The 72,089-nt window shown below is 36.3% G+C and overlaps 1 protein-coding gene across 5 annotated transcripts; it reads left to right on the top strand.

Moving 5' to 3' along the window:
* The first annotated feature begins 22,374 nt into the window (after positions 1–22,374).
* LOC140764645 (uncharacterized) lies at positions 22,375–70,928 on the top strand. Of its 5 annotated transcripts, none has more exons than XM_073103317.1 (11): positions 22,375–22,574; positions 22,648–22,740; positions 22,845–22,909; positions 25,990–26,047; positions 32,993–33,079; positions 39,673–39,757; positions 39,854–39,949; positions 57,365–57,462; positions 57,628–57,716; positions 70,071–70,170; positions 70,239–70,748. In XM_073103317.1, exons 1-11 carry the CDS (start codon positions 22,521–22,523, stop codon positions 70,296–70,298), a joined length of 885 nt encoding a protein of 294 aa, XP_072959418.1. In that variant the 5' UTR covers positions 22,375–22,520; the 3' UTR covers positions 70,299–70,748. The 5 variants fall into 5 exon arrangements, 4 of the variants coding, with proteins under 4 accessions (XP_072959418.1, XP_072959420.1, XP_072959419.1 ...); XR_012105077.1 differs by having other exon boundaries at positions 22,376–22,574; positions 57,278–57,462; positions 70,093–70,170; positions 70,239–70,300; XM_073103316.1 differs by having other exon boundaries at positions 22,377–22,574; positions 57,278–57,462; positions 70,239–70,746.
* Positions 70,929–72,089: the final 1,161 nt, after the last annotated feature.

Here is a 72,089-nt window from a genome sequence, read left to right as displayed (position 1 = left end):
GTTGAAAAGCTCTTTTTAAGGGCAACAACATATTTAAAATTCAGCAAAATCCAATGGTTAGATCATTCGCAGTTTTCTTCAAGAGTCACGTCCTCAAATTGGTCCAAAACCATAATGCATTAGATCAAGCCGATTCGTAACAACACCCTACTATTTCACTCCAACCACATACTTTATATTAGGGTAGCAGGCTAGATATGAATCCAATTATTAAGATCCTTTTTCCTTGTCAACATTATGTCCAAGAATCAATGTTTAGCATACTTAGGATTACTAATCATTCCAATAGCACTCTTAATCCCACTAATAATCTTCTTCATACATTTACACTTCATAAATAGATGGTCCATAGACTTCTCTTTAGAGCACAAAAACATAAGCTGCATTTTCGCTCTTCGCACTACTTAGTAGATTATCTATAGTTAATGTTGACAAGGAACTTGGTGAATAGTTACTTTATCATTCCACACAATATCAAATAACTTCAGCAATCTAATAGCCATATTTCACTCCTAACACTAAATGTCCTTCCAAAATTTGATAGTTTTACCATTCTATATTTCCCAACTAGAACTTGTATCAAAAATTCTACCTCTCCAAAACGGAGATACCCTTGTAGAGCTATTAAGTTGAAAGGACTCCACCTTAATCTTTTTATAATATCTTTGCACGACCACTTTTGTCTAGAGATGATTTTTAGAATTGAGTACACACCACCACCATTTTGCAAGTAAAGCTCTATTCATGTTAGTTAAATCAAGGAAATTTTATAAATCACACTTTATATTTTTACCTATTATGTGATTCACGGGATCTTTGAAGATTTTAAAATTTGACCCCTCGTTTTTCTCCATAATTCTCATTTAACACCCCGATGTTATCTTGACTAATTAACATCAACCAAATCACTAAAATACCCCCATCACTCCTCTTCTCCTATCCTCTCTACTCCTCTACCATCTTCCTTTATCTTCTCCAACCACATTCTCTTGTCACCGTCACCGCCACCTTCCTCTATCTTCCCCCTCCTCTTCCTCATCCTCCGCCTCCTCTTCCTCTTCATTTATTTTGGGAAAACAATGAGAGGATGAAAAAGATAAGTCATTTAGGTATTTATAAATTATGTAGTATATTATAACAAAATATTTCTTTACTAATATTATTCAAGTTAATCTAGGATGTTAAATGAGAATTATAGGAAAAAAGTTAAGAGTTGATTTACAAACTCCTCAAAAACAGAGGGTGAGTCACAAAATAGGTAAAATGTAATGTGTGATTTATAAAATTTTCTTAAATCAATAATCTTCATTCCTTCAAATTCCTTCCTCGTACAAATTTTCTTCCAATGAATCAAGGAATAACCCTTTTTAGTCTCCTTGGTGCCTTTTCACAAGAAATTCTTCTCAATTTACCAATCTTTATTTTCACAGCATATTAAAAGAAGATAGATAGTATAGAGAAATGGAACTCTAAAGATAAAGTTAAAAAGAATAATTCCCCCCCTTAAGCAGAGTAGTTTATCTTTCTAGCCCACAGTTTGTTTCTTAATCTTATCAATAACCGGTAACCGGTCACACTTCCTCTACTTACTATCATACAGAGGTAGACCAAAATATTTAATCAGCAGTTTTTCAACTTTGCAATTTTGTAAGTTCGCAAACTTCTCTTTATTACCAGGACTTCTCCCATAAAAATTAGAGAGCTCTTATTTAAATTTATTTTCAATCCAGACACTACTTCAAAACAATACAAGATAAATTTCAACATGTTCATCAGCTTTGAGGAAGATCAACATATCATCAACATACTATAAATTAATAATTCCATTGAGCTTCGCATCATCCCAAAACCACTAGTAAACTTGCTTGTTTGGCCTGGTCTTTCACCCTATGCAACTCATTTGTAATTTACACAAAAAGATAGAGTGATAATGGATCCCCTTGTTTCAACCCCTTTTGATACTAAAAATATTTACTTAACTCTCAATTTATCATAACAGCTGAACAGCCGGTCATAACCGCTTGCAACACCCATTCAATCTAATTCTCAAGGAAGCCTCTCCACTTTAGAACATTCAATAAAAAGTCTCATGTTTTTATCATAAGCCTTTTCAAATTCTAGCTTTGATTAAAACCTCTTTTCTTTACTTTTCTTAACTCCAAAAATAGTCTCATTTGCATAAGCCATACTATCTAGCATATATCTCTATTTTATAAATATACACTGATAATCATTAGTCAAATCTCCTATAACACTACAAAGCCCGGTAGTCAGCATCTTTCTAATAATTTTATAATTACAATTCAAGAAACTAATGGGTGTATATTCCTTAACTTTTTTTTTTTTTGCTGCACTTCTCTTAGGAATTAACACTAACATAGCATAATTAAGTCTATATAACCCTCTTTTACCATCATAAAAATCATAAAAGATTCACACTAGATTATTCTATTATAAACTCCTCGAATTTATGATAAAACTCCATACTGAGAGCATCAGGCCTAGAGCTTTGTTCTTAGCCATCTCAAAAACTACTTTCGACATATCATCCTTAGAAAAAGGTTGGCCCAATCTGATCATCTCCTCCTCTTTTAGTTTGAAGGGTTCCCACAAAAAATTAGTCATCCACAACCATTATGTTTCCTCAATGGCATAACCAAATCCAAATCCAGCACTTGCTTTAGTCTCCGTTTGTGGTGACATAAGTCCCTCCCTACAACTCATGAATTAAAATAGCGCTTACTCTAGTTAATTATATTGAAGCACATAATTGGTTGAAGATCACGAAGCGCTTCGAATTCGAATAAGACCTCAATAATCTGCGGCCCCAATAAACTTCTAATAGTATCTAATTATATGGTCTTTAATTCTATTATATTTATCACCTACTCATTATTTATAATCATAGAGCAAATAGTAATTTTGTTATGGACCCAATCTCAGAGGGTAGGTTGGATGGGTTGGAGGAATGCAAGATAACTCGTCACATATGCCTTGGCAAATGGTATATGTCCAAATGTCTGCTACACACGCAAACTACTGGCCTCGGATGTATGGCCACAGAATCGTGACTATGTTAAGCGATCAATCAACTCCAAACACGCCCTAACCCTCGCGCCCGCTCAAGTATCCTTATGCTTTCTACCAACTATCCTATCCATGAGAACTCATGCATTTCCTTCTAAATGATAGATCACATGCATTTTATCCAATAGTATAGCAAGTCATATATATCAGAAATTTAAGTGGTAAAAAGTCAAAAGAAATATATGATGCGATGAAATCTCTAAATTGTACATATATCACATACATACTCATGCTACAGATCAATTCGACATAAAATCATAATAGTTTAAGCATCTCCAATCATCTCTATATATCACCAATATACTCATATCCCAGATCAGTCTAATTAAATACGTGATAAAATATGCTCAACTAAAATCATCTCTAGATAAAATCATGTAATTATGCTGGAGGCCAAAACATACATATATATAATTATATAATATATCATAATTTGATAAAGACGTCTAGGGGATAACACTACTTACTGTAACTGTAATTACCAAACAACTACTCATTCACATTTGCTAAAACAACGATCAGTCCTCGATAGAAAGATCCACGAGGTCTTGCATAGGGGGTCGGAATATGAAATTATTTATAACATATAATGTCAGTCTTTCCACTAATTACAATTAACCTAACTAAAAGATAGTTTCTCATTGTAATCATATACTATTAATTCCTATATTTGTTTTGTTATTTATTAACCATAATTATATTATCCAATAACTTATTTAAGACATAATTATCTGCCTATTATTCTCTTTGATAATTAAAAAAAATAAGAATTAAATTAATGCAAGTAATTACATATGAATATATGTACATAACTCTAATAATTACTATACCTAGCTAGGATCAACATAGTAAATTATATTGCATGTATTTTGCTAATGCTAGTATAATTAGATTTATTTACTAATCATGATATAATTAGATTTAATTCATAGAAATTAAATACTTTAGATTAACTAATAACATAATTTAACATAATTTAAATAGTAATAAATAATTTAAAAATATATATTATACACAGTGCTGGGCTCAGCCCAGCACCTCATAGCCTCAAGGTGCTGGGCCGAGCCCACCACCACAGTCCTACGGGCGCCAGGCTGATATACTTAGTTAGAGTCTTTTCTTATTGCATTAGTTAATTATTTTTATTAAAATAGATTTTCTGTAGGTTGCATTCAAACACGGTTGGGGGTGCGTTCAAACGGCTTTGCGAATGCCTACATCAGGTTTGCAAAAACAGATAACGCGAAATGCGTGTTCGAACGCGGTCAAGCGCGTTCGAACGCCTGCATCACGTTCGCATCGATAGAGAATGTCTTTTGTGCGTTCGAACGCGATCGGTGGGAGTCCACTAGAATTAGGGTTAATGATTGTTATTTTGGCTTGTTGGCTAGCCTCTATAAAGATGTTGATAGCAGCCAAAATTATTATGCAATTGGATTATTAGTTTCTTGCCTCTCTATCTTCTCTGTACCCTAATCTCCCTCCTTCCTCTTCATCAACCTACCACCTCTATCGTTGGCAAGGTCTTTCCTAACTTCTAATCTTCCTCGTATGTCGAGTCCTTCGTTTTTTTTGGGATCTCGATTACTTCTTCCCCTTCGGTTTTATCCCTTAAACAACATGAAACATCCATTCTCATCTCCATTATCATCCATAACCCTAACATCCACTCCACCCGTCACCACCACCATTATCCACACTATGTCGTGTTTTCATCCTAGTTATAGTTCGAATATATGAAGGGTGTAAATACAAAAAATATAGATCAGAGAGTTATGGATCGATTCCACTTTGTTTCGTAATTTCCTAACTATGGGAGAATATTTGGTGAATATTTTTCTTCGGTTGCGCAAACTGCTTTCTGCAATAAATCCATATCTTAAAGAAATTGTTCCGTAACCTATCATTGGTATTAAAGCCAAGCGAACGTTAGACCTCCATTAATGGTGGAAACAAGGAAGATGGCATCAATAAGGAAATCAAAGGAGAACACACCGACGAAGGAAGACTCAATCCATGATAACCCTAACCATGAGGTCGATTCCCTTGGAATAACCACGGCAGGACCGAGTTAACCAACGTCCATGGGTGTGAACATGGGCTTGGCGGAAGAACTTAGGGGCATGTTCTAAACATTGCTGCATAGGGTTGACGCAATGCAGAATGATCATAATGCTTTAAAGGAATATGTCATGAACCGATCGGCTTCGTCATTTCCTTGACGAAGATCAGTGCCTCAAGAAGGACCAGTAGTGGGACCATACCGAACCAATACCCCATAGGTCCAGATGCGACATGTTAATGTCAATGATCATCTTTTACCTATTCCTACACATCATCCCCCACCTCTGATACACAACCTAAGACCGGTGGTGGTGGAACCCGAGAGGCGTGCGGCACCAGTGTGCTTCGTCGACGAAGATGATTGGCACTTAGAGGATGATGTTGATCCCTTCAGATATGGTGATGGGTGAGCTTGAGAATTTAGAGAAGGAGATCAAGAAGTACAAAAGTTTAGACCTAAACCAAGGGTCTTTTGCGAACTTGACAATGCTATCCAAGGGAGAACCGCACGGTTGGACTTCCCAAAATCCTAAGGTGGTGATTCAACTGATTGGGTGTTTCAAGTGGAACAATACTTTGATTATCAAAGGACAGCAGAGGACATAAAGGACCAGATGGCAAGTTCTTACCTCCAAGGAACAGCATTGCATTAGTACAAATTGGCTATTCATGGTGGAGGACTTACTGGTTGGGCTAACTTTTGTAAGAGAATTACACAAAGATATGGGATAGCGGCATATGAAGATTTTGCTGCTACATTAAGCAAAATGGTTCAGAGAACGACCGTATTAGAGTATTGATATGATTCGGAGTTCACCGATGTCGTCTCGAGCACACTTTAGGAGTGTTTTTGTTTCTTGTTTTAATGTTTAATTTCCAAAAAAATAAGTTTTCTGTAAGTCGCATTCGAACACGGGTGGAGTGCGTTCGAATGCTGTTGTGAACGTGGTTGTGAGAGTGTGCATTGTGCGTTTGAACGCCGCGTTCGAACGCACTGTGAACACCTGCATCACGTTCGCAAATCCAGAGAAGTGGAAAATGGGCGCGTTTGATCGCGCGTTCGAACACCTGCATCGCATTCGCAAATCCAGAGAAGAGCGAACTCGGTGCGTTTGAACGCGATCGGGCGCATTCGAACGCAGTCGACAAAAATGTATTATTTAGGGTTAATTTTGAATTGTTTGGTTAGCCTCACCTCCTGAATTTTTTTGGGTACACACTAACCCCTTGAACTTTTTTTTAGTACACACTGACCCCCTAAACTATCAGAAATACCTTACTTGATCCCTTTCATTAGGGTTCCATTACCCATTTCCGTCCAAAAGATGTCACGTGAAAATCACCTGACAAATATATGATAATTTTACCCTCATATATCTACAAGTCACATGCTAAGTCATAAAAACTTTTAGATGGACGAAAATACCCCTCATTCTCTCCCTCCATTACTGTGGTCACAACCTACCCCACCGCAGCCTCCACTGCCATAGCCACTACATCGACAAAGTTGACCATCATCGCCTCCTCCGCAGCCTACCATTGCCCACCTCTCCGGCGTGCTTGAGCTTGGATCCACCGCAAAATTTACATCCCCGTCGGAGTTGGATCTTGGATCAACGCAACTTCGGCCACTATGCCGCTGCCTCCGGCGACTACGGCCGACCAAGGCGAGACAGATCTGCCTTCTTCTCTTAGCCTCGCCTCGGCGTTGCCATCGCCCTCTTCTCTGAGCTCGTCGTCGCCATCTTCTCCGAGCCCTTTGTCTTTCTCTCTCCAAATTCCTCCCCATCACCATCGCCCTCTTCTCAGAGCTCGCTCTCTCTCTCTCTCTCTCTCTCCAAATGCCTCATGCTCTCATCTCCGAGCCCGGCATCCCTCTTCTTCGAGTCCGGCGTCGTTGTTGCCCTCTTCTCCGAGCCCGACATCACCAAAAAGATTGCAAGAGGCGTTGGGAAGAATGGAGACCGGCGTCACCCTTTCCCTCTTCTTTGAGCCTGGCATCCCTAAAGAGGTGAGGAGGAGGGAGGGATCGGGATTAAGGCAGAGGGAGAGAGTAATGAAAGAATTAAAAAAATTAAAATATTTAGAAAGAGGATTAAGGCAATAGGAGAGGGTAATGAAGGAGTTTTAAAAAAATTAAAATATTTAATATTAGTTAAGCCACTTAATTTTCTCATCATCATAAGTGGAGAGGTAATTTGGTCAATTCATTAATTCTGTCAACGACGTTAGGGGGGTGAGGTATTTCTAATAGTTTAGGGGGTCAGTGTGTACCAAAAAAAAGTTCAGGGGTCAATGTGGAAATAGGTGATAGTTCAAGGCGTGAAAAGGGAATTATCCCTTTATTTAACTACTTCAGTTTTGCTTAGTTTTGGAAAAATATTCCACACTTATTCAATCGATATCAAAATATTATGAAACTAATTGGATAAGATCGATAATGTCATAACCTAAAACTTTTATATTTGGAGTTTCCTCATATTCGAATTCTATCTCTAACAGAAGGAAGAATTAATCTTAGAAAGATTAAAAAAAAAACTAATTTAGCCGGGTTATGTTTATCTCTAATTCATGCTTATCTCTAGTGTAAGCCTTTAAGGCATATTCTAGTATGAGTCAGATTAGGGCTGGCCTATATATATATTTGTGTGTGTGTGTGTGTGCGCGCGTGTGCGTGTGTGTGTGCGTGTGCGTGTGCGTGCGTGCATGCGTCCGTGCGTCCGTCCGTCCGTGCGTCCGTGCGTCCGTCCGTCCATGCGTCCGTCCGTCCGTGCGTCCGTCCGTCCGTGCGTCCGTCCGTGCGTCCGTCCGTGCGTCCGTGCGTCCGTGCGTGCGTGCGTGCGTGTGTGTGTGACCCGTGCGTGCGTGCGTGCGTGCGTGTGTGTGTGTGTGTGTGTGACCCCCTATCTCACCATCTCCCACAATTGAGTCAACTTTTTTCCATTTGCAAACTTCTCAACCAACTTCTAACTCACTTCTTCCCTTCTTATCTCCTCTTCAATCTCTGTTCTCTAATTTATTACCAAAAGCACTTCAATATCTGCACTAATCCACCAGCCACACCCATCCTACTAGCACTAATCTTAGGTCGTTTTATCTATTATAACTTCCAACCAACGCCATTTGCATTGTATTCTTTACTTCCAGATGAACAACATGTCCAAATTTTAGCCTATTCCAATGGTTAGATCAACTGATATTGCCCTCAAAATTTTTGTGTCTAGATCTTTCCTGAACTGCATCTTGTTGTGATCTAATCTCCCTCGAGCATGATCGTGATAACTTGGTGTAAGAGCTTTGAGTACAATCTAGATGATGTGATCCGGGTCAGACCGAACCACCCCATGGACAATAGGCTCATGGCTTGAGTCACTTGTCTAGTTAGAAGGTTAATTTTAGCACTTAGTTTAAATTATTTTTAGCTTATTTAGTCGAGTCAGTTAATATTGGTATTACAATCACCCTCGAGGAAGATGATTGTGCTCATAGTTGAAAGCTTTGGACAAAACTGGACACAAAAGTTTCTAAGGCAATAGGATCTGTATAATCGTTGAAATGACATAAGATTTAGACATGTTCTGCTGGGAATCAAGAATCCAATGCAATAGGAATCTCGTCGAACGAATTAGTAGATCAAAATATATGGTGGAAATTGTAACGCCCCCGCCCGGCACGGCACGTGCACGCCCATGCGCCCACACAGCACGCGCGGCGCACAAGACAGGTCGGGCGGGGCCGGTCACGCACAGATACTCTCCTGTACACCTATAAACATGACATTATCAAAAAAACATCTACTAACATATCCATGATCACATAATCCATCGTCGAATAAATCGTACTATCAATCAAATAAATCTGTTAACATATGAATATCCAAGTCCACAATAATAAACACTAGACCGCTACATAATCTGGCAGGACCCATACAGACCACAACAAACCATCAAGATACAACTAAACAGCTGATACACGAGTGCTATAAAAATCTGACATATACTATATAACTCATCATCTGATACAATAAGGTACAAATATAGCAAACAACGATACAACTCAATGTCTGGTTAAACTATCTTCCATACCGTCTCGCATCAATAGCTCACCTCATCATCACTCTAAAATATCTTCTCAAGATATCTCAGGTCGCTATCACGTACCACAAATCTGAGGGGTTAGAAAAGAAATAAAGAGAGTCATGAGCAAAAGGCTCAGTGAATAGACCTTACCCCGAATCAGTGATGCCAAACAAAGAGTAAATCATGTATAGGATAATATGAATTAGACAGAGCATCATGTCATGAATGAGTATATGAATGTATCCTCAATAATACATAAATGAAAAGTAGATAACATGTCATAACTGATAAGAATACATAATCCTCGATAATGAATAAATAGGTCACCACATCATATAATCATCATAACTTTCTCTCTCAAATATAACACATGATGCATGCCAACCATGACAATACTATGAAATCAAATGCAATCATATATGATTAATATTGACTACTCGATAATCAGGTAACCGAATGATAATGAAATCATATGCATTTCTCAACATCATAATCATCACCGACATCTCGGTATAATATCATCATACTAGACCACTGTGCACAGTCAACACCCGGTACCCGGTCTCAACATCATGCCCGAAGGCTCCGAGCATACTCTGCCATCCGCAAGGAGTATCTCAAATATAACCATACCCTGCCATCCGCTAAAGGTATCAACATCCATCCAGACCGGGCACCCCACATAGTTGATAGAACCCTCGTGAGGATAACTCGCCACATATGCCCTGACGAACGGCATGTGTCCGCTTGTCTGTGCGCACAGACTCAACTGACCTCGGACATGGGCCACGAGATATTGCATATCAGCGACCATAATCATCAATCCAGGCACCCCTAACCCTGGCGCCTACTCGGGTATCCCCACGCTTTCTATCAACTATCCTATCAATCACATTTCATGCTTTTCTTTTAAATGACAGATCATATGCATATATCCAGTACGATAACGAGTCAATGCATAATAGGAATTTAGGTGGAACAGGAATCAAGAGAAAAATGATGCAATGTAGTCTCCAACCATATATCTAACACATGCATACTCCCGCTAGTCTATCACATGCACACTCATGCTAAAGATTATCTCGACATAAAACCATAACAGTATAATCATCTCCAACCATTCTTATTTATCATTATCATACTCATATCAAAGATCAGCCTAATTACATGCATGATAAAAATATGCTCGACGGTAATCATCTCTAGATAAAGTCATATAATCATGCTGGAGGCCAAAACATGCATGTACATAATATATAATATAACCTAATTTGAGAAAGAGATCTAGGGGATAAGACTACTCACAGTCTGATCAGAAGATACAAACCACGCATCTCTCACGTCCGTTAGGTAACCGAGTGACACTCATCGCTAGCAAGGTCCACGGGGTCTCAAATAAGATGGTTCGGAGTCTGAAAATATTTAAATAATATGATGTTAGCCGTTTATCCCATTTAGAATTCATTGGTGTAAAATATAATAAATTATTTGATTTTATTAAATAACTTGATATACCTTATATATATATAATTATGATAACCTTATTCAATTATATGGCAATTATTACTTTTACTTAACTAGTTACTAATCATACATATATTAATCATTATTCATAAATATAAAAATGATTATCTGAGCTCAGCATTTTATTGCATAGAAAATAATATATAATAATAATGATAAGTTGCTAGAAACACATTGTATACTCAAATGTATTAAATATATGCATGTATAAGCATACATAAACATTAATAGAAACTTATAAAATTTAATTATTTTTAATAAAACTAACTATATAAAATATAAGATTATTATCTATATGATTACATGTATTAATCTAATAAACAGTGGTTATACTACATATAATCACATGCAAGTACTTATAACTATAATTAATAAATTATTATACTAATAATACTTAACTAATACTTATGCTAGAGAGTATAAATTATTAAAATAATATATCATCCAGATAACTGATTCACCTAAATTTTAAAAACTAAATCATATAATTAATATAAACAAATTAAAAAGGGAGCAATCCCTTGTCACAGTGCTGGGCTCGGCACTGTCTGCTATAGTGCTGGGCCGAGCCCAGCACTATTGCAGAAGGGAAATAGCTGAGGAAGATGAAGAAGAAGAAAGAAGAAGGAAAAAAGGAAGAAGAAGAAGAAGAGAAGAAAAGAAAAGAGAAGAAGGGAAGAAGGAGGAGGGAGGTGCGGACCCGGGCCGACGGGGAGGGCACCGGCAGCTGGTGGCCAGCCAGCTGCCGGCCTCTCGCCGGCGGCTCGGCTCCGACGGGCCCGAGCCCAAGGTAAGAAAAAGAGAAAGAGAGAGAGAGAGAGAGAGAGAGAGAGAGAGAGAGAGAGAAGAAGAAGAAAGAAGAAGAGAGAGGAGGAGAAAGAGCTCACCGGTGCTCGTGGAGGTGGCGGCGGCGGCGATAGTCCGGCCTCGGCAAGAGAGAGAGAGAGAGAGAGGGGTTTAGAGAGAGACCAAACGGGAGAGAGAGAGAGAGATTTAAAGAGAGAGAGGGAAGGCGGTGAGGGGGGGCGGTTTGCGGCGGCGCCGGGGCCCGCCGCGGCCAGCTGGTCGCAGCCCATTGGCTGCGGCTGCGGCAGCGGGCGCGTGGCGCCCCCACCACGCAAGCTGCATGCGCAGCTTGCATGGGCACGAGGCCGGCCACAGTGTGGCCGGTCGCGTCGTGCCCAGAATTTTTTTTTTTTTATTAAGATTGGGTTGTTACAGAAATACTGACCAAAGGTCAAGGTTGGCAAGATGAACGTGAATGAAAGAATTTGATGATATGGTTAGGGTTATGAAAGTAGAAAGTAGCTATGGTGGATAGGTTAGTTCCTAAAATAAGTCGAGGAGGGAGAAAGGGGCTTCTAGATAAAAATTGATTATCGAACTGAGAAAGGAGAAGCGATAGAGGCATAACCCCCTAGGGAGAAGGTTAGCTCAAGCCTAGATGCAAACAAATGCCAAATATTCAATAATCCTAAAGTGGCTATCATTCCACACATTTAAAGGCTAACTATACGTCAAAATAATAAATAAACCCCAATATGAAATATCCTAACCGTCGGGCATACTAATGGCCTCACGAAGCCATTCAGAAGGTCAAAATATGCCTCTATATGTGTGAACGCTATGCAGGTGTTCAAACACTGCATTTGAACAACCTTTCCTAATATTCGAACACCCTAGATAGATGATCCAATGGGTTGGTCAAGTCCAATCAGTGTCATAATTGTAACTAGGCCAGTAGGTGAGAAATTTTCTCACCTGTCGTGGCTAATTTTGGGCACGCCACGCGCACCCAGCCGTTGGGTTGGCCAACCCAGCCAGGCCAACTGAACTAGGTGCTACAGGCCCCGCAGCCGCCACCAACAGGCCCCCCCTCCCCCCACCGCCTCTCTTTCTTTCTTCTCTTCCCTCTCTCTCTTTTTGTTTCTCTCTCCTTTCTCTCTTTCTTTCTCTCTCTTCTATCGTGCCGTCGTCGGCCTATCGGTTTGGCTCTCTCTCTCTCTTTCTCCCTCTTTCTCTAACTCACTCCCTCTTTCACTCTCGGGTTCGCTGGAATCGAGTCGTCGGTGAGAGGCTGGCAGCTGGTTGGCCAGCAGTGGCCGAGTCTTCTTCTCGCCGGCCCAATCCCTTCCTTTCTTTCTTCTCTTCTTCTTCTTTCTTCTTTCTTCTTCCTTTCTTCTTCTTCTTCCTCAGCTTCTTCTCCTTCTTCTCATTCTCTTTTTGCAACAGTGCTGGGCTCAGCCCAGCACTTTAGCAAGTAGTGTTGTTTCTTATTATTTTATTTATGTTATTTATTTAGGTATTTATTTCTTAATTAGTGCAAATAGATTATTTAGATATTAATTGTTTTAATAGTGATATATATTCTTCAATATGATTATTATTAATTATAATTAGTATAGTTAATGATTAATTAGGTTATAAACTATTACTTTTAGATATAGGTAATACTTATATTTATTTATTTATATTTCTATTAGATTAATAGATAGTTATGTAAATTATAATTATTAGATTTATGTACTAATATTCATAATATATACATTTTAAGTAATTTTAACAATTTATTATATACTATTGTGTGTAGAATAAGATACTAGTCTTATTCATTAATTAATTAATTATTTATTTTGTATAATTAAGTAAAGACTATATAGTTTCTAATTAATCAAGATAGAGTAAGAATTATAAAATTTATTATAAAATAGATCTTGTCTATACTTATATCTTGTTTATAATTATTTAGCTTTTATTTTATAATTATATATTTAGAATATTTTATATAAAAAGAAATAGACCTCTCCTCCTTATATTATAACTAGCATTTTATAATAACAGTATAATTACAGTATTTGAATCGTACTTGTAATGTGGGTCTAGTTATGTACAAAATAAAAAAAAAGTGATTCTAAACATAATAAACTTTTATATTCTATTTCAACTAATTCTAATTGGATAAACAACTAACTTAATGTTACTTAAGTATTTTCAGACCCCGAACCTCTTATTTGAGACCACATAGACCTTGCTAGCGATGAGTTGACTCTCGATTGACAGATGTGAGGAATACGTGGTTTTGTCTTCTAATCAGATGTGAGTAGTCTTATCCCCTATATGCTTTTCTCAAGTTAGAATTTATTATCTAATTATGTATATGTATGTTTTAGCCTCTAGCATGATTATATGATATTATCTAAAGATGATTTCAGTTGAGCATATTTTATCATATATTTAATTAGACTGATCTGAGATATAAGTATATTGGTGATCTATAGAGATGATTAGAGATGACTATACTGTTGGAACTTTATATCGAGATGATTTTTAGCATGAGCATGCTTGTGATAGACTAGTAGGGGTATGCATATGTTAGATATATAGTTGGAGACTGCATTGTATCATTTTCCTCTTAGCTTCTTTACCACCCAAATTTTTGAGTTGCATATTTTGTTATAGTACTAGATAAAATGCATATGATCTATTATTTAGAAGGAAAACATAAAATCTGATTGATAAGATAGTTGATAAAAAGTGAGGATACCCGAATAGGCACAAGGGTTACGACGCGCTTGGTGGATGATTGATCACTCGACGTAGTCGCAATCTTGTTGCTTTACATCTGAGGTCGTTAATATGTGTGCGCAGCAGATAGAACACATGCCGTTTACTAGGGCATATGTGCTTTGAGCCTTCAGGTATATTGATGAGACCGGGTACCGAGTGTTGACTGTGCATAGTGGTCTAGTATGATGATGACATTTAGGGATGGCACTAATGATTGAGATGTTAAGAAATATATATAATTTTATTATCATCTGATAAACCTGATTATTAAGTGGTCATTATGTGTCATATGTGATTGCATTTGATATCATAACATGGTCTTTGTGCATGCATCACATGTATTATATTAATAGAGTTATAATAATGCTATGACATGGAGATTTGTTTATTCATTATTGAGAATTATATATTTTTACCAGTTATGACATAATATCTACTTTTCATTTATATATTATTGAGGACACATTCATATACTCATTCATGACATGATGCTTTTTCTGATTCATATTATCTAGTAAATGATTTACTCTCTGTTTGGCATCACTGATTCGGAGTAAGGTTATTCTCTAAGCCTTTTGCTCATAACTTTCTTTATTTCTTTTCTAATCCCCAAGATATTATGGTACATGATAACGACTTGAGATATCCTAAGGAGATATTTTAGAGTAAAGATGAGGCGATCTATAAACGTGAGATGGTATAGAAGATAGTTTATCTAGATATTGAGTTGTACCATTATTTGATATTTGTACTCTATTGTATAAATGATGATTTGTATAATATAGATCCGATTATAGTGTACTTATGTATTAGTGATTTGAGTGGTATCTTGATGGTTTGTTGTGGCTTGTGTGGACCCTGCCAAATTATATTGTTGTCTAGTATGGTTGTTGTGGAATTGAATATTCATATGTTAACAGGTTTATTTGATTGATAGTATGATTGATCTCTGAGATGAATTATGTTGAGTACAAGTGTATCTATGAGTTCGAGCCCCGCCTATCCTATAGCATGCGCCACGCGTGCCGTGTGGGTGTGTGAGCATGGACATGCCCGTGCCGAGCAGGGGCATTACAATAGTCATAAACTACAACAACTCACCATGCTTCTCTCACCTTGCCCTTAAGGTGCAAAGTAGGAAAATGATCCATCAAGTCATCTTCCATCTCCCACGTCGCCTCGTTGGTGGATCGTCCTAGCCACTTGTAATGCTCCCGCTCAATATGAGCACGTGCACGCCCACGCGCCTACACGGCATGCATGGTGCACGTGATAGGACGGGTAGGGCTCGTTACGCATAGATACACCTATACTCAACATAATCCATCTTAGAGATCAATCATACTATCAACCAAATAAGCCTATTAACATATGAATGTCCAACTCCATAACAATCATACTAGATAACTACATAATCTAGCAGGGCCCACATAGGCTACGATAAACCATCAAGATACAACTAAAACAACTAATACAAGAGCACACTATGATTCGACCTATATTATATAAATCATTGTTTAATACAAAGGAGTATATATATCAAATATTGGTATAACTCAATTTCTATATAAACTATCATCTATATCGTCTCGCATCTATCTTCATCATCGCTCTAAAATATCTTCTCAAGATATTTCAAGTCGCTATCATGTACCACATATCTAAGGGGATTAGAAAAAAAATAGAGTCATGAACAAAAGGCTCAGTGAATAGACCTTATCCTGAATCAGTGATGCCAAACAGAGAGTAGAGAGTAAATCATATACTAGATAATATAAATAAAAAATAAGCATGATGCCATGTATGAGCATATATATATATATATGTATCATCAATAACATATATATAAATGAAGTCAATTCTTATGAATGAGCATATTATATCCTCTTCTAAAAATATATCTCATGATGAAACTACAATATAACATATCATGTATAACAATCATGATCCAATGATACTAGTCACATAAATGATGATGTATAATGCATACCAACTACTAGATAATCATATATGTCAGAGCAAGATATAATCCACATATCTCTCACTATCACAATCATCCGTCTCAACTCTGAGTATCATCTACCATGCTGGGCTACGGTACTAGGCCCCAAACTCGATACACATCATGTCATAGCTCAGAGCATACCCTGTCATACGCTAAGAGTATATCTTTGGAGATAAATCATACCCTGCCATACACTAAGGGTATCTCAAAAGAAAATAATCATACCCTACCATACGCTAAGAGTATATCAATGATAGTTATACCTTGTCATACATTAAGAGTACAACCATCAGTAATCACCATACTCTGCCATATGCTAAGAGTATGTCCAGTACCAGTCCGAAACAGATACTGTTCCAGCCATCATATCACATACACAAGTATTTTTATGAATTTTCTATACATGATTGCATATATTTAGTATTGTAACAGATCATGAAACTCAGGAATTTAGGTGGTAAAGAAACCAAGAGAAAAATGATGTAATGTAAACTCCAACCATGTATCTAATACATGCATACTCATGCTAATCTATCACCTGCACACTCATGCTAAAGATCATCTTGGTATAAAATCATAACAATATAATCATCTCCAATCATCTATATATATCACCAATGTACTCATATCCCAGATCAGCCTAATCAAATGCATGATAAAATATCCTTGATTGAAATCATCTCTAGATAAAGTCATATAATTATGCTGGAGCCAAAACATGCATGAACATAATATATAATATATCATAATTTGAGAAAGACGTCTAGGGTATAAGACTACTCACATCTTATCAAAAGACCCAATACACATATTCTCAGGTCCATCAATCAACCACCACTCATTGCTAGTAGATCCCCAAGGTCTCAAATAAGAGGCTTCGAAGTTTGAAAATGTTTAAGTAATATAAATTTAGTTGTTTATCCAATTATAATCCGTTCAAGTAAAATATGATAATTTATTAGGTTTAAAATTGATTAGATTCATAGGATAAATTTAATTGTGATAATGTTAATATGCTATTACCACAATTTATATTTATTAAATAAAAATCCTAGTATGCTAATTATAGAATAAGTAATAAGTATATAGTAATTTATCTCCTTTTTGTAAATAACCAAAGACTACTATATATATATGATTTAATAAAAATATAATTATAAAATAATATTATTAATAATTATTTTGTAATACCTACTCTTATTTAATTAATCATAAATTATATGCAAAATAGTCATTATCCTATTATACAAAAATAATATACAAGTCTAGTATTCCATTTTATACAAACTATTAGACAATAATAATATACTAAAAATAGTCATATAAAATATAAATATAAATATAAGATTATTATCAATAAGACTACATATATTAAACTAATAAATAATAATAAAATGATAAATAAATTTATAGGCAATATTTATAATTATAATACATTATTATACTAAAAATACTTAGTAAAATTATATTAATGAGTGTAAATTATCAAAATAATTAATTATCTAAATAAACTAATTTACTTAACATTAGAAAATAATTATATAATTAACATAAAAATAATAATAATCCTCTTTGCTTTGCAACAAGAGGAGGAGGAGGCACTAAGGCACTGAGAAGGGAGAAGAAGAAGAAAGGAAGAAGAAAAGAAAGAAAGAAAGAACGGAAGGAAGGAAGGAAGGAAGGAAGAAGAAGAGAAGAGAAAGAGGAGGGGAGGGACGTGCGAACTCGAGCTGGCGGGGAGGGCATCGACCGCTGTTGGTCAGCCAGCGGCTCAGCTCTGACGAGCCCGAGCTCGGGTGAGAGAGAGAGAGAGAGAGGGAAGGAGAGGAGCTCACCGACACTTGAGGAGGTGGCGGCGGTGGTTTCCAAGGACGGCAATGGCGATGATAGGCCAGCCAAAGGGAGAGTGAGAGGCGATGGGGACGTCGGCGCTGTGGTTGTGGCGTCAACGGACCCACCGGAGCTAGCTAGCCCGGCCTGGTTGGCCTAGCTGGTGGGTGCCACCCTAGCATGGCCTAGCCGGTTGTGGCGTCAGTGGACTTATTAATTAATTTTTTTTTTAGGGATAGGTTGTTACACCACTTCATTGGAACCTCCGTATTTATTTGCCCATCATGTTGACACCTCCTCTTAGCTAGGACTCACACCGGCTCATCTATCTCATGATCTTCAATAGGCTTTGGCAAGTCAATCTCTATGGTTAGATTTGGTCCAATCCTGGCCTTCAAAGCTGTGACGTGGAAACTAGATATACCCGTATCCCTTTAGGTAGCTCCAACCGATAGGCTATAGGTCAAATACGTTCCAACACCTTGTATGGATCAAAAAACCAATAGGACAACATTTGGTTTTGCACGGGTCACAAGGTCACCTAATAATATGGTTTCTTAAATTCTTGTAAAATAATAAATCATTATGAGCTAGAAAATAAATCATAAGAATATGTCCGATGACAAATATCAACATATGATACATATAGCAGCAGAAAATAGATTATAATAATATATATGATGTCTTGAAAATAAATAATTCATTTGACAATGCAAACCATTCCTCCTCTACCAAATTGGACCAAAGTCAATACTAATGAGTCTTTTGACCCTGTGGTCCAAGAAAGTGGAGCGAGGTATATCATACGCAAGCACTAATAGCTCATTAATGTGCAGGTGCTATTTGGATCGACGAAGAAAGCCCCTTAGATCAGAAGCTGCAGGAGCACTACAGTTTATTTTGGAGCTAGTAGGACGGGACTTCAACGTTTTTTTTTTTGGAGCTGGACTCTAAGGAATTGGTAGAATTCTTAACTCATGGCTGAGAGAATCCCTTTTGTATCAGCTTTTTATTGTACAAGAATGTCATAGACTTTTAAAAGCTTTTATTAATACTCAAGTAGGAAATATAATTGCCAATTGGGTAGGAAATATGGGCAGGGTTACGGGTGTAACAACCTTAAATAAATAAATAAATAAATAAATAAGATAAATAAAATTTTGCATGGCACGACGTGGTCGGCCTCGCCGCTCTCTCTCCCCCTATATATTTTTCTCTCTCTTTCTCTCCCTCACTCTCCTCTCTCTCTCTCAAACTCTCTTTCTCTCTCTCCCACTGTTACCGCCACCGAATCGCTGCTGCCGCCATCGCCACGGTGGCTAAGGTGAGCTTCTTTTCCTCTCTCCTCTCCTCCCTTCTATTTCTCTCTCTCTCTCTCTCTCTCTCTCTCTCTCTCTCTCTGGTTCACCGGAATTGAGCCGCCGGCGAGAGGCTAGCCGCTGGCTGGCCAACAGCGGTTGAGTCCCCTCCCTGCTGGTCCGGTCCCCTCCTCTCTCTCTCTCTCTCTTCTTCTTCTTCTTCTTCTTCTTCTTCTTCTCTTTCTTCTTCTTCTTCTTTCTTCCTCCTCCTTTCTAAGCTTTTTCTTCTGTCTCTGCTACAGTGCTAGGCCAAGCGGTGTCCTGATTTTACTATTTATTTTATTTTATGTTTGTTTATTTATTTAGTTAGGTATTATTTTTTTAATTAATGTAGATAAATTATTTAGACATTAATTATGTTCGTAATAATATATATTCTCCACATGATAATATATATTATTAGACATTTAGATTTATGTACTAATATTCATAGTATATGCATTTTAAATAATTTTAACAATTTATTATATACTATTGTGTGTAGAATAAGATACTAGTCTTATTTATTTATTTATTATTTTACATAATTAAGTAAATACTATATAATTTTTGGTTAATCAAGATAGAGTAAGAATTATAAATTTTATTATAAAATAGATCTTATCTATAGTTATATCTTATTTATAATTATTTAGCTTTTACTTTATAATTATATATTTATAATATTTTTAAATTAAAAGAAATAAACCTTTCACCTTACGTTATAACTCGCATTTTATGATAATAGTATAATTATAGTGTTCGAATCGTATCTATAATATAGATCTTGTAATAAAAAAATAAAAAGAAGTGATTCTAAACCTAATAAACCTTTACATTTTACTTGAATTAATTCTAATTAGATAAACAACTAACTTTATGTTACTTGAATATTTTCAAACTCTGAACCCCCTTATTTAAGACCTCGAAAATCTCACTAGCAATGAGTGGTAGTTGATTGATAGACCTGAGGGATACGTGTATTGAGTCTTGTGATAAAATATGAGTAGTCTTATTCCCTAGACGTCTTTCTTAAATTAGGATATATTATATATTATGTACATGCATGTTTTAGCCTCCAACATAGTTATATGACTTTATTCAGAAATGATTTCAGTCGAGTATATTTTATCATACATTTGATTAGGCTGATCTAGGATATGAGTACATTGGTGATATATAGAGATAATTGAAGATGATTATACTATTATGATTTTATACCGAGATGATCTCTAACATGAGTGTGCTTGTGATAGACTAGTAGGAGTTTACATGTATTAGATACATGGTTGGAGTCTGCATTACATTATTTTTTCTCTTGACTTCTTTACCACCTAAATTTCTATTATGCATTGACTTGTTATCGTACTAAATATATGTATATAATTTAGCATTTTGAAGGAAAGCATGAAATGTGATTGATAGGATAGTTGATAAAAAGCGTGAGGATACTTGAGTGAACGCGAGGGTTAGGGTGTGCCTGGAGATGATTAATCGTTCGACATAGTCGCGATCTTGTTGGTCTTATGTCTGAGGTCATTAGTCTGTGTGCGCAGCAGACATTCAGACACATGCAGTTTGCTAGGGCATATGTAGTAAGTTATCCTCACGAGGTTTCTATCAGCTAAGAGGGTGCCTGATTTGGATGGATGCTGATACCCTAGCGGGTGGCGAGGTATTGTTACATTTGAGATGCTCTTGCGAGTGTTGACTGTGCATAGTGGTCTAATATGATGATGATATATAAAGCTGACATTGATGACTGAAATATTGAGAAATACATATGATTTCATTATTATTTGATTACCTGATTATCGAGTGGTCAATATACATCATATATAACCATATTTGATATTATAGTATGATCATGATCGGTATGTATCATGTGTTATATTTGAGAGAGAGTTATGATGATAGTATGACATGGAGATTTGTTTATTCATTGTCGAGGATTATATACTTTTATCAGTTATGACATGTTATCTACTTTTCATTTATATATTATTGAAAATACATTCATATATTCATTCATGACATGATGCTCTTTCTGATTCATAGTATCCAGTACATGATTTACTCTCTGTTTGGCATCACTGATTCGTGGTAAAGTCTATTCACTGAACCTTTTGCTCTGACTCTCTTTATTTCTTTTCTAACCCTCTCAGATATATGGTACGTGATAGCGATTTGAGATATCCCGAGAACATATTTTAGATTGATGAGGTGAGCTATAGGTGCGAGACGGTATAGATTATAGTTTATATAGAAATTGAGTTGTATCGTTGTTTGTTATATTTGTAATTTATTGTTTCAGACGATAATTTGTATAGTACATGTCAGATTATAGAGTACTCGTGTATTAGTTATTTAAATGTATCTTGATTGTTTGTCATGGCCTGTGTGAGTCCTACTAGATTATGTCGTGGTCTAGTATATATTATTGTGGACTTGAATATTCATATGTTAATAGATTTATTTAGTTGATAATATGATTTATTTGGTGTTATATTATATGAGCTTGGATATGTTAGCAAGTATTATTTGATGATGTCATAATTATATGTGCACAGGAGTGTATCTGTGCGTGATGGGCCCCGCCCGACCTGTCGCGTGCATTGCGCGTGTCGTGTGGGCGTGCACGTGCCCATGCCGAGCGGGGGCGTTACAACTGTACAAAATTTCATATAGTTTGATAGCTCCGGTTCTTTAATAGGCCCATATTTATAAGTTAATAGTTCATCTGCTCATTTCTAATTAAAAGAAAAAAAACCTTTTTTTATCTGTATAATTAAATGATTATAGTTACCCCTATATAAAACTTATTCCACATGTAAACATTACAAAATAATTGCAATTAAGTTCGCAAATTGCCACTCCTGACAGCGGAGTTGAAAGAGAGAGAGAGTGAACTTACATTTCCAATTTCCTTTCTTTCGTGTTCTCGTCTTTCCTATTCTCTCCATCCAATAGTGTTGTTTTGTTGAAAAGAAAAGCAGAGCTCTTGAACCGTCTCGCCGGAATTTCCCAATGTCTACCATCGAGCTGAAACTTTCCCGTCCAAGCCGCGTCTATCGCCCAGGCGTTAGCCCTGCCCTCCTCAAACCCACCTTATTCTCCTTCTCGGACCATCTTTTCTGATAGTTGACTTATGCAGGAAATCATCGAGGGCAAGATCATAGCAAACCTCTCCTCATCCATATCTTACCAGAAAATCCTCGTCACTGCCTCTGGAACTGTCAATTTGCAGGTAGAGTGTGCTCCTTTGCCTCCTCTATTGCTTGATTTTTCTTTCCGTTCTTCATTCCATTTCCAATTCCAACTATGTTATTTTTCTTCCTCTTTTTGCTGAAGGTAAGAGGTGGCGTCACGGGGGTGATCGATTCCTTGTACAGTGTGGTTAAGCCCATCTCCATCATGTGAGTATCTCGTTTCCACTTAATAAGTAATTTTGTTTTGTTTTTTTTTTGCCATTGGGTACGCTTGGTTTTATAGGCATGTCTCAATCCGAGTTATTAGTATCGGTTAGTACAAGGGGCAAGCTAATCGGAGGCCTGAAGGGTGCTTGGTATTTACTCCAAGTGACTTCATTTTGTAGAAGTTCAGGGTTGCTCTTATGCTATAATTCTTTCTAAGTATGGTATGGACATCAATGTTCGACAGATATGCAAAGAAGGATATGACGTCCCAAGAAATAGAGTGAAACATAATTTATAGTCTATTCACTAGACAAAAAGACCCTATTGGGCAATTTGTATTGTTAGGTTTTTGTCAAAAGCTGGGAGTAGTCATCTGAGAATGTTCTCATGTTTGCTCTTTAACGGGCAAAGGAAGTAAGGTTTGGGGAGGCAGGCAAGGTTCAAAATGAGGGGATCAATGGCTGTTTGTGCTTATGTCAACAAAGCTATTGAGCAATACGAGATCAAGAGCCTACAAGGCTAGCAGGGGAACCATGGCTCTTGTGAAGCTTTTTGTAACAAGGTTCCGAAATTCGGTAATGAGATCGGGTTTAGCCGTTAGAAAAAACAATATATATTGGCTGTATTGGTTGTATTGGTCGTATCCACTGTTTATATCAGATTAGACTATTTTTAATTATGTAAAATTTGAAATATTATTTAAAATACAGAAAGATTTCTAAAAAAGTATAAAAAATAATAGAAAAATTGAAAATAAAAATTAGTTACATAGAAGCTTAAAGATTAAAGAAAAAACTTACTCAACACTATAATGAATACCGTCTTGAATTTGACAAATTTTTATACTCGTAAATTATTACTGCAGAACAATAGTGAAGTGAAAAATCTCTTTTTATTGTTGTTCTATAGCAGTAAAAAAAGAATAGTTAAAAAATGGGTGAGAAAGAGAAGAGAAATTAAAAAAAATTCATCCGAGTTCACCAAAGTATGGATCAGCTAGAGGGCTTATTGGATCGGTCGTCGAATGAGTTTGATGAAGTGTGAGAGTGGAAGGAAAGTGTGTGTGAGAGATAGAGAGTAAAAATAGAAAATTTAAAAAGAAGGTAGTTAATGACATCAATAATTAATGTCTTCTAGGTTGAATACATTTTAGATTCGATCTAAATCTTAAAAAAAATTAGTTTCAACTAATACGGACAGTGGTGTGATCCGAATTAGACTAGACCACCTCGTGGACATTATGCTCATAACTTGAGTCATTTATCTAGATAGCGAGTTAATTTCAGCACTTCGTTTAAGTTATTTCTAGCTAATAATTATAAGTGGCCCCACCTCTCGACATCCACAACTTAGAGTTGAAGTTTTTGCTCATTAGGCCTTGTGATGAACTACTCCCCTTGCAATGTAGATAAGTAATATTAGAACCTCTGAGATGTTAACAATGATCGCGAACAACTATGATCTCTTCTCTCTTAACCTCCTAGGGTTTTTTTTTTTTTTTGACATTGAAGAAGTCTCCAACAAAGGTATCATTCATCCCTCTCATATAGGTGTAGAAGACCTTTTTAAATCGGATTGGAAACCCCAAAATCACTGTTAAAATCATTAAAAATCGGCTCAAAAACTTTTCAATAATCATCGTGCATTTGAATGACTCTGTCTGAAGTTCAAATGCAACTTGAAATCTTTGGGGCATTCTAATGAACTTCAAACGCTGACTCTGTCTGAAGTTCAAATGCAACTTGAAATCTTTGGGGCATTCTAATGAACTTCAAAGGCTGTTAGAATGTATGTTCTTTATCAAATGTGTTCTGAATCTGTATAGGCTCAAACTTTAAACAACCTTTAAACACAGTTCTCAGGAAATGCATTTGAACGGATTTGAGGGTGATAATCTCACTTACACTATCGACACATCAGTGATGGCAGGCCGAGTCATCATCCTTAGTGGTGGTCTGGTAGATTTCATCTATGGAAAATGCATAGATAATTAGCATATAAAGTATGAAATTTGAATCAGTTTGAGAAAAGAGTCCTAGAAGGCTAAATAAATGTTGGATTTTTTGGTGTCTGCCAACAAGGGTCATATAGGCTGATGCTAAAGATAAGAATATGGTGCATTTTAAAAATGGAATCTGAAAAGGAGATTAGGAAGGAAAGAGAAAGGTGATCCTTCATTGATGAAAGTCATTTGCCAAATGATTATAATTTTGTGTTGAAGTTCTCAGTGATTGGATCTTATATTTACTTCCTTCTATCAATTCATAATTAACTCAGGGGAAGTGGCCAGAGGAATCTTTTCTAGGATAATATCTCTACCAAGGTAATAATGGTACTACAAAAGAACTAAATACTATAGTACTAACTAATAGCTCAAGATGCAGTCCACAATGGTATGTTATGGACTGGCATTTCCTTGTATGATCATAGAAACCATAAAAGAGCGACAGGTACAACATGTTGGGTTTAGGGTTTTAGGATTTAGTGTTTTAAGGTTTTGGGTTAAGGTTCTCAGATTAGGGTTTACAGGTTAACTCATGATCCATTTCTTTAACTATTACAGACCATCATTGAATCAGTTGATAAGCAGTTATAAAGGACTTATTACTTGGCAAACAAAATTTCAAGAAAAGCATACCAAATTGTTGATTCATCTCCGGATGTGGCTTTGAAGCGATAGTAGCAAAAATATATTATTCGTGCGGTGAGAAAAGAAATTTCAGAAGATTGGCAAATTTGGAAGCTTTCTGAATAGGTAATTTTATCATTTGAAGGTTCTGATTGTCTGATTCTACTAGATCATCAGAAATTAATTTACCCTTCTTATGTATGCAAGCATATATGTTTGGGAGGTGGCTAAGACCAGTCCTATATCTAGTAAAATTTCCTGAACACGCATTTCTGAACATCACAAAAAACCATATTGGATATTGTAGTTGATTGGAGTGAGAGAGACAGGTTAATTATGTTGTTCTCTACTTTTCTTCATGATATTTCTTTAAACAATATCTTAATAATAGGTGTATAGTATCTTTAATTTGTAATTCGTTTCATGCACATTTCAAAATAAATTTCTGCAGGAAAAAGAGTATAGAAGTTGTGTCATCTGCAGGAAGATTAGGGCCAGGTGTGACAGAGGTAAGATACTGAGTTGTAATCCATCTCTTTTTTTCCATAATCTTGGTGGGCCATATACAGCCATGTGAATTTCATGTTGTGCTTATTACTTTTCCCGGTGAATATTTTGTTTGCTTGCCCCTGAGTTGTTTGCTTTATTTGAATGAATCAATCACTTTCTTATTGGTAAAAAACTAACTTTTTCTTCTAAAGCATGCTTAAGGATGAAGTATTAAATACCATATTGAAGAGTTATTTGATTATGTCATTTCATGATGATAAATATTGATAAGACATAATGAGATATGACAATCATAAGTATAAGTTTTCAATGATTTTTTAATCATTAAAAGGTGACGTGCTACCTATTCTTCTAGTCTTTTCAGTAACCAGTGTTGCTTATGTCTTCATATTTTTACCAGAACAGCAGATAAATGAAATTACTGAAGTTCAGTTACACCATTTCTTTCTATAGTGTTATATATATATATACACACACACACTTGTATAAGGTATGAGTGAAATGAACTTTCTTGATAAGAAACAATGAAGACAGAGATGCCATATGTCTATATGAGGGCCTATTGGTTAAGTGCATCATGCCAATTTGGCCGAGCTAAATTATGTCAGGCAACTATTTGAGTTCCACTGGCATCATCAAGTAGGATAAATTTGATATTATGGGCCTTGCTGCTTGTAAGGTCATTTTCTCATGACTTTTGACTCGGTGCCAAATGTTGGTTGGCTGCTTGAGACTGGATGGTTTAGACTTTAGAAGTAATGGGTTTTTCTTTTTGTCCAGCCAATTATATTGTGATCTTTGATGATAAAGTATTATTTATAGTAAGAGATTTATAATAGGATGAAGGCTAAAATAACTTAATTCAAACTACTCTTTGCTTAAATTGCAGTTCAAAAGCCCATATACCTTTTCTTAATCTGGAATCTTAGTTAGTCTTTATACTCTTTTTCACAAAATGAATTTCTAGTTATAGCGACGTAGCATAAACATGACTAGGCTCAATCCTAATAGAATTTAATGAATTGGTCCCTACCTCAATTAGGTCTTGGAGTTGAATCTGAGTGATTAAAAGGACAAGTACTTTAGGAAGATTATTTATGAAATTTTTGTGCAGGTATAATTCCTAATTTGACTAGTTTAGAGATATAAAAAATAAAAGACCAAGTCAAAAGTCAAAGTCAAAAGTTAAAACTCAAATCCGAATTAATTTAGGTAAACTGAGTCCTACTAGGTTTAGAAAATTGAATAAGAATTACATTTGAAGACCAAAACTGAGTGGAGAAGGAAATTCAAAGTACTATAACAATAAAAACTAAACTTAAGTCGGTCAGTGAGTAAATACTAGAGTAAGAGTAGAAAAGGAAGAAAGCCGAATAAGAGTTAGAAAAGAAACAGTAAACATGCCAAACACACGATTACAATTTTCACATCGAGAGGGAAAAAACATTGGATCCGTCCGTCTAAACCCGATCAATCTATATCATATCATTTGTAAAAACAATAAATACTTAGAACCCCCTAGGTAGTCCATCGTCTAAGTGTTGAAGTCCGCGTCTTTTGATTGAAGTTCGTCTAGATTAACTATTCCATAATTAAATTACCTTTGCATCTAGTTCGTAGTATGTCGCTATGGATCACTCAAAGCTTTTCGTGGGTTGGTGTTGGTTATTGTTGTAGATAACTCGTTTTCAGCTCATCCAGTGCTTCAGTAATTGGTAGTAGAGCTCTAAGCAATGGACCAAAAAAAGCTCTCATCAACTTTGATAGAAAACAAGCTTCTTGAAGAAAATAGAGCTCTCAAATATTTAACCTAAGATCTCTCTTGAGTTCTCTGATTTGACCTCTGGTACCCTTTTATAAGTGTAGTAGAATGTTTTTGATTTGTTCTAGGAGAATTCCAAAAGAAAATACCAAGTTTGAAGTTTGAATAATTTCAGAACTTTCTGTTTTTAATCAGCTTTTGGGTACGCACCCAACTCTAAATTGCATATAAACTCATATACAATGTTTTTTTGCGGGGATGTGCACCTAGCCTACAAAAACTATAAGTTGTTGACTTGTTTCTCATTTGTTATTCGATCTTCTTCGTACAAGCATTCTTCCATAAGTTCATATGTTTTGGTCTGACATGAAATCTAGATTGTACACTATATTTTAAAGTATTTTATGTTTATGAACTTGCTGTTACATAAATTCACACTTACAATCTCCCCGTGGCAATTCTTTAATATTCTTTTAACCCATTACAATTTTCCTATTATCAAGACATACTCTTTGTTTCAGATCTGAAAAATTCTTGCAAAGATCTGACACAGAACAATAAATAATCAATTCCTCAAATTGTTTTCTCAAGTCATAATGTTTATATATATATATATGCTGAGCTGAGTTTAAAAAACATTCAACAAATTCAGTTAAGCAAAAACAAATCAAGATGTCCAGAAGTCAAAAATCAATGTTCTCCCCCTTAAATTCAAAACAAATCAACTTTCCCCCTTGAGTTAATAGATCAATTTCTCTCATTTTTTTTTTTGTAATAAATTGATGAGGATATAGAATAAACATGAAACGCCAATATGAAGCATGAAGAACTCACAAAACAATGTCCACCTATTATCAAAGTTCTGTTCAAAAGTTAAAGAAATTATCATAAAGTTCAAAACTCCGAATTAACAAGTCAATCGAAGGAAAATATGTGAATAAAAAATTATTGGTAAAAGTGTTGTTTTTCTCATTATTTTTAAACCAAATCCTAAACACAATTAGTCCAAAAAAATTACGAACTCCAAATATGTCAAGCAAAACTTGTATGTGATTTTCAAACTTTCCAATATCGTCAATTTCATACTTTTCGTTAAGTTAAATAGAAACATATTAGATTCTATTAAAGAAATCAAAATCAATCAAAGCTTTCGCAGATCAAAAAGCTTATATCATGCACTAGTATGCTAATTTAGATTGGCGTATGATCAATCGAGAAATATATGCATGAAGATAATTTAGATTTTTGATGGTGATTTTCATGCTTAGAAGGTAAGGTATCTTTTTCCTTGAATCTTTAGAATACATGCTTTATGCAAAGTATATTTTTTTTCCAAAGAATTTTTTCTTTTTCTATTTTTCATTTTGTGAAGCCACAATGAGTTAAGATTTCCTTGAATGCTCATGTCCTGTCAAGGTGTCTTTCTAATGAGGACATTAGTGACATATTACATAGAACACATATTTATGCAGTTTCTCCTTTAGGAAATTAGTCTTAAGTCAATTATTTTTATTATACATTTTCTATTTATAGTGTAGGATTATATTTACTTTCTTTATACTTATTTAGGGTATTATTTGCTAATTGTCACTTGTAATGTTTATGTATAGGCCAACTTTTCACTCAGTCAGAGTTAGTAAAGAAATGAAGAATTTTGACTTTTCCTCTACTTTGTGAAATTGGTGTGAAACTATTGTCTAAGAATGGTGGTGTGAAACCCCATTCCTATTCTTTCTTATTGCATTCTCTTCCACTCTTTTCCACCACGTCCTACCAAAACAATGGTTTTTTAGGATTAAAATTGATGCGAACTAGGCCAGCTCGAATTACATCATGGAGATATTAGGCTTGATGAATCAAGTTTAATTATCTTATTTATTCTGCTTATGTGATTTAATTAGTCTTAGTAGGTTAGAGTTTATTTAATTAGCTAAGTTTAGTTAATTTCACTTATAGGAATGTAAATGAGCTAAGCCTGAACAAGTCGATTCTAGCTCAGACTCGGCTCAAAATTAATTTAAAGCCTGATTATTTTATTCAGGCGGAACTCAAACCAAGCAAACCGAGCCTAAATCGAGCCTATTTTTAAGCCAAACTTAAGTTGTGCTGGACTGAGTTGATTCCGAGCCTGAAACTAAGCTATTTACAAGCCGAGTCTATTTTTGGATTAAAGATTTAATGGTTATGTATATACTTATATATAATATATACTATTATACATAAAATTAATAATTTCTTTTTGAGTTGAGCCTATTGAGGCGAGCCTGAGCGAGTTGGCTTATTTATTTTGACACCCCTAATCACTTACAATATTAAGTCTTTTGGCCCCGCATGCTCTTGATGGGTTTTAACAACTATTGGATGCTTGTTCTTTTTTTGTTAAAGAAGTAGTTCTTAATACATTGTAGCCAGGAGGCACATAACCTAAAAATGAATTGTTTGCTGTAAATGAAAAGACCCTAACATAATAAGGATGTTTTGCTAAATGAGAAGGCAACCCTACTGAATAGAACATCCTTGCAGTCTTATAGTGTAATTGGTTATGAGCATTGAAATGTCTTTTCAATAACTGCCATCGCTTTTATTTTCTTTGACTCTTTCTCTCTTCATGTTTCTGTCATATCAAATTCTATGTCCAATAAGTCTTATCGAATAGACTTTAACCCTGTAATATGATCCCTTATAAATTTGCTGATAGTAATTATTTTGAAAATTTAAATTGCCTCTGACTTCTCCAAATTTTTGTAACTTAGTTACATCCTTCCACAGTGGAGTAGTTTCATCCATATTGTTAGAACTTCCACCAGCTCCACTAGGTCCTAAGCTTTAATTGTTCATTTTTTTTCTATTATTGCAATCATTATAATATAAAACATAAAATAATTAATAAAATAAGTGTCACTAACTGTATTTACTGTGTAAATAAAAATCATGGTTCTAAGTTTCGGTTGATCCTGATTTAGGGCTGAAACTAGTCCAATGATTGATTTCGGTTTAGTATCGGTCGATCCCCGATTCGTTTCAGGTTGGGATTGGCTGTATCGGCCAAAACTGATCGAAATTGAGAGAGAAAAAGAGAGAAAAGGAGGAAAATAAGAAAAAAAAAAAGAGAAAGAGAGAGGAGAGAAAGATAAAGGGAGCTTGTCGGAGGGAGTAAGAGAGAAAAAGAGAAGATACCTTGTTGGAGCTCATCAGAGAAACATTACTAGAGAAGAATTAGAGAGAGAGAGAGAGAGAGAGAGAGAGAGAGAGAGAGAGGAAATTGCAGAGAAAGAGATTGAGAGAGAAGGGAGTCAATGAGAGAGATGGAGGGTTAGCGGGAGAGAGAGGAGAGTGAATCGAAAAGGGAGATATTGAGAGAAGCGAGTTGGTGAGGGAGGAGAGAGAGAGAGTTAATGAGAGAGAGGAGAGTTGGTGAGGGAGAGGGAGAGGTAGTGGGAGAAAGAGAGTTGAGAGAGTTAGTGAGAGATTTAATAAGAGAGCAAGTTAGTGGGAGAGTTAATGGAGAGAAAATTAATAAGAGAGTAGAAGAGAGTAGGAGAAAGTGAGAAAAAGTAAGATTTTTTATTTATTTTATGAGATGGAGAGAGAGTGAGTAATAAAAAGAGAGATTGAGAAAATAATATATATATTTTTTATATATGAATAATTTGTATTTATATCTTATTATTATTATCTTTTAAAAAATTTATAATTTTTTATATTTTAAAAATTATTTTAAAATACAAATTAATTTGGATAACCGATACCGCTGTTATAGCTAATACATATCATTTTTTTTGGATGGCCAATTCTAATCCTAATTTCAATACTTAGAACCTTGATAAAAATAAAATAAAATGGATGTCATCCATTGGCTCATGGCAATTACTGTTTAAATAAAACTAACATAAAATTTAGCAATCAGTGATTTAATGTCTCTTTTAGTTACCGTGAAACTGTGTAATTACTGTTTAAATAAAATTTAATAAATTATTAACTCACAATGATTGATAAAATCTATAATTACTGTTATAATAAAAATAAAGTAAGAATTAACAGTAAATAATAGTTAAAATCTTTCAAATCTGAAGCATTCATAGAGGAAGAGATTAAGGGCACATTATCTTGCTCTTTCGTTCAATTCGCCTTCTTTTGAGCTCTTGGTATGTTTTGTCCGCTGCTTGGAACATTGTATTCTCTCTCATTGAAGAACTGAACGTAGATGTTCCACATTGAGATATCAATTCTTCCTTCTCCTTTTGATTGATTTTCAATTTATCTGTAAAGAAATTTTGAAGCAATTGTTTAGCCTTCAAAAAATCAAATTCTAATTATTTTATTCTTTCATCCAGGCTTTTCTAGATTCTTTTATTCTAATTCTTTTAATTTTATCAGTTAAGGAATTTTTTTGGAAGCTAAATCACGAATAAAGAATTATTGAAATCCCATTGAAGTTTTCCTTTTTCTTCTTTAAGTTCCTCTATTTCATCAGTCAAATTAGCTACTCGTTCTTTCATCTCATTTTTCTCCATGTTCAAGCTCTTCAATTTGCCGATGAGTTCCAAATTTTCCTCCAATTTATAGGACTAGTTAGGCAAGAAATTGTAGGTGGCTTGAAGTTCCATGTAGCCATAGGAATGATAGCTACTCAATCCCACATGTTGATGCTGCTTCTCCTACATATGTGATATGGTGTAGTACTGTGCAATAAATGAGTTGTGTTTGTGTTGAAAAGTGTAGACATTGAATATTCCTAGAATATGCAGACGTCAACCTTGTATCCAGAAATGCAAAAAATATGAGAATTCTGACTATACAGTCCTGACAATGTAAGAGTGGACAAACAAATGTCCTTAAACATATGGGGCCACCACTTTTGACATACAATCATCATAAGGGAGATGTGTTATGGCTTTTTAAGTCGTTACCATCATCCAGAGTATTATGTATTACTATCTGTACTTTTACCTATCCAATTAATTTATAATTTTAGGACACTCTTGTCACTAAATGGCTAATGAGGCAGCATAAAAGAAGCAGCTTTGATCATAAAATATTAAATATCTGCTGAAGTACACTTCCATAAATACATCTATCTCTTTTTAATCTTCAAACAACCTTAAAATAATTGACCATCATGATTCTTTTATATCAATAATTCAATATTTTTGTTCTAATCATTCTCTCATGCTGTTATTAGATAAATTTTTCCTTCATTTTGACGCAAGAGAGCAACAGTCATGAAACATTGTACGAGACATTTCATGGTGGAAACATCAATATCCAGGTAATCACTTTCAATTTACTAATTTCAACTTGATATTTAGGACATTGTCTATATTCAAGTGTGATGCAAATCTAGTATGAATGCAATGTTTTGGAGAACAATCGACCCAAACAAGTAACTAAAGAAAAATTTAGTAAGCAATAATTGATAAGAAGTTAATTAATTAAAAGGATCACTACTAGATGGAAGGAGAGAAAATCACTCAGATAAGACAGTAGTTTTCTCAACTCTCAAATAGGTATGTTGATAGTAGGAAGGCCTAAAATATGGTGTAAGGAAAGACTTTAGAGTTTAGGTTTACCAATAAGTGGAATAGTAGTGCTTTTACTTTGAAACCAAGTTCTCTTCACGTCCGGCACTTAAAGATTTTCTTTCACTACTGGAATCTTCTGGACAACAGCAGTAACCAACGAAAAAAGTAGAGATTGAAGAAGGGGAGAAGTTTAGAGAGGAAGTAGAAGAGATTAGAGAAGAATCTTAAGATAGAGTAGGAGAAAGGGAGAGCAAGAGAGAGAGAAGAGAAAGAACATAAGGGAGAAAGTGAGATCTCAAATAAATTATCACGACCCAAAATATGAATCATGACCGGCATGCATCTCAATATGCTTGAGATGCACGAAGCCTTAATAATACTAACATCATAATCCTTGATTAATTCTAGCCACCTACGCTGCCTCAAATTAAGTTCTTTCTGAGTGAAAATATACTTGAGGCTCTTGTGATCAGTGAAAATTTCACAAGATTTTCCATAAAGGTAGTGACGCCAAATCTTTAGTGCAAAAACCACCGCAGCCAACTCAAGATCATGAGTAGGATAGTTCTTCTCATGAATCTTAAGTTGTCTAGATGCATAAGCTATCACCTTTCCATGCTGCATCAAAACACAACCGAGGCCCTGTCGGGATGCATCACTGTAAATTACAAAGTTACCGCCCTTTGTCGGAAGTGAAAGGATAGGAGCTGAAATCAATCTCTGCTTGAGCACTTGGAAGCTATTTTCACAATCATCTGACCACTCAAATTTCACCCCCTTTTTGGTGAGGTGAGTAAGTGGCAAGGCAATCCGTGAAAATCCCTCCACAAATCTTCTATAGTAGCCTGCCAATCCAAGAAAACTACGTACTTCAGATACTGAAGTAGGCCTCGGCCATTTGCTAATAGCCTCTATTTTCTTTTGATCCACCTTGATTCCATCCTTGCTGATTATATGTCCTAAGAATGCAACCTCATCCAACCAAAACTCACACTTCTTAAACTTGGCATAAAGTTTCTCCTCACGAAGAGTTAGAAGTATTGTCCTCAGATGTTCCTCATGCTTTTCTTTGCTCTTGGAATAGATCAATATATCATCAATGAATATCACAACAAATTGGTCCAAGAAGGTTTTGAAGATCCGGTTCATTAAGTCCATAAAAGCTGCAGGTGCATTTGTAAGGCCAAAAGGCATCACTAAGAACTCATAATGGCCATAGCGAGTTCTAAATGCTGTCTTTGCAATATCCTCATTCCTTATCTTCAATTGGTGATAACCAGACCTCAAATCGATTTTTGAGAAGACCTGAGAGCCTTGCAGTTGATCGAAAAGATCATCAATCCGGGGTAGTGGATACTTGTTCTTCATAGTGACTTTATTTAACTCCTGATAATCAATGCAAAGACGCATTGATCCATCTTTCTTCTTTACAAATAAAACTGGTGCTCCCCAAGGTGATACACTCGGACGAATAAAACCCAAATCCAGCAACTCTTGAAGTTGGGTCTGCAACTTTCTAAGTTCTGCTGGTGCCATCCTGTAGGGTGCCTTTGATATTGGTTCAGTGCCAGGGAGCAGATCTATGGTGAAGTCTATCTCTCTATCGGGTGGAAGACCAGGTAGATCTTCAGGAAAAACATCTGGAAATTCATTTACCACTTGAAGTTCATGAATCTCCTGCTCTGCACGCTCCACGCCCACTACCGATGCCAAAAAGCCTGGGCATCATTTCTTCATTAATCGATTTGCTTGAAGTGCTGAGATAATACTGGTCGTAGGAATCTTTCGCTCACCCTGGAAGAAAAATTCTGGCTTCTCCGGGATAGAAAATGTGATCCTTTTTATTCTACAATCCACTATAGCATGATGTGCAGAAAACCAATCCATACCCAGTATAACATCAAAATCATGCATGTCTAGACAAATAAGATCTACTGGAAGTTTCTGACTGCCTATCTCTACTAAACAAGATCTGCAGATAAGATTTAAAAGTATGGTCCTCCCTATGGGTGTAGTCACTACTAAACATGATTCCATAATCTCAGGTGCAATAGGTAATAAGGAAAGAAAATCAGGTGAACCAAAAGAATGAGAGGCTCCAGAGTCAAAAAGGACTTTTGCTGGTATGGAAGAAATAGATAATGTACCTTGCACTACGGATGGTGAGTGCTCAACTTCTTCTTGGGTCAAGGTATAAATTCTTCCTTTATTCTCTGGCCTCACTCCTAGGTTTCCGCTACTTGCTGGAGGCCTATTATTCGCTGTGCCAGACTGGGACGGTCGATGCTGTTGATCCTGCTGAGAAGTCGGATGCCATCCCCCATGTGGTGCTCTGCAATCTCTCGCTAAGTGGCCCGGTCTCCCACAGTTGTAGCAGCTTCGTGGTACTCCATTGCACCCAACACTAGACGAATGTGAGCGTCCACACCTCGTACAATTTTTTGGCTGACTCTGTTTGGGACCTCCCCCAGAAGGGTTTGGTCCACTCCCGACCCTCAAGGGCTGTCCAAACGACTGACCACATCCTCTGTTTTGCTCCTGGTACCTCCTCGGCTTCTTCTGTGGATACTGCTGTTCTCGTTCTTGGCGAAGCTCCCCAATGTTTCTTTCGGCAAGGAGTGCCTTAGACACCATTTCTGGAAGTGTCTGACACTGAAATAATGATATCCTATCTCTGATGGCTGGCCGCAACTTACCCTCGAAGAAGCTAACTTTCTCTTCCTCGCTCGTTGCTATATGTGGAACAAATCGCAACAGATCGGTGAACCTCGCCTCAAAGTCCACTACAGACATGCCTCCCTGTCTCAGCTCAAAGAACTCATCATGCTTCTTCTTCTTTAAGGCCCGAGGGTAGTACTTTTCGAAGAAAATCTTCTTAAAATTTCCCCAAGTCAGCTCCTCTCGTCCAATGTACTGGCGCTCAATCATCTGCCACCAATGCTCTGTCCGATCCTCAAACATATAGGTCGTCAAAGCAACCTTTTGATCCTCTGAACAATCCAATACTCGCAATATCTTCTCGATTCGCAGCAGCCATGCCTCTGCTTCAATCGGATCAGTGGTCCTTCTAAAGGCAGGCGGAGATGCCTTTAAAAATTTTTCAAACACTGTACCCCTATCTAGACTAAGGGGCCTTGACTCTAATGGAGCCAGAGTCTGCGATGACTGTCGTCCAACGGCCTGAAGAAGTGTCTATAGCACCGATACTACAGTATGAGTAGCAGGAACTGGGGCAGGAGTGGGGATCTGGGCAGGGGTAGGAGTAGTTTCCGATCCTAAACCAGGAATAGCAGTAGGTGCAAGAGCTGGCGCTTGAGTAGGAGCCGGCTCTTGCTCCCTACTCCGGTCAGGAGATAAACTCTGGGCCGCAGCTCCCTGTCGACGACGACGCGTATACATATTGTCCCTTCAAGATTTATAATGAGATAAGAATAATTTTACTGAATATAATAAAAATTTCATAATGAACCTGAGCTGATGCCACCGGACCTCCACACAACTCTAAGGGTGATTTAGGATAACACAAATTTAGGCTCTGATACCAACATTGTTACGACCCAAAATAGGAATCATGACCGACCATGCATCTCAATATGCTTGAGATGCACGAAGCCTTAATAATACTCTCTACGTATACGATGACAAGATAAATAAATAAAATGAGAATGTGCTTTATTAAAATTTTATTACTAAATGCAATTAAAGTAAAAACAATGTTAATGTTTTTGAGTCTCTAAAATAAAATAAAATAAAATAAAATCTTCTAATCTAAAGCACAAAATCTAAAAGAGCGGAAAGGCAAATAGGTGAATCCTAAGTGGAGGTGGAATCCGGATACATCACGCTCAGTCGCCCCGCTGACTATTACCTGAAATAAATAAATAAATACAAAAACAATAGAACTCGTGAGCCAACAACTATAGCTCAGTAAGTGGAATCCACTCGAACCAAATAAATTTTAAAACATATTAATGCTGAATAAATTAAACTAAAAGCAACAATATCCATTATAATATGTAATAGGCATGCTCTCTACATAATAACAATGATAACAATAGAGAAATGTCACAACTTGTAACCTTGCACGTTTTCAATATATTAACATCTTTTTGATATTTATACTGTCATATGTCTCAATGGGTCTAAACCCTGTGGATCCACATCAACTAGAAGTCACCTCGAGATAACGCTCGGGACTTTTCTTCATAGCTGATCCGGTTAGGATCATCAGAGGGTATCACCCTGTGATCAACACACTCTATCTTTTCCTCTAACCGTTGAGAGAAGTTAGAGTCACCTAGGAAATTTTCTCATTTTTCCTAGGACTGTTTTCTAACCCCGCCAGAGTCACCTAAGGAAGTCACCGCAGTGATCTAATTTAGGACTTTCCCCTGGACTTCCAGATAGATTTGAGTCACTACGGAAAATCGTAAACGATTTATACCGGGACTGTTCTCTAAGTCATATCAATATTAGTCTCATTTTTTTTTTCACAAATTTCAATATTAGCACGAAGTATGGTGATGCACTGAATATAATATAGTACAAGATGCCACTCAGAAAATTGTCAAAATCAAAGAAAAGCTTCTTGCAGCTCAAAGCCGTCTAAAGAGCTATGCTGATAACCGAAGAAGAAACCTTGAGTTTCAAGTGGGTGACATGGTTTTCTTAAAAGTGTCACCTTGGAAAGGTTTGATCAGGTTTGGTAAGAAAGGCAAGTTGAGTCCTCACTTTATTGGACCTTTTGAAGTGTTAGAGCGCATTGGAGAGGTGGCCTATCAAATAGCACTGCCACCTAGATTATCTAAAGTACATAATGTCTTCCATGTATCTATGTTGAGGAAGTATGTGCCTAGTGTAGATCATGTGATCGACTTCGAGCCTTTGGAGATCCGAGAAAATCTATCTTATGAGGAGCAACCTGTGGAAATTCTAGAGACTCAGCAAAGAACTTTTCGCAATAGGGTAATTTCATTCGTGAAGATTTTATGGCAAAACCACAAGCCGGAAGAAGCAACTTGGGAGCGTGAAGATGAAATGAGGGAAAAGCATCCAGAGCTATTTCCTCAATCTTCATAGCGATTATTACGGTATTACCTTATTCTTATATTACACTAATCTTAATTTCGAGGACGAAATTTCTTTTTGTTAGGAATAGTTATCAAAACCAGAGAAAAAATAATAATAATAATAATTTAGGGGTTGAGAGAGGAGGGTGCACGTGCAACCCCTCCCCTCTCCCTCTCCAGCACGCGTCGAAGCTGATAAGGGGGGGGGGGGGGGATTTCATCTAATCCGTATCGGATTAGATTTAATGCTCTTCTAATCTATAAATTAGTCCTAATCCTCTCTCTCTTGAACCCCCCAGCCCTCTTCTCTCTCTCCTTCCTCCCTTCTTTCGCTTCTTCCTCACCGTCGGAGTCGTCGCCGTGGATTCGGCCAGCCGGAGCGTCGCCGGAGGAAATTGGAACCACTACCCTCCTCCTCGGTGAGCCCTCTCTCATCTCTCTAGTTTAATTTAAAATTAATTAGGTAAATCCGAAATACCTAATTTGCGGAATTCGGCCTCGTCGGCAAATCTGGCCGGCCGGTGGCTTCGAGTCGCAACCGCATCGTCACCGGAGGCTTCGTGCTTCGAGCCTGGTGTCGGAGATGTCTTCTACGAGGCCCTCGTGGCTCTGATCGGCGTTGGATTTCGCGTCGGTCGTCGGTGATAGTCCTTCTCCACCTCGTGAGGACGACAGAGGAAGGGTGAGAGGGAGAGGAGAGGTTGAAGGTGGTCATGAAGGGGTCGCCGGTTAGCGTGGGAGTAGTTCAGGACCTTGATAAATAATTGAGAAGTTTTGGAAATTTTTTTTTTCAAATTGATTTGCAGACCTCTCTTATCATCCTGGGACATCATGTGCTCCCTCTTCCACCTTGGTTTTCTACAAGGACCCTAAAAATGTAGTATACATCCTTGATGTGTAGATGATGCTCATCACCACTTTGATGAGTATGATTAGGGCACTAGAAAAGTGTTTGAATAGAAGAAACGAAGGGTTAACTTTAGCATTGATTTTTATATTTGTAGACTACAAGCTAGAACTATAGGGATGAATGGCATTGCAGTTATTTTTTGTAGGACAGAATGACTATGCATAGAGTTCCCATTAGATGCTCTCCAGAGACAGTTTGGGGTTTTGGAAGAGGGGTATTTGTGTATTAATGCAGATTTGGATAGTCATATAACATGGGGCTCCTAAATTTTGCATCATATCACTAGTAAGTTCATGTATAATCATGTCATGTAATAATATTAACAATCTATGGAATGATTGTCTAACTCTTCTTGTGTTAGTATCTTATTGCTGCAGATATTACTCGAGGTTATCTACATAAATCATTATCAGCTACACTGGAGTTCATACTTGAAAGCAATAAAAGTAAAGATGGCTTATTTTCTCATTTTATTTATTTCTTTGCAATGCTTACATTCAACAGTGCAATAATAATACATCTATTACTAATTCTTATTCCAGCCAGTCTTGTGAGTGCGCCCAATCTGCCGGAATTGGTCAGCTTTTATATTACCCAGGACACACAGAAGCATCAAATGATGCCAGAATTACTTACAGGTTCTCCTTGGATTCTTTTTCTCCTAGAGATAGTGATTGATCCTTGGTGATATATCCTGGAAATCGTGGCTACTTGGATATTTCTATCACTTCAACTTGATAACTTTTCCTCGACAATGTGTTATCCCTTCTACTTATTTAAGAAAGAAATTGTAAGGCCTTATTCACATCAAGAAAATAGGTGAAATAGGAATAACAAATAGAAATTGTTATTACTAAAATGTTGGATTTATTCTAGGAACAACTATTCATATGTTTATTTGTATTTTGGATTAAGAGTGTAATAATTATATTTGATGTAATATAAAATAAAAGTAAAGAAGAAAATTATTGAAATACCTTTTGATTTGATTTAAAGTAGATTGATGGAATAGATGATAAATAAATTAATATATTTTATGTATGTAATGCTTAGAAGTTACTTATGAAATGCTAAGCTAGGATATTACATATGCAATGCTAGGCTAAGACATTACGTATGCAATCTAAGGAGATAGATATGCAATGCAATATTAGAGAGATAAATATGCAATGTAATGTTAGGGAAACTCCTTGTTGAACTTAGTTGCGACAATCGTAGTCTCTTCCAAGCGTGCTTGTTCATCTATAGTCCATCGAGACCTTGTGTTCACCATTGATGAAGCTTCAAAGTGATTCGAGGTTCAACTTGGCTTTGATACCAAATTGATACGATCTCCTTTCGAAAATGTTTGATCCGCCTTGTAGTCGGTTCTGGGCAAAAATTTGCATGAGACTTTCGAGAGATTTTTCGGCAGATCTAGCTGCTGATTGACATGAAATTTTAATATGTTGTAGCCCTCGGAGAGAGCTTTCTAAAGAATCTAATTTCATACAAATCAGTTGACTAGATTTGAAGATATCTTTGGAATAGTGGATGAAGGTTGGAGGGTGATTCAACCCGATTAATGGAGATTGTATCTAGTCGGATTGATTTGCACCTTGTTGCCCTTAATGACTGTTTTGATGCAGATTTGACTTGCTCTTTAATAGAGGTTAGTGAATATAGGTTGGACGAGAAGTAGAGAAAGAGAAGAGGGAGGCTAGAGGCTAGAGGCTAGAGGCTAGAAGAGACTGAACCAGCAATGGCTGCGTGGTTGGCAAGGAGGGAGGTGGAGGAGATGAGGTCGGCGGCCAAGAGATAGAGATAGAGAGAGGTAGGGGATGACAAAGCAATTTAATAATGAGATAGTCATAAAATTATGGTTTCTTCCATATATTTATAAAGGTTAACCCTAGACCGACCTAAATAAAGACTTGATCAACCAATACTATTTGACTAGCTCGAGTCGAACTCGGGTTCACAATACATCTCACGACTCGACTAAAATAATTAATCGATTTGACTAGACTCAATTAGCCAATTAATAAGTTGAATCTAGATATAGCAGATATTGGAGTTTATGGCTCAACTAATGCAGCAGTTGCCAAAAAGAATGCAAATAAATAACTAGATAAATAGACTCTGCTATGAGCCCAATGTGATGCAAAACGTGGTAGAGGGAGAGATGGGAGAGGAAACTAAGGAAGAAAGAAATGGGGTTTCACACCTCTACTCAAAAAATAGTTTCACTCCAAGATTCTCAAAAGAGCAAAATCAAATAATCTTTCATTAACCTCAAAAGAAAATACATCGGGCCGATATGTAAACCTACAATGGAATTAAGCAAAACCCTACATAGGAAATAAACAAAACACACTCTAAATAAATAAAAATCATAACCAAATCCCTATAGGGGGGATCATCAACTTTTGGCGCCTCCTGCACTGGTATACACGCCATCAAGTCCTATTAGTGTTGTCTCATTAGTCTCCCCGGGTGGGAGAGAAGTCGACCCTATCGAGTGTGCTGCTCTGCTGCTCTCATACTGCTCTAAGATATCAGGGTGATGCACCTCTAAATCATGGCGATCAAGCCACGTGTCGTAAGATGTAGGTCATCTTTTTCAACGTACTAGATACGTTGGGTTTCACTTTCTCTAGTTGAAATAATCTCATCATTTAAAATTTTATCAATTTTGTCTGCTGTGTTAGGTAGAATGTTTGGAATTGGAGGTAAAGAGGGTCTCTCAGAAATAGGCTCATTAGTAGGCTTAGTAGCTAGTGGGTTATTTGGGGTAAAATCTGAACTTTTATAAGTTACTAGATCCTCAATATTAAAACTAGAATTGATGCCAAAATCATTAGGGAGATTTAGAACATAAGCATTAACATTAATTTTCTTGAGAATTTTAAAAGGTCCGACACGTGTATGCAACTTTTTGACAGTTCTAGGTGAGAACCGTTCTGGACATATCCGGACCATTACATAGTCTCCAACATTAAATTCTTTGAATCTCCTTAGATCAGCTCGAATTTTATAATTGGTATTATTTTGAGTAGTTCTGATACTAAATATTGGTATTATGTTATGCAAGTCATGAATATGTGATGCGAATGTAGATGTAGACTTAGACAACCTATGATAATGGGTCATAAGAATGAGATCTATAGGTTGTCTAGGTTTGTAATCATATACTATGTTACGACCCAAAATCGAAATCATAACCGGCCATGCACCTTAATATGCTTGAGATACACGAAGCCTTACTGATACTTAATAGGTATACAATGGCAAGGATAAATAAGTAAAGAAGATTTGCTTTATTAAATTAAACTAATTGCAATGAACATAAAAGAATGCCATTGTTTGTCTCTAAACGATATAAAATTAACAATTAATCTAAAACGTAAATCCAAAAGAGCAGAAAAGTAAATAGGTAGATTCTACGTGGAGGTAGGGTCCCGATGCATCTTGCTTAGTCACCATGCTGATTATTATCTGAGATAATAAAAAAAAAAGGAGAAAAAGAAATCCATGAGCCAATAACTATAACTCAGTGAGTGGAAACCACTCAAAAATCAAATAAATTCTAAAATTATAGTGTTAAATAAAACCAAAGTTCAATAATATACATAACAATTTTCAATAAGCATGCTTTTAAATAATGACAATGATAATAATAGAGGGTTATGACTTGTAGCCTTGCACAGTTTCAACATATTAATATCTTTCCAATGTTTATAATATCATTTGTCTCTATGGGTCTATACCCTGTGGATCCACATCAACTAGAAGTTACCTTGAGATGACGTTCGAAACTTTTTCTCATAGCGATCCGGTTAGGGTCATCAGATGGTATCACTATGTGATCAACACATTTTGTCTTTTCCACTAGCCGTTGAGAGATTAGAGTCATCCTAAGATTGTTCCCTAACCTCGCCAGAGTCACCTAAGAAAGTCATCGTAGTGATCTGATATAAGACTTTCCCCTAAACTTCTAGATAGATTTGAGTCACCACAGAAAACTGCAAGCCATCTATACCGAAACTATTCTCTAAGTCATACAAATATTAGTTTCATTTTTTTTTCACTAAAATTTAATATTTATACAAGGCATGGCGATGCACTGAGTGTAATGATTAAATGTCACGACTCGAAATAGGAATCATGACCGGTCATGTACCTCAATATGCTTGAGATATACGAAGCCCTAATAATACTTCCCAAATGTACGATGGCAAAAATAAATAAACGAAGAAGATCTGCTTTATAAAATTTAAACTAATTGCAATAATTATAAAACAATGTCATTGTTTTTGAGTCTCTAAACGAAATAAATTTAACTTCTAATCTAAAGCATAAAATCCAAAAGAGCGGAAAAGTAAATAGGTGGATCCTAAGTGGAGGTGGAGTCTGGGTACATCTCGCTCAGTCGCCACGCTGACTATTACTTGAGATAGATAAATAAATAAAAGAAAAAAAATTCATGAGCCAACAACTATAGCTCAGTGAGTGGAATCCACTCGAAAACTAAATAAATTCTAAATTATATTAATGTTGAATAAAATTAAACTAAAATCAATAATATCCATAACAATTTGCAATAGGCATGCTCTTTAAATAATGACAATGATAACAATAGCGAGTCATAACTTATAACCTTGCACAGTTTCAATATATTAACATTTTTTTAATATTTGTACTGTCATATGTCTCAATGGATCTATACTCTGTGGATTCACATCAACTAGATGTCACCTCGAGATGACGCTCGGGACTTTTCTTCATAGCTGATTCGGTTAGGGTCATCGGATGGTATCACTATGTGATCAACACACTCTGTTTTTTCTATTAACTGTTGAGAGAAGTTAGAGTCACCTAAGAAATTTCTCATTCATCCTAAGACTGTTCTCTAACCTCGCCAGAGTCACCTAAGAAAGTTACTGCAGTCACCGCAAGCAATTTATACTGGGACTATTATCTAAGTCGTACCAATACTAGCATTATTTTTCTTTTCACTAAAATTTAATATTTGCACAAAATATGATGATGTACTGAGTATAATGATTAAATGCACACAGAAAATGTAACAATTAAATTTTTGCACATAAGGATGAAATAAATAAATTTGCACACAGAAAATTACATGGTCTGATAAGGTACGAAATGTAATGAAAATAAATATGTGAGTGAATTCACTTACCTGAGTCCAAGCAAGACAACTGAATCTCAAATTCCTAGCTCACGTGCCAAAAATCACCACCTTTAATAATAAATAACAATAAAATTTTAAATAAAAAATATTAAATTTTTTTTCTACAATTTAACTCAAAAATTAATAATTTGGGCCAAAATAAGCCCAAATCAGTTGGGCTGGGTTGCAGTTGATCCGCAGCCCACCCAACCAAATTCTTAAATGGATTGGGCCGAAAGCCCAATCCAATTAAACTAATGGAACCGAGTCGGGTCCCTTGAATTCGGATCCAACCCGACCCGAATCCAAAAACTTAAAAGGGAGAAGGCTAGAGATTGGGTCGGGTCGGGTCCGCAACCCAAACCCGAACCGAGAGAAGGAAAAAGAGATCGGTGAGGGAGAAAGAAGAGAGGAGAAAAGGGAAGGGAGAGAGAAAGCATCGTTGGCGACCATTATCGTCGGGAGCCTATTGACCTCGTCGGAGCTTCCCTAGCGACCTTGACGACCTGTACTAAACGGAAGGTCGATCACGGCGACCAACAGTGGAAGACTTCCCACCCATGGCCAACCACAACCCGAGCCACGAAAGCCTCCCGAAGATATCATCGACACTGGGCTTAAAGCATGAAGCTTCCGGTGAAGGAGCGGTAGCGACCCGAAGTCGCCGGCCGATGAGGTTCACCAATGAAGCTGCAACACCGAAAATAGGTATTTCTAATTTACTCCATTAAATTGAAATTAAACTAGAGGGATGAGAGAGGGCTTACCAAGGAGTCACGTGGTGGTCTCCGATGGCTCCAGCGACACTCCGGCAGGCCGATTCCACTACATGACTCCGACGGTGAGAAAGAAGAAAGCGAAGGAGAGGAAGAGAAGAAGAGGTTGAGGGGGATTAAGGGGAGAGAAAAATTAGGGTTTAATTTATGGAGCAAAGATCCAAATCTGAATTAGATTTGGATTCGGTGAGATTTTCTGCGACTGCCTCGTCGCATGTCGGAGAGGGAGAGGGGGAGGGGGTTGCACGTGCAGAGCACATGCACCCTCCTCTCTCAAACCCCTTTTTTTCAGTTTTTACATTAAATGCACACAGAAAATGTAATAATTAAATTTGCATGTAAGAATGAAATAAATAAATTTGTACACAGTAATTTACATAGTCTAACAAAGGTACGAAGTATAATAAAAATAAATATGTAAGTGAACCTATTCACCTAAGGCTACGTAAGATAATTGAATCTCAAATCTCTAGCTCACGCACTAAAAATCACCACCTTTAATAATAAATAACAATAAATTTTTTAATTAATTAATATTAAATTTTTTTGCGATTTAACTCAAAAATTAATAATTTGGGCCAAAACAAGCCTAATCGGTTGAGCTGGACCCCAACCAAATACTTAAATGGATTGGGCCTTTGGCCTAATCCAATTAAGTTAATGGAACCGGGTTGGGTCCCTTGGATTTGGATCCAACCTGACCCAAATCCGAAACTTAAAGGGAGAAAGCTAGACTCGGGTTGCCCGAGCTGCCTTCTCCAATTCGAAGAGCCGAAGGGCGAGAGAGGTGGTCATTGCCGGCGACGGTTCAGGGGCCACATCAAGCTCCTCGACGTTCTCATGACGTCGCCGTCCTCACGAGGTGGAGAAACCGCATATGACAATTGACTTCATGGCCGATAGTGATCGGAGCCATGAGGGCTCCAAAGGTGAAAGCCCACGTCACGAGGCCAACGGCAAGAATCTTCCAGTAGTGGAGCGATAGCGACCCAAAGCCGCTGGCTGGCGTGACTCGTCGACGAAGCTGAAATCTCACAAATTATGTATTTCTATTTTAACCTATTAAACTGAAATTAAAATTGAGGGGTGGGAGAGGGCTTACCAAGGAGTCATGTGGTAGTCTTCGATGGCTCCGGTGACACTCCGGCAGGTTGATTCCACGGCGTGACTTCGGCGGTGAGAGAAGAAAACGAAGAAGAAAAAAAAAAGGAAAATGAGGCTTAGGGGAGGGGGGTGTTTAGGAGAGAGATAATTAGGGTTTAATTTATAGATTAAAAATCCAAATCTAAATTTGATTTGGATTCGGTGAGATTTTCGTGGCCGCCTCGTCGGAGAGGGAGAGGGGAGGGCACGTGCAGCGCACGTCACCCTCTTCTCTCTCAAATTTTTTTTTTTGGGTTCTCACATACTACCTCAGTTGGACTTAGACCTATTGACCTATTAACAGAATTATTATATGCAAATTTAGTCGTTGGCAGTTTTTGATCTCAGTCTCTTAGATTTTCGCCGACAAGAGTCCTCAGTAGGTTACCTAAACTTCTATTAACTACTTCAGTCTGCCCGTTAGTTTGTGGGTGGAAAGTGGTTGAATACTGAAGTTTGGTTCCCATCTTATGCCATAGGGTTTTCCAAAAATAGCTAGTGAATTTCACATCCCTATCTGATACAATAGGTTTTGGTAGCCCGTGCAGCCTAACGATTTCATTAAAATAGAGTTTCGTAATTCGAGAGGCGTCAAAAGTTCGAGAAAAGGTATAAAGTGGGCCACTTTTGAAAATCGATCCACCACCACAAGAATGGAATCATGCTTTCGAATGATCTTTGAAAGTCCAAGTACAAAGTCCATACTAATATCTTGTCAAAGATAGTTAGGAATAGGTAAAGGCGTGTACAATCTCGTATTTTGCTTTCTCTACTTAGTAAGTTGACATGTGTGACATTGACCAACAAGTCTCATAACATCTCTCTTAAGGCTTGGTCAAAAAAATCGATGTTTCGTAGTTTTAATAGTTTTCGCATGCCTAAAATGTTCTGCTAACCCCTAACATGCAATTCCCAAACTAAAAATTTTCTTAACGAGGTGTTAGGAATGCATAACTTTCGAGATTTAAATAAATAGCTATCCTACAAGATAAAACCATCTATTTCTTAAGTTACTCCGTCGTTTAATAGATTGTAAACTTTATGAAAATCCGAACATGATTCATATTTAGTTTTGATTTTATCAAAACCTATTACTTCCGCATTCATCTTTGAAAGAAGAATCATGCGACGGCTCAGTGCATCAGTAGCTTTGTCGTTTACCCTAGATTTGTGTCACAAGGTGTACGTATAGTCCTAGAGAAATTCAACCCACCTACTGTGTCTAGCGTTAAGCTTCTTCTGAGAGTTGATGTAACGAGGAGCTTCATGGTCAGGGAAAATTACGAATTCTTGTGGGAGCAAATAATGCCTCCATTGGCGAAGAGATTGAACCACAGCATAAAATTTCTTATCGTAAATGGTATCTCGTTGCCTGGTTTCATTCAGCTTCTCACTGAAGTAGGCAATCGGATGACCTTGGCTCAGGATTCCTTCTATACCAATTCTAGAAGCATCACATGTAACCTCAAAAATTTTAGTAAAATTAGGGAGTCGCATGACAAGAGCTGCTACCATTTTTTTCTTGATTTCAGAGAAAGCTTTGGTGGCACTTATTGACCACTCAAATTCACCCTTTTTGAGGCATTCAGTTATTGGAGCCATAATGGTACTAAACCCTCTGATAAACTGACGATAGAAGGTAGTGAGCCTATGAAAACTTCTCACATCTCTTCTGGTACGGGGTTTCAGCCATTCATTAATAGCTTTGACCTTATTAGGGTCAGTAGACACTCCTTCAGATGAAACAATGAAACCCAAGAAAAAAAACTTTGTTTGTCAGAAAGTTATATTTCTTAGGGTTTGCATACAAGTTGCTCTTTCCTTAAGACAGTGTAGACTTGATAAATATGATCTATGTGTTGTTTCTGAGATCTACTGTAAATAAGAATGTCATCAAAGTATATGATTAAAATTTATCCCATAAGGGTCGTAATATTTGAGTCATCATTCTCATAAGAGTACTCGGAGCATTAGTCAAGCCAAAAGGCATGACCATCCATTCATATAACCCATCTTTCATTTTAAACGCAGTCTTCGATTCATCACTAGGGCGTATACGAATTTGGTGATAGCTACTTTTAAATCTATCTTTGAAAAGATCGTGGTCTCTACTGTCATCTCCAGTATGTCATCAAACCATGGTTCGCTATATCGGTCGACCCTGATCGAGGCCCGATCCGAACTCTTTCTTTCTTTTACTCTTTTTTTTCACTCTCTCTCTTACTTTTTTTCTTTCTTTTACTCTTTCTTTTCTTTTTTTCTTCTTACATATAATGATTGTTTCTCTAACGGAGTGATCTAGCTCCGATGAACTCCAGCGAACTCCAGTATATAATTTTTTAATTAATTTTTTTATTTCTCTCAGTTTTTTCATTTCTTCCACTCCTTTTTTCTTCTCTTTTCTTCTTTTCTTCTTCAGTGCAGCATGTTTTTTTTTTAATTTTCTTCCACTCACGCTCTTTCTAATCTCTTTTTTTAAATTTTTTTTATTTCTCTCAGTTTTCTTTTCTTATTTTTGGTAAATTTTTTTCTAAATTTTTAGAAGTTTTCCTGTATTTTTAAACAATATTTAGAATTTTATGTAATTAAAAAGTCTGACCCTATCCAAGCGACCGATACGGCTGATACAGCCGATCTAGCTGATATGTATCGTTTTTTTGGAAGACCGATCTTGATCCCGATCTCGATTTTTCGAACCTTATATCCAAATAAAGAATGGGAAAATGGTATTTTACCGTTATTCGGTTAATGGCTCGGCTGTCGATGCACATGCGCTAAGTTTTATCTTTCTTCGGTGTTAACAATGTGGGAACTACGCAAGGACTTAAGCTTTTTTTCAAAAAGTTTTTTCTCAATAACTCATCAATTTGCCGTTTGAGCTTAGCGTGTTCGGTTGGGTTAAGTCGATACTGAGGCAAGTTAGCAAGAGATGCACTCGGGACGAGATCGATAGCATGTTGAATATCTCGCATTTGTGGTAATTTATTTAAGAGATCCTTCGGAAAGATATTCGAGAATTCCTCAATCATGGCAGTGGCTTCAAAACGAATCGATTCATTAAGCTCGTTTAGAATTTCGTGAGCAGCAAGAATCAGAATAGGAGTTCCTTTACTCATCTCGTATTCAATGCTTTGAGCACTAATCAAGCTGACTTTACTATCAAACTGAATGAGATTAGACTTCTCTTCAACCTTATCATTTTTAGGTTGCGATGGAAGAATTTTGATCTTCTTACCTTCATATTCAAACATGTAGATATTTAAACAACCATAAATATGAATATCATTATCAAATAGCCAAGGCTTTCCAAGGATAATTTGATCCATATTCATGGTCAATACATCGTACCGGATTTTATCTTTATAAATCGTGAATTCTATTGGTACAAAACAACGCTCTTTTATCTTTGGCGTGGTTAAGTTGATCTATGAAACCTTGTAGGGATTAGGATGGAAAACCGCTCCCAAGTTTAATTTAGAAATAATGCTAGAGGACACAATATTTATACAGCTCTCACTATCCATAATTACTTTGCAATAATGGTAGAGTTATAACTTGTAACCTTACTTAGTTTCAACATATTAACAATTTTATAATGTTTATAATATCATTTGTCTCAATGGGACTATACCCTGTGGATCCACACCAACTAGAAGTCACCTCGAGATGACACTTAGGACTTTTCATCGTAGTTAATCCGGTTAAGGTCATCAAGAGGTGTCACTATATGATCAACACACTTTGTCTTTTCTACTAACCATTGAGAGAAGTTAGAGTCACCTCAGAAAATTTCTGATTCATGCTGAGATTATTCCCTAAGCCCGTCAGAGTCACCTAAGAAAGTCATTATAGTGATCTGCTTTACTAATACTTCCTAAATATACAATGGCAAGAATAAATAAAAGGAGTGGATCTGCTTTATTTAATTTAAATTAATTGCAATAAAATAATGTCATTATTACTGTGTCTCCAAAACGAAATTTAATTAACAATAAAATCTAAAACATAAGACCAAAAGAATTGAAAGGTAAATATCTCTTGATTACCCTAACCGGATCAACTATGAGGAAAAGTCCCGAGCATTATTTTGAGGTGATTTCTAGTTGATGTGAATCCACAGGCTATAGACCTAATGAGACAAATGACATAAACATTAAAAAATTGTTAATATGTTGAAACTGAGCAAGGTTACAAGTTTTGACTCTCTACTGTTATCATTATCATTATTTTAAGAGCAGGCCTGTTGGAAATTGTCATTTATATTGTTAAACTTTGGGTTTTATTTAACACTATAAATTTTAGAATTATTTGGTTTTTGAGTGGATTTCACTCACTGAGCTATAGTTGTTGGCTTATGAATTTTATTTTCGCTTTTATTATTTTAGGTAATGGTTAGCATGGCGAGTGTGAGCAAGATGCACCGGAACCCCACCTCCACTTAGGATCTTCCTATTTATCTTTCAGTTCTTTTGGTCTTATGTTTTAGAATTTATTGTTAATTAAATTTCGTTTGGAGACACAGTAATAATGATATTGTTTTATTGCAATTAATTTAAATTAAATAAAGCAGATCCTTTCCGTTTATTTATTCTTGTCATTGTACACATAGGAAGTATTAGTAAGGCTTCATATATCTTAAGCGTATTGAGGTGTATGGTCGGTCATAATTCTGATTTTGGGTCGTGACAAGTCCAAATTTCAATTGGAAGCTCACTTCTAATCTCACAAGGTAAAGGAGTGGGAGACTCATTGCGTTTAGGATTAAAGTGATAAGTATTTTGAGGAGTGGTGTGCTCACTCGGTCTTTCTACCCTATGCAGTCGTTCATCGATCACCCATTATTATCCAAGCTGAGTATCCTAAGTATCTCTGACATGTTGAGTTAAGGTACCTAGTTGACCTATAATATCGTCGAGCTTTTTAGTAACTTCGGGATTCATACTGCTACTGCTGTACTCACTAAATTCATTAAGGAAATAAGCTTTATCTTTACGTGTTGGCATACGCTAATATGCAATGAATGAGTTAAGTGTATTATATTTTTTTAAGTGCTGCTTTTATTTTATTTTATGCTCGTTAATTTAAACAAAATTAAATAGTGTTCTAACCTAATGAAATGCAGATGTCTACTAAATTTAATCAAAATCCAAATGTCTTGATTTAATTGATATGATATGCTATGCAGATAAGAAAATCTTAAAGTGAATATTTAATTGAATTTAAACTTCTAATCAGGAGATTCAAAGGCTAATGCCAAGAAATAATGGTTGTTAAACAAAAGTCTCATTTAATAAGTGCCAAGCCCTTTAAATTTATTTTCAAAAATTAACATAATGCTAATATTCTATCTGGCACAGTTCAACTCTTAATATCAGGACTAAAGCATATAAGATTTCTATGTAATCTCTTCCTCACTATATGTGGACAGCAGGAACTGATAATAAATTAGAGATGACACTAGATAGAATAACCCAAAAATATCTATTACTGTGGAGAAGTGTACCTAACAATTTGAAAACAGAAATATGAGTTCTCACCCTTTTTCTTTTCTCCTCTTGCTGTCTTCTGATTATGGGCTAACCCGCTGATTGGTAGCAGCACAATGATTGGGATTGGTTGACGGTAGTGCGGAGGCTGAGAGGATCAACCTCAGTGATGGAGGTGGCATTAGCGGTGACGTCGTCGAGGCGTGGCGGGGTCGTTGGGGGCATGGCGGCATCGTCGGGGAAGTGGGTTAGTGCTCAATGTGGGGTGGTTAATGGGTTTTGGGTTTAGGACTAATGGGTTTGGGTTTTAAGCTTAATGGGTTTAATAGGGTTGGGTTGGATTGGAAGTATTTGGGTCAATGGGTTTGGGCTGGAGCTAATTTGGATGGGTTGGGTTCAATTTGGGAAAGAGGAATTTCAAAATTTGGAATATTGGAGAGAGGAGAAAAAGGTCGTTTGGTAGAAATTTAGGAAAGATGGGATTTGTTGGGATGTTGAGAAGAAAAAGGAAGTTTGATAGGAAGTTTAGGGAAATAGGGAATTTGTTGGGATTCTAACAAAAATTAAGAGCCAAAAATTGAAATTTCAAAATTTTGAAATTTTGAAAATTTGATTTTCTTTTTTTTATTTTCTTTCAGCAAAAGAGACGTGCTGTTTTTTTTTCAATCTATAATGAAAATAAAGATGGATCACTGAATAATACAACAACAAATAATTTTTGAAGGTCTTGGAATCTTACATGGTGGTGATTCCGCTACGATAACGGATTCTTTTTGTTCTTCGTCGACGGTAATTTCCTCGCTCGTGTGTCAAATTTCTTGATGTTTTGGTGTTCGTGGAGCGATTGGTCGTGTGAAGAACAAATATAGAGCAGTGCAGAACGTAGGAGGAGGGACATCTATAAACTGGGATATTTCGCTTTGATACTAAAATGATGCAAAATGTGGAGAAGAGAGAGATGGGGTAGGAAATTAAGGAGGAAAGGAATGGAGTTTCACACCTCCACCCTAAAAATGGTTTCACACCAAGATTTTTGAAAGAGCAAAATCAAATAATTTTTTATTAACCTCAAAAAGAAATACATCGGACCTATATATAGATCTACAATGGAATTAAGCAAAAGGCACTCTACATAGAAAATAAACAAAAGACACCCTAAATAAATAAAAATTATAATCAAATTCCTATGGGAGGAATCATCAACTATCGGTGCCTCCTGCGTTGGTTTACATGCTATTAAGTCCTATTAGTGATATCTGCATCACAATGTGCCGCAAATGGATTCAATCTGACCAAGTCGTATTAGAGAACTAGAGTGAAGTATCACAGTAGTGTGACAGCATATGGAAGTCTAATAAATTTTAAGTGTTGAACATTTTAATAATTTTTTTGTGTTCAATGTAGCACGGATACTTCTAATTTTAAGTTTAATAATTGAGATGATTTATGATGTAAGGCAACTTAGGAGTTGAGTTGAACCTAATGTGTATGAATCAAATGCACATACAATTAAATATGCTACAAACCTACGTTATGCAGAGATAAGAACCTAAAGCCATATGGATGCAAATTATATGATATAGATGTGGAAAGTAAATAAAATTAAACAAAAAAAACTAAGATAATATTCCAAATAAATCATAATAATTACTATGGTCCTTTTGATAGCTGTCTTAATAGTGGTCTATATATGTCCTTTTTTTTTTTTAAGATATCTATTGGTCCAATATTTTCAAACTCTGATATAATATTAAGAGTTCTGGGTAGAACTGTTTCTCCTTATATATGAATTAATTAAAATCTCTAATTAAAATCTCTGAAAACTATCACTATTTTTTTTCTCATCTTTTTTACATATTTCTTTTTCATTGCCTTTCTCATTTATCTCTCATCATCCTCTTCACTTTGGTTTTTGATATCATTAATGTCTATAAGGTTATGCATCAATTATTCAGGAACCATTGACTTTTTTTTTGTTATACATATTATTTATCCTTCTTTTTACCTATTAGATGAGCCAATATCTATTTTCTAACTTTTATGATCATTGAGTGCAAGTTGCTACGTTTCATTGCTTTCTAACCAAGTGTTCATTTAAATGGCTGATATTGCCACTCATTTTCTTTTCACACTAGTTTCATTAAACATATCTTTTATATTACTCGAGAGTGCTATAATGTTGTCACTTGATCGATATTGTATAACTTCTCTTTTAGTGCCATTTTAATTTCGGTATAATTGAACCTAAGCAAGTAAACAAAGATCAAAATGAAAGATAAAATAATTTAAAATTTAAAAAATGAAATTCTCTCTTGCTGCAGTAAGGCAAATTTTTTCTTTTTGATTCTTTTTCCTGTTCTCTTTCTCTCTCTTTTGCTCCCTCTCTGAAACTCTTTATTTCCGAACTGGATCTACTTGGATTGGTTTGCATGCTTGCTGCCCTTAATGGTGGGATAGCGTAGAAATTGATGTGCTCTTGAATGGAGATTAGGGAATAGAAATTGAAGATGAGATAAGGAGGGAAGAAGGGTGTTAGAAGCTGGTCAAGAATCTTGCCAACAAAAGAAGGTAGCTCTATTGGAGGTAGGGAGATTTATGACTAGCGGCCAAGAGAAGAAAAGAAGAGATCGAGGGTCACAAGCCTCAGCCAATTAATCCTTTATTAGTGCTTACCAAACATACAAGCCATAATACCCTATTTATAGAGAGTAAAACAAAAGAGTCCTAAACAAACAAATAAACTTAGCTAAACCAGTTTCTTTTATCTTTCTCGGAATATTTCTTCATTTTGCTATCGATAGAATTTGAATCTGAAGAAATTTTGAATATAAAAGTTATAAATCATGATGACATAGATCTTTATCCAAGTAGTTTCATAATATTAGACATCCAATGAATATCTTTAAAATATTTTTCCAAAATTGCACAGATTAAGCTAATTAAATAAATTTCAATATAAATACTAAAACTCTGACTAAATCATATAAGCAGAATAATTAAGATAACTAGACTTGATCGATCGAGTCCAATGTCTCCATGATGTGATCCGACTAACCCGGTTCACATTAATTCACCATGATTCCGTTCTCAAGGTGTTGGATGGTGATTTTCAAACCTTTTGTAGTTGCTACATCAATTGTGCATCCTCTTTGTTTTGGCTATGCTCTTCCTCTATTTGGTTCTCCATATTGCCCTCGGGATTATCCTCGGTTGCCTTCTCTATTAGCATAATAACAGGTGACTATATTTGGATGGGTGGAATAGTGGTGGGTGGAGGTGTCGTTGGTGGGGGAACTTGTGGTTCCGGTTGTCTATGGTTTGTGTAGCGGAACAATTGAGGAGTTCCATGAGCGCCTTAGTTCTCTATTGGGATGCCTCAATTCTCTATCGGGACGTCTCTATCCATTCCAAAATCTGGTTGTTGTTATGATGTAGATGATTGCTTGTTGGCCATCGTTCACAGCTAATCGTTCATAGCTAAGGACAAACTTGCTCTGATACCAATTGATATGAACCAACCTAGGGGTACTCAAGCTCTAGTACCAATTGATATGAATCCACGTGGATGGTACTCTAGCTTTGATGCCAAATTAAATATGAATCGACCTAGGGATACTCGAGCTCTAATACTAATTTGTTACGACTCGGCTTAATTTGATTTGTAATAATTCTAGATAAATTTAAACACGAAACTTTTGTGAAATATTTCAGAAGTTCCACCCATCGGATGCTGTTGTAGCTTTGGAAGAGAAATTTACAACGAATCCAATATCTTGAGATTTGGATGCCTAGATTTGAAGATGTCGGCAAATTAGTGGACAAAGGTCGAAGAGATAGACCTGCTGGATAAAGATCCGAACTGGATCTATTTAGATCGGTTTGCACGCTTATTGCCCTTAGTAGCTGGATTAGTGCAGAAATTGGTATGCTCTTGGATGGAGATTAGGAAATAGAGATTGAAGAGGAGATAATGAGGGAAGAAGAGGGTTAAAAGAGAGATTAGGAAATAGAGATTGAAGAGGAGATAATGAGGGAAGAAGAGGGTTAAAAGAGAGATTAGGAAATAGAGATTGAAGAGGAGATAATGAGGGAAGAAGAGGGTTAAAAGATGGTCAAGAACCTTGCTAACAGAAGAAAGTGGCTTGGTTGGAGGTGGAGAGAGTTGTGATCCGCTACTAAGACAAGAAAAGAGGAGATAGGGGGCGACAAGCCTTAGCCAATTGATCCTTCATTAATTTCTGCCTAAAAGACAAGCCATAAGGTTCTATCTATAGAGATTAAAACAAAAAAATCCTAAATAAACTAATAAACTTAGCTAAACCAGTTTTTCTTATCTTTCTCGAAATATTTCTTTCTTCTGTTGTTGATAGAGTTTGAATCTGAAAAACTTTAAATATAAAAGTTGTAGATCATGATGTCATCGATTTTATTCAGATAGTTTCATAATATTCGGACATCTGATGGATATCTTTTGAATATTTTTCTAAAACTATATAGAATTTAAGGCCTTGTTTACTTTGAGTTTAGGAAACACTAAACTCGTTCAATAATCAAACATTTTTTTATCCTCTGCATATCTAATCAAATTTACTCTCTAAAATATCAAGACTAAAAAATGAGATTAACTAATCGAGTTCGAGGCTTAGTCTCATAACTAAATTGAACTTAACTAATTAAATAAATTTTAACTTACTAAGACTCTGACTAAATCACATCAGCAAAATTATTAAGATAACTAAACTCAATCCATTGAACCCAATGTCCCTATGATGTGTTCTTGAGCAAGTCCGATTCACATCTGAAAAAAAAAGCGAGAGAGAGGAGAGAGAAAAGAGATCAGGTATTGCTCGATCCCAGGCCCAATACCAATTTGTTTTGGCCAATCTGACTCGAGATCGGCCAAAATTGGCTTCCATGCCTATAAGTGTTCCATGTAATATCGCAGAATGTAATTCTTATTTTTGCCACTATTTCTCAGAATCAACCATGAAGAAAGAAGAAATGAATATATCGAAGGATGTAAAATTAGATTTCAATGAGATACTCATGGTTGTTTGTGCATTTCTTATTTAGTTATCATTTTGCTAACTCTGTGAGACATGTAAATGACTAATTCTGTCTATGAGGAAGGTAAGGCTTTCCCTTGCATCCTAGAGGTCAGGATTCAAGTATTAGAAACGACGTCTTCAGAAATGGAGGTTTGGAGGGTACTTCCCTTCCTGGGCCTATGTAGGCAGGAGCCTCGTGCATTGGGATGCTCCTTTTCAGTTCTCTCTTTCCCTCACTAATACATTGTTAAGGAGATGAAATGATAAATCAGATTTGAGCTTATGAATCTTCTGTTCTCTCTCTTTCATCACCTATTCAAGTTGTTATTTTGTTCAACAGGTCATTTTCGCATTGTAGGAAAAATTTCAACAGTCTGTTCTTTGGCTGATCCTGTTAGTGGTGAATTGACTGTTGAAGCTTCTGCAGTTCCTATACGATCCATCGACATCCAGTTACTTCGTTCAGAATCTGTTCTTTCTGGAGAACGGATTATTACTGACACCTCAGTGATACAAACCACCCAGGCAAGAAACATGCATCCTTTTCTTTTTTTGGACAGAAGAAATATGCATCATTGTTGGACATGCATCATTTTTTTTTTCATTTTCTGGATAGAAGAAATTTGAATCATTATTGGAGGTGTTTTTGACTTTAGGTTCTCTATACTAACCATTATCTCGATATATCAGATAGCAGATGGAGATGTACAAAGGTTCATGGCTTTGCCAATTTATGTCATACTTCCACGTTTGTTGGTGTGTCCAACTCTTTTAGCTGGGTAAGCTTTTAACTAGATTGGGTACTGCATTGTACATTTCAACTAGTGTGCACCATTCTCAGAAGATAATTCTCTCCTTGTCATATGCAATTTTTTTTGCTTTAAGTTTACTTGGTAGCCACTTATGACTTGAATTTAAGTGATGAAAGCTTCAGACTAAGTTCTTAAATATAATTTCAGTTGATGTGAGTTTTAAATTGCAGGCTTATCATTCATTCTGTTCTGAAAACAATTTATGTCCATACAGTTATAATAACAGCATTTCCGTGGTATATATGGTTACATATTGGAAGTCTTCATGGAGATGATCTTTCCCTGCCATGAGGTTACATTGGTGACCAGGGGTGGCAATTGTAACGGACCGGACCCAAACTGGTATCTGGTTCAGTTGGGTGCACCCGCCAGAACAGTTCAGTCTCTTTAGGCATTAGGCATAGTTATCTTTAATTTACATTCCTAATTATAATAAAGGCTAAGTTTATTGGACGGTTGGTTGGGTTGAATGGGTCGGGTTACCAACCCGCTAAAGGTAGCTGCTATATCATGTGGCGTGCATCTCATTTGGAGGGAAAGAATGAATCAAACTATATTCTTGTATTAAGAGTAGTTGTTTACGTGAATACCACCAACCCTTGCTCAACCCGATCAGACTGCCACCACCACCTTCACCGAGCTCTTCCACCACCTTCCACACCCACACATGGCCATCCTCTCAAGCTTTTGAGAGCCATCCCCACGCAAGTATAGGAATGGTTAGACCTTTCGAGACGAACTGTAACAACAATTAGGTCAGGTTCGGGTTGGGTCAGCTTTAGCTAACCTGAACACAACCTAATTATTAAACGGGTCAAATTTATCGGATACAAACACAACTCGATTATGAAACAGGTAGCATGATACGAACCATAACTCATTTAATAAATGGGTCATGTATGTAATACGTTAAAACAATAACACGACAGTTACCACAATTAAAAAATTTATACAACATAAGAATAGCTCAATTCAACTAAAAATTTAATTCGACACAAAAATAATACTTTATGCACAAAAATTTAATAAAAAAATGACTCAAAAAAATATTAATTAAGTAGATATTATGCCAATCTCAAGGCCACTAACCACCACCTAAGTAATTAACTTTAATTATTAGTAATAAATCCAATTTTCAGTCTAACAATAGCCCCATCACAAATACAACATATTTTTAAGTTCTATTCTACTACAAACTTCAAATAGTTTGAAGAAAAGTAAACAACAACATCGCTTCAAGCCTCCGATTGTTCACATATCATAACCCAACACTAATGTTAACTCCTACAAAATCATGTACGTATTGCAATTCAACATACAACAAAGGATAAAGACAAGATAAATACTAAGCCAAATTTTCTTGCACAGATAAATAAATAATCAAAAACAAGAAAAGAAGAAGGGACATACAAATATATATGCCTAGAGTACAACATATATGATGAAGTGATATTATCTTCCCAAACGTTTGATCTGGCAATACAAAGCTGAAAATTGTCTCCAATCAAGGAGTACCACATTCATTAACAGTTACTGTAGTCAAAAGCTATGAAGAATTGCAACAAATATGAACATTAGCGTTCAAATCCTTCTCAAGTTTTATAGCACAAAAGAATATATATTACAATATTAACTAGATGTTCCTTGCAAAAAATTTGGTATCCAGTATTTTCAATTGTTACATGTTGAAGGTAATCCAATTACAAAAGATAGCAATTTTTCTAGCTAAAAAACAGAAGAGAAAGACATAGACAGGGAAAAAAAAGGAGTTAATAAACAAACTAACCAGATGACACACATTAGGTTCGAAATTTGCTTTGATATCAAAAACCTATAATCTTGTTATTCATGTAATACTGAACTTCGCCAAATATCAGCTCATCTTTCCTTGTGCCCAACGTAGTTACGACCTGCAATTTGAAAACATAGGAAGTTAGATAGATATAGAAATATTGACGTAGCACTAACAACACTGAAAGCACAAAATAGTACAAGATTTATCTTAAGGATTATTCAATCAAAGAAATATTGTATGGTATGAAAAAAATGACTTTCCAAATTAAACAAAAAGGGATCAATAACTTTCCAAATAATAAAATAGTACCGACGACTACATCGGTGGATGTAAGTAGTGATGACAAACTTGTGGTTTGTCTAGTAGTCCTTAATAGACACATCTTGAAACTCATTTAGTATAGGAGCAGATTCGTCAGATGATGGAGTGAGGGTAGTGCTCCCAACTTCACGAGCCACTAAGGCAAACACAATAGAGCCTTGGTTTGCTTCTTTTTCAAATTCTTTAGAATTTATTATGTGCAAACCTTTTTTACTTGGAGTATTTTTCTTGTTATCTTTATTAATTATTTTAGGGCGCATAGGATTTATCTTAATCTTTTTGCCTTCAAAATTGAAAGAGCACCAAGAACGGCCTAAAATGATATGCCCTACATCCATCGGCATAATGTCACACCACACATCTTCCTTATAAGAAAGGAAAGTGATAGGAACGAGGCATCTCTCATTTATAGCAATGGAAGAATCATTTACCCAAGATACCTTATAAGGATTTGGATGAGGTGTAGACTTTAACGCCAGGCGAGATATAACATTAGAAGAGATGGCGTTAATACAACTCCCACTATCGATGATGACTTTGCAATCTTTAGTCCCACATTTAATGTAAGTGTGGAATATTGCATTCCTTCGCCAATCATCGATCTCTCGGGGTTGTGTCAAAGCGCAACGAACGACACCAACAGTATGGTCTCTATAACCACGATCTTCGTCACTATCTTGGACATCATCAGGGTCAGGTTCATAAACTTGTTCATCGAGCTCAGTTTCTCCGATAATGTCATCCTGTTCCCCAAGATAAAAGGCCTTTCGAGGACAGTTTGAGACTACATGACCAACTTGTCTGCATTTGTAACATCGACGGGGGTCATTAACAGGTGCAGTTTCATGGAGGGGCCCCTTCCCTTTGTCAGGTTGGGCAGGTGCGGTAGTTTGGGTAGTTCTGGTAGGTACCGATGGTGGTGGAGCTTTTACGCCAGTAGATGCATAACTAGGAGGGGTGCATCCAATTGGTCGCCTAGGCAATTGTTGCCTATTAATCATCTCGTAGTTCAACGCAAGAGTGTAAGCTTGGTCCAAGGAGGTAATCTCCCGAAAAACTAACTCTCTTCGAATGTCATCGTTAAGGCCACGCCTAAAACGACTCAGTGTCATCCTCTCATCCTCCACAACATTACATCTCAGCATATATTCCTCAAATTAGGAGACATAATCGCTCATAGGCCTATTTCCTTGTTTAAAATTATTCCATTGATCTAAAAGGTCACCAAGATAAGAATGTGGCAAATATTTTTTTTTAATTTTTCTTTCATTTCATGCCAATGAATTATGGGAGGTTGGTTTCGTCGCACTAATAATTGTTCTATACTTCGCCAAAACAGTTTGGCTCGGCCGACTAGTTTCATTTGGGCAAATCTAACACGTCGGTTTTCTGGTAGATCATACCACTCAAAGAAATGGTCCATCTCACGGAGCCAGTCAGTAAATACAGTAGGATCTAAGCGACCGTCAAAAGTTGGGGCATCCACCTTAATATTTTTTATAATTTGATTGTCATGGTTTTCAGATTCTCTAAAGGCGACATTGCCTCTAAACCCCCTATTATTATGAACATCAAATGTATCTTCACGATAATTTTGCCTATGTGGTTCTCTCAGGACCTCTCTCATGGTGAGGGTAGTATGGGGCCTGTCGATGGGTCTCGAAATTAGGAGTGGCACGCGTGGCACCCGTGTTGGACTCATCGACGTCACTCCTGGTCTCATGTTGGTCATGACCCATCTCAATAGCCTCAAGACGAGCATTGAAGTCGTCCAATCTAGTTGTAATGGTTTCAATGGACTCTTGTAAAAATCGACGAAAATCTTCCATGGTACTGGGTTCCATAACAGACTGGGATGAAAGGTGAGAGACTCTCCTACCACTACGAAGGTTCATATAAAGTGTCTCTACCACTAAAGAAATAAATGCAATGAATGAATGATGATATGCAAGATCACAGCGAACAATAATGGAGTAATAACCAGAATAACCTACAGCCACTTATGAAGTTTTCAGTAAAAGCCAGTCAGACTCAGTAGAAAAATTGCAAACCAGTAGTACAAGCTCCCGAGATCGAGACGGGGACTGCAGATGTCAAGACTTTTCCTCTAACCTAGCTAGTTCTACCGTTAATATTAATTGTTTTTTTTTTGTAACAAACAAAAAGTAGGTAGGCAATATCAGGCTCAAGCGCTTGTTGAAATAAAACAAATGAATTAAGCAAATGTAAATAGGTAGGCAATAGCAGGCAATAACAGGCTCAATATGGTTATGATCCACACCAACAGAAAGACAGTTGCTATTTTAAGACTAACAAATAACATTAAAGAAATGATGGATGTTATCGAATGTCGCACGTCCACTGTAGATGGTGATCGTGATAACGGTGGCCGGAATTTGACAACAGCGACGGTGGCGACGGCTGCGGTTGTAGGGACAACGGCAGTGGCTGTGGTGACGAGGAGTTGCAAGAATGGCAGCAACAACTGCGACGAAGCAGTGGCAGGACTGCGCAGGGGTTGCCGCGACGGCAGTAGTAGAGCGGCGGCGGCGGTGAAGATGGGCTACGGCAGGGGCGGTGGAAGTGGCAGCAGTGGTCGTAGTAGCAAAGATGGTTGCGGATGGGCGGTGGAAGTGGTAGTAGTGATCGTAGCAGCAAAGATGGTTGCGGATGGGTGGCTGCTGCTGGAAATTGCAGCAGCGGCCGTGGCAAGGGCTGCAGGGGCAGCGGTGGTGGTGAAGATGGTGGCACGGCAGAGCAAGGGCCGTGTAAATCGGCGGTTGCGTCGTCCGTGGAGGTTGGTGGCAGCGTCGGCAAACAGAGGAAGATGGGATGGTGGATGTGAGTGACGGTTGGGGCTAAAGAGGAGGAAGATGACCATGGGTTTGGATTGCGTTGTAGGTAAATAGGTTGATTTTTGGGTAGGTTTCTACCGATTCACTAAGGCTAAAAGATGGGCTAGGTTAGGCTGGTGGGCTTAGTTGGTTAGTGGTCTTTTGGTTTTGGAATGACGAGAGGTTTAGGCTAGTGGGTTAATGGGTTTAGGTTTTGGATTGGTTGGGATTAAGTTAGGGAAGTAGATAAGATAGGTATTTATCCTAAAATTAGGGAACTAAGTTTCAAAAATTATGGAAACTAATCCCTAAAATTATGGAAACTAATCCCTAAAATTATGAAAACTAATTCCTAAAATTTTGGAAACTAATCCCCAAAATTATGGAAATTAATCCCAAAATTATAGAAACTAATTTCCTAAAATTAAGGAAAGGTAAATAAGAAAAGGAAAAAAAATATCTTCTAAAATTAATTTCGAAATTTTTGAAATTCAAAATTAAAGATAAAGATGAAACAAATAAACTGAATTTCGGAATTTTTTTTCCTCTGTTTTTTTTTTTTAGAGAGCTCTTTCTTTCTTTTTTTTTTTTTTTTTGAGAGAGCTCTTTTTTTTTTTAATCTAAAACGGGGAAAGAAAATTTATTGAATAAAGCTTACTTGTGATTATCTCTTTGTGATGGTAATGGTTTATTGTTTTCCTCCTTGAGGGTTATCTTCTCGCGTAACTCGAATCCGAATCCTAATGTTATCGGGCAACGGATCTCGTAGCGGTCTGGTGTTCGTGGAGTGATTGATCTGACGAAGAAAAGATGAGGCACTGCGTAGAATCCAGGCGGTAGAGCATCCATAAACTAGGAAACGATCCGCTCTGATACCAAAGCTGATGCAGAACAACGTCTTGATTGTAGAGTTGAGAAGAAAAAGTAGAGAAAAAGTAGAGAGAAATAATCAAACCCGAGGAATCCACCAATCGGGGTGTCGGAATCCACCGACGTTGGAATCCACCAACAAACACTCAATAGGCAAAAGCTCTCAAAATATTCATTAACCCATAGAAAATGATTACAAGCCTTTATATAGGCCAAATAAAATAAAAGATAAAAGACAAAAATAGCCCTAGAAGGTGACTAAAAGATAAAAGACAGAAAAATAGTCCTAGAAGGTGACTAGTCACAACCCTCGTGAAGCCAAAGGGGGCCACGGGTGCAGCCCTTTTGTGCTTACGAGAATAAACGTGATGAAAAGTGGTGTCCCCACCACTTTCTCAACGAGAGTCAGAATTCAATTCCGTCTGAAGATTTGGACTCGCAGCAGTCGTGGGACTAGGAAGATGTTTGCATTAGTAGTATTTGAGCTAGTCGAACCTTAAACCAACTTGCAGCTTCATTTATGGTGAACACAAGATCTCAAAAGCATATGGAAAAAATGACGCGCATTGATGGTGATACGGCTGCCATGAATCTAGATCCAATCAGTGGAAGATTGGAGGATAGTCTGATAACCCCAAGCCATACTGGTGCCCTCCCACGGCGATGGAAACAATGATGCGACAGTTGCTAATCATATCACAAAGAAATGTGGAGGCTCTACACTTACTTCCACTTGAACTTTCTTGTAATGACCCTACACGGCACGGGCACATGCACACCCACACGCCCACACAGCACACGCAGTGCACGTGACATGATGGACAGAGCCATCACACACTAAATACACCTATGCTCACATCATTCGTCTCAAAATAAAGCATGCTATCATCCGAATAAACATGTTAGTATATGAATATCTAAATCCACAGAAATCATCTTGGATTACTACATAATCTAGCAAGACCCACATTTAGGCTACGACAAATTATTAAGATACAACAAATACAACTAATACAATACCGTCCAACCTGTACAACATTTTCTATTATACAAAACACGATATAATATAATGGAATACAAAAATATATATCGGTACAACTCAATTTCTGAATAAGCTACCTTTTATACTATTTTACATCTAATATGATATTAATATAATTTATATTTATGTAATAAGAATCATAGTTTGCTAATTATAGAGTAGTATATAATAATTAATCTTTTTTGTATACAACAAACAACGGCCACATATTTGATTTTGTAAAAATATAATTATAAACATAGTCTCATTAATAATTATTTTGTGATTCTTACTCTTGTTTAATTAATTATATGTGAAAAAGTCATTATCTTATTACATAAAAATAATATGTAAGTATTTCATTTTATTTAAAATAATAGACAATAATAAGATGCTAAAAAAATTATATAACATATAACATAAATATAAGATTATTATCAATAAAACTTTATGTATTAATCTAATAAAAAATGGCTGAACTATAAATACATTTATATGCCAATATTTATAATTATAACTAATCAATTATTATACTAAAAATACTTAGCTAATAATTATACTAGTGAGTGTAAATTATCAAAATAATTAACTATCTAAAATAAACTAATTTACCTAAACTTTAGAAAATAAATTATATAATTAACAGAAAATAAAAAAAGGCAGAAACCTTTTGTTATAGTGTTGGGCTCGACCCAGCACTGTCTACTGCAGGGAAGGAAGAAGAATAGAAGAAGAAGAAGAATAAAGGAATGGAGGAGGAGCCGAGCTGAGGGGAAGGGGCTCGGCCGCTGTTGGCAAGCTAGCGACCATTTTCTTGCTGGCAGCTTGGTTCTGACGAACTCGAGAGGCTGGGAGAGAGAGAGAGAGAGAGAGAGCCAAAAGGGAGAGGGAGAGTTTGAGGGTGGTGAGGTAGGGAAGAGGGAGAGATGTAGAGGGAGAGGCAGTAGGGAGTGTTGCGGTGGTTACAGCGGCAAAACCCTGATCTCAACCTAATGCCAAAAAAATTTCTTTTTTATATATTATTATTATTATTTCATTATTATTAGTATTATTATTTGTTATTTACTGTTTTATTTTTATTTTTATTTTATTTTATTGTTAGGTCTAGGTTATTACATTTTCTTTTCCCCCTTATAAAAATTTTGACCTCGAAATTTAAATTATATTGGAATAATCAAATAAACTACTATCTAGTTTCACTTTTTTTTTCTTTTTTTTTCATGTATTAGTATTATTACTATTTCATTACCATCATCATTATTATTTGTTATTTATTTATCTTTATTATTATTTTATTTTATTGTTAGGTTTGAGTTATTACATATCCAATCTTGCTACACTGCAAATGAGGCCTTCAATGCCAATTTTGACGATTTGAGCCCCACCACTGGCTCCTCAAAGCTCTCAAATGCCTCCAAACTATAATTTAGGCCTCTTGCTGCCATGCCTAGGTATGGCTAGGGCAGCAAATGTTGGCCTTCAAGAACTGATCAACGGCGAGCAAGAAAACTAGGTCAATTTCGAGAATTTTGAAGAAGATTATTATTAGCATGAGGAGCTGGACCTTGAATCACATCGAGTTGATGTTGAAAAGATGAGAAATCACCAAATAATGGGGCCACGACCACCCTAGGTCAGACCAAAAGTGTTGCTTGCAAAGTTTCATCTAGAAGGTTTAGCCCTACATTGGTATCAAACCACTAGCACGCACCAAAACTTGCATTAGTGGGATATTTTAGGGTGGGCCTCACTAAATGGTTTTTGGCGACGGGCTATGAGGATTTCAATGCTCCTCACTAATGGTTTAGCGAACCATCGTGCTTGCATATAAAAAATAGTTCAATAGAAATAGCGTTCATTATTTTCATTTCGGGGGCTGCAGAGTGAAATACAAGCAGATGTACAAGCACTTCGACCACAAACCATAGAGGAGATTTATAAAGATGCAATACTCATGGAAAAGAAGCATAAAGGACTCTAAAGACAGACGCAAGAGTGTTGGACCCAATCGAGATGAGTACTTAGTTTAGCCAAACCGGCGACGGATAACTTTTTAGGTAGATCGAAGATGGCTGCTGTTGGTTTTGGACTGAGATCACCTCTTTAGAGGGAGAGATGTAGTAAAAGGATGGGCTAGACCTCCTGCGCAAACTCTTTAACACTTGCCTAGGTGGACAAGAGATGAGACAAAGATCTATGCTTTAGATGTGATGAGCATTTCACACCAGGACACCAGTGTGAGAAAGCAACAAGAAGTGCAACGTTGATTGATGGACATGAGGAGGCAGAGGAGGATGTTCTTGCTGCTGAGGAAGAAAAGGAGAAACCATATGAGACAATGGAAGGGTACATAGAAGAAGTGCAAGTTGAAATTCCTAGTGACGTGTACTCGGGAAACGCTGCACCAAAGACACTTCGAGTGGACGGACTGGTCAAGAATCATTCTGTATATATCCTCATCAATTCAAAGAGCAGACATAACTTCTTAGATGAGAGGTTAGTGAAATTGGGTTGAAAGTGGAACCTACTACCAAGATCGAAGTAGCAATCAGCGATGGCACAAGCACAAAGCCAACTAATCCTTCATTAGTGCATTCATCCTAAAATACAAGCCATAAGGCCCTTTTATAGAGATTAAATCAAAAGAGTCTTAAACAAACTAATAAGTCATGAGTCTTCATTTATCTGCAGGTAGAGTCTGAATCTAGAAAACATTGAATATAAAAGTTGTAAGTCATGAGGTCACTGATATTACTAGTTGGTTTCATAATATTCTAACATCTGAGAAATATCTTCTAGTTATTTTTTGAAAATGTGTAGAGTTGGATTTAAACAATTAAATAAAATTTTAACTTACTAAGAGATTCTAACTAAACTATAAAAGCAGATAAGATAAATAGGCTTAACCCATTGAGCTCAATATCTCTATGATGTAATTCGAGCTAACATAGTTTTTGCATCATTGGAAGTGTGTTTGAATGCCCCATCTTGAGAGCTAATGACCCCTTTAAGCATTCGAATGCCCCTAGACCTGTTCAAATGCCCAATGACAAATTCTTTTAGAACTTGACATTTTCATGTGTTTTTTTTTTTTTTTTTTTTTTGCATTAGGACTCTTTAATAACTTTAGGACGTCAATGGGGCGTCATAGTGTGTCACGCCCCGATTTTGAGAACATAATGGCCGCGAATCTCTAAGATAAAATTCAGAGAAATATAAAAGCCCAAACAATAATTAGATCTTAAAAGTAGATTGACACAGCGGAAATATACTCATAATACGATCACCCTTGAGGTGTAGTCCTCGATAGATTTGCAAAGAACTTTCAAGAGATCTATCAGTGGATCTAGCCATTGGATTAATGTGAAATTAATATGTTGTAGTTCTGAAAAAGAGAGACAAGGAGAATTTAAATTGGCTTGAAGTTTTGGGGAATTTAAGCTTTTAATTTTTTACAAAATGTGTAATGAAGGAGAATTTAGATTGCAATATGATTGGGTGGCTATTGGGTACAAGTGTACAACCACATTTTTATGCTATATATGAAGCTAAGAATGATGTTGCCTTGTAGATACTTAGCTCACTTTGATAGGCTTTCTACGGAATATTCACATAAATTAAACATTTTTTCTCAAAACCAACCAATTGTTTATAACGTCATCCCTAAAGAAACTCTTCTTCTACATTGACATCATTATGTTTCACGCCTACTATATCTAAGCTATAGCTACTTACAGTCATTTCAGTATTTATAAGTCATCCCTAAAGGAACTCTTCTTCTACATTGACATCATGTTTCACGCCTACTATATCTAAGCTATAGCTAACTTACAGTCATTTCAGTAGTTATGGAGTGGATTTAGAAATTATAGAATGGTGGAAATGCAATACAATCAGGTTTCTTACTCTTTCTACAATGGCACATGAGATTCAATGTGTTCCTTTATCCACTATAGTTTTTCAATTCGTGTTTAGAATGGGTGGATATAACCATTTCTTTGCAGGTTCATAAACAATCTAAATTTTTCAGCCATTGGAGCCCTCTTTGATAATGTTTATAATCTGTTTATTTTAAATTTTTGCCATGTCACAAAAATGACCTTTGCAAATGGCTTATATGTGGTGGATTGACTGGATTGACATCAATCTGGTTTGGATTGACTTATTTGCATTAATACTTCCCAAATAGAAAAAGTATCACAGACAGACCCTCTGACCTATCATAATCTGCATATGAGTTACATTATTGACAGAAAAGTTGATTTTAGATTTTACAAAATGGCTCTTTATTCTTATCGTCAATTGGGCTATAGGAGAAGGGAGAGAGATTGATAGAGATTGGGGGAGAATGGGAGAAAGAAGAGAAATTAGAAGCAATACTACAATAGAACTTGGGATTGGGTTGGAATTGGGAGAGAAGAAGTGTGGAAAATGGGAGGCAGAGAGAAGTAAAAAGAGTTTAGGAGTCTGCAAGAGTTTGAGAGGAAAGACAATAATAGAATCATAGATGTCACAATTAGGAGAGGAAAATATTGGGAGAAGGGAAGAGGGAAAGAATTGACAAAGATTGGGAAGGAGAAGATAAATGTCTTACTGTAAATTTTGGGAGAAGATGAGGGCAATTTGAATATAATTGAACACAAAATTTTGTGTCATATCATTCACATGTCAATTTTGGACAAAAGAACAAACGACATGCTAATAGGAGGGTCATTTTGAAAAATTTAGATAATTTAGGGGATCTTAATGTTACAAATTTATTTAGATCGTATAAGTTCATGGGATCTGAGTGTAATTTAGGAAAATGTTTTTGGAGGCCACTTCCTTTGAAACAAGAATGCAAAATAATTCCAAAACAAATTAATAAATGGAATTTGTTGAATATATTTAGAAAATTTCATCAATTTTTCCTCAAAATATTTAGAATGATGGATCACCTATAAAAGTGGCGAAAGTAAAAGAACTAACAGCACTAAAGCATCAATCTTTGAAAAGACTTGCATCAACAGAAGATTTTGAAAACTCTTAATTTTCAGCATCTTCCCACTCTGCTTCCTTAATGCCACCATATATTAAAAAATGACTACGTTTAACTCATCTGCATTTAAGATCCTTAATGCACATTGTGTCCATATAAAAATGAAGTACAATTAGCTCAGTTCTTATACTGAAGTTCCTCATGATGAGTTTGTGTTGCCATCCATGGACATAAGAGGAGACAACTGTGGGTACGTGGCCTTGAAGTTGTATCTGTTTTTAAAGTAAATGTACTCATATTGCCCATATATTTTTCCATACTGTAGCCTATTCCAGCTCCAGTAGATACCGTCTCAGGCAAGTTAATAGGCACTTGAAATAACCTTCCTAGATGTGGCTTGTGGTCTTTAGTCATATATTTACTTGAACACCACATTTCTGTTTGTAATTTACCCTTTTCTTAACAAAATATGCTTATTGAAACTGTAAACCTATATATGCAGCCCTTTTTCGATCGAATTTCAGGTTTCCTTAGTAATCAGCTTCCAGTCTGAATTGTCCAAATTGTATCCAGGATCTGATCGTAGAACTCCGAGGCCATGGGTAAAGTACTTACTTATGTATTTTTCTCCTTTATAATCTGATATATTTTGTTATCTCTTATTTTTCAGTTGGCTATTCAAACTCTACCTCTTATAATACTCCGAACACAGCGAGGTAGTTCTGCTTAGTTCCAGAAGTGGCTCCAATATGTCCGATATTCTTAGACTATAGATCATCATCTACACAATCAGAGATCCTTTTTTTTTCCTGGACCAAGAGAAAGTGGGTTTAGTTCATCTATATTTATTGAATAAGAGGGGAGAGGAATACAAGAGTGTCGAAGGCCTTGCAAGGAAAGAGCCAAAGAGAAATTCAAAGCTAACAGAGGAAGAGGGGAAACAGGATCACCATTGCTGCCAGAGGCCCTTATATTATCTTATGTATATGTTTGACAAGATTCTTGTTTTGAGGTTTGATAAGATGTTTGAGCAATTGTACCCATTACTTTAGTCACATGTATCCTAATCTCACTATTTCTTTTCTGATGCTTTACGCTTGCCAAAATTTTGAAGAGCAGGGCAGTCGCATTTCAATAGTGAAATCGTATTATCGTTGTCACAGCTTGCAACCTCATTGACTTGCGTAAATAATTTTAGCGTGTAATGCCTGAGAAATGTACTGAGCAGAGAATCTTGGAGAAACAGGAGTTACAAAGGCTCATTTCCGATGACTTCTTTAGACTCAACCCAAATCATTTCTCAGGCGCAGCCTTTCTTTTCTATTGCACAGCAAAAAGAGGAAAAATATAAAATTGGGTTATTTGCACTGCAAATTCACTTAATTTTTATTTTTAATTTGGCGAGGTAAGGTCTTTTTCAACTTCTCTTGCATTTAAGCTTTTTTCTTGTTCTTTTTTTCAATTTTGCCTTTTCAGTAATTTATTATAGGGGTATTTGCATCGAAAATCTAGATTTTTGATTTGGTGAGGCAGAGTAATTTTTTGTTTCTCTTGTACTAAGGCTTTTTTCTTACTTTTCTTTTACTTTTATTATTTTTGTCATTCAGTGTATCATTAAATATTAATAGGACACTATAAGAGAGAAATGACCCATACTTATCTTTTTCTTCATCTTCTTCATTTTCTACTTCATATGTTCCTAGTAGTTCTTCTTCTTTATCATCATCTTATTCTACTGTTCCTAGTAGTGCTTCTAACACCCTTGCAACGCAAGGTGCTAGGCCGCAGCAAGGTGCTGGGCTGAGCCCAACACTGTGTATAATATATATATATATGCATATTATTGATTTCTAAGTATATTTGATTATGTTATTAATTATTCAATTAGTTTAGTTAATTTAATGTATTTAATTTATATAAATTAAATATAATTATATCATAGTTAGTAAATAATTCTTATTATAGCATGTTTAGCAAAATATTCGTAATATAAATTACTATTTTAATCCTAGGTAGGTAATAGTAATTATTAGGGTTATGTACGTATATTCTTACGTAATTATTTGCAGTAATTTAATTCTTATTTTCTTAATTATCAAGGAAAATAATAGGCCGATAATTATGTTTCAATTACACTATTAAATAATATAATTATGGTTAATAAATAACAAAACAAATATAGAAATGAAGAGTATAGGATTACAATAAGAAATTATCTTCTAGTCGGGTTAATTTTAATTAATAGAAAGATTGACATTATTTGTTATAAATAATTTCAGATTCCAACCCCTCGGTTCAAAACCTCGTGGACTTAGCTATCGAGGCTTGATCGTTGTCGTAGCAGCGTAAAGGAGTGGTTGTTTGGTATTTGCAGTGGTGGTGAGTAGTCTTATCTCCTAGATCTCTTTCTCAAATTAGGTTATATTATATATTATGTACATGCATGTTTTGGCCTCCAGCATAATTATATGACTTTATCTAGATATGATTATAGTCGAGCATATTTTTTATCATGTATATA

The sequence above is a fragment of the Typha angustifolia genome, chromosome 8 (assembly GCF_048772165.1).
Source record: "Typha angustifolia cultivar Huaian chromosome 8, ASM4877216v1, whole genome shotgun sequence".
Classification (NCBI taxonomy): Eukaryota; Viridiplantae; Streptophyta; class Magnoliopsida; order Poales; family Typhaceae; genus Typha; species Typha angustifolia.
Note: the sequence above shows the minus strand (reverse complement) of the source record. Positions and strands in the feature narration are given on the sequence as shown.

Coding starts and splice junctions, on each gene's coding strand:
- LOC140764645 (XM_073103316.1), top strand. CDS start 22,521: ATGTCTACCATCGAGCTGAAACTTTCCCGTCCAAGCCGCGTCTATCGC. Junction 39,758..39,853: donor CATACTTGAAAGCAATAAAA/GTAAAGATGGCT, acceptor TTCTTATTCCAG/CCAGTCTTGTGAGTGCGCCC. Junction 57,463..57,627: donor CAGTGATACAAACCACCCAG/GCAAGAAACATG, acceptor TCGATATATCAG/ATAGCAGATGGAGATGTACA.